Source organism: Vicia villosa, unplaced genomic scaffold (genome assembly GCF_029867415.1).
Source record: "Vicia villosa cultivar HV-30 ecotype Madison, WI unplaced genomic scaffold, Vvil1.0 ctg.001238F_1_1, whole genome shotgun sequence".
NCBI lineage: Eukaryota > Viridiplantae > Streptophyta > Magnoliopsida > Fabales > Fabaceae > Vicia > Vicia villosa.
Window position 1 is genome coordinate 7,726 of NW_026705546.1, and position 72,089 is coordinate 79,814.

A 72,089-nucleotide genomic window follows, 5' to 3' on the forward strand; every position below is an offset into this window, starting at 1 on the left:
CACCAACACCATCTGAAAGGGAGGTTGTAGAAGAGATAGAGAAGGAAGCACCTATTGTTATTCCTCTTCTCTATTCCCAACTGATTCCTTTCCCGCAAAGTTTTATGGAAGCTAAGGTAGACTCTAAATCCATAATGTATGTGAAGATATTGGAAAATATCCACACTAATGCACCTTTATTTGAAGTCTTGCATAAAAAGAGAAATTTAGACGACCATGAAACTAAGAATATCGCTAGTGATAAGAGGGTAAGGTTAATCTTTGAGGTGGTGGATAATATCGCTAAGCCCGAACTTGAAAAACTGATACTTAGGATCGATCCAGAACCGCCACCACGATTTCAAAAGAATGAACCACCCCACAGAAGAAAGAAAAGAAAAGGTGAGGGATATGTGAGATGGCTTGATAAGTGGCCATGGAAAATGAGGTTTGCTAAAAGTTTAACCGAGGAGTCATTCTCGAGAGAACCACCTTGAGTGCTTGCACTCTTAAGTCGTCGAGCTATCGACGTTAAACAAAGCGCTGCGTGGGAGGCAACCCACGAGTTTTTAGTTTAATGTTTTCCTTTTATCATTTGAACTTGCAGATAATAAAGATATGGATCGCTTGTCACGTCTCGGCCATATCTAGACGAAAAATCTATAGACGATCATCTCAAAGATGAATGGGTCTCCACGCACATTCCTACGAGTGTTGCTGCTGGTGGTGACACCATTGATGAGCATGATAGGAGAAGATATTTCCTCCGGATGCGGAGCAGATTTGGTTGTGATAGCCCGCCGGTATCATCCATATAGGTTCTTTTTTTTTTCTCTACCTTGGATCGAAACATTGAGGACAATGTTTGGTTTAAGTGTGGGGGAGAAGCTTTACCGCTTTCATTTGTTGCTTTATTGTTTTCTAGTTATGTTGTCAAGTCTTTATATATGATTTTCTGTTGTTATCAAATTTCCCCAAAATTTGAAAATTTTTAACCACCAACAATTTATTTTCTTTTTGATGCGTGGCACGCATACTCTGAAAGTATTTAGGTCGTCACTCTTTAGGCTTTGTTAGAAAGACTGGGGAATGTTTCAATAACATCGATACCGTCTTGACACCCTAAACCCCCTCATTATGTGATATCAATTTGGATGCCCATTATGTCGATACCTTATGCTCAAGTTTTCAAAGTAGCTCTTAAGTAGTTTATATTAGAAGTCGGCACCATCTTAAGCACAAACTACGTAGGGAGTCGATGAATATAAGTGAATGATCCTGTTTTTAATAAATAAATGATTTGATTGAAAAATAACCCTCTAAGTTAGGTGACCCTCACCCGGTCATTTAGCCCAACGGTTGTTACGCATATAAAGATTTAATAATTAGCACCCACTGTTGGTTGGCCTAGAGGTCACTGGTACTGGGCTTGGTAGGGTGGATTACGGTCCGATCCCCCGCAACCGCAGTTGGGAAAGATGGGGCTTCGCCATTTAAAAAACCAGAACCCCGTGCTAAAGGAAAGAAAAGGATCATAGTCGCTAACCGATTTCCCTACTATGTGCGTGTACGGATAACGGGCTTAATGTGATTGCGCTTGAATGAAAAGAGTGAAAAGAAAACGAGAGATACAGGTTGAGTTATAATGACATAATTCGAATTGGTTTGTATAAGGAGGGAGTTTTTGAACATTGTGTCGTCACGGTATCCTTGGTGTTGATATCTATTTCCTATCGATGTAACATTTGCCTAACATAATTATGATTAGGAGTCGTGTCATGCCCTTGTTTCGAATCTTGCTTAATCATTTTCTTTTACCGTGTGGTTGATTGCTTGAGGACAAGCAATAGTTTAAGTGTGGGGATATTTGATAACACGAAAATGTATCGTTTATTTGGCTCGATTTATATCAATTATTTCCTTATTTTATTATAATTATGTTATTTTATTGTGATATTATGCGAGTATTTGCTTTGTTTCAGGTTTTACGCTCATATTGAGACTATTTGTGAAAAGGAAAGAAATGGAGCTAAAATCACTACTATTTGTGCCTAAAAGATGGAAAAGGGGTGCAAATAGGATGGACCAAGTTTGGAAGCCCAGCCCACGAAGGAGCTGAAGCTCCTACTATGAAGAAGCTGAGACGCCCGTCTTAGGGCCCAATTGCATGGAGACGCCCGTCTCCAAAGTCCAAGGGCCACGTCATCAAAGGAGACGTCCGTCTCCCAAGTTCACCCACGTCCACTGCCACGTCTCCAAGCTCCAAGCCCACTAAGAGACGCCCGTCTCCAAAAGTACGTGGACCCCGCCACTTTCTCCATTAATTTAGTGGGCAATTCCAAGTCTTCCTATATTTTCTCAACTTCCCACGCATGATCTCCACTACTTCCCACATGATGCTGAAAGGAACTTCCATTTCCATTCACTATAAATAGAGGCTGAGCATTCATTTGAGGGTATCCAAGTTTTAGGCGCGAAAGCGCTGTTCATAGTTTTAGGCATAAATTATCACTTTGTAAAAGTGGTAGTTTCTCACATTGAGCAACTACCACACCATTAGTTTTAGGCCTACAATTTATGTACTCTTGGATCACAATCTTGCCGACATTATTTCAAAGCTTCATTCAAGTTTCAAGATTTGTTTTGTTCGCAATTTAATTCAAGTCCATTTTGTCCGCTTTACTTCCAGGTTTATTTATTTGCAATTATTTTAGTTTCTTGTCTTATAATATTGTTTTATCATTACAAATCTAAATATGCGCTTGTTCATGTTTAATAATTATAATTTCATGTTTAGTAATTATAATTTCATGTCTGTTCCTTAAGTATGTCTGGCTAATTTATTTAGATGTCGGTATGTAAAGTATTCTAACCAAAGGGATCCGAAATAAATTGGCTTAATTATGGTTTATTAAATATCACTTGTTTTTGGTTTGTATGTCTAATTTAATTAGTAAGTCTTAAAACCAATAGAGCGAGAGTTTGAGGTCTTAAGACGGTCAAAGGTTAAAATCAATAGAGCGAAAGTTTGAGATCTTTAACTGGATAGTAGACATAGGACATTAGTTTTAAGGATGGCGAAAGCGTATTAAAACTAATTAGAACTTATTTATTTCCAAAAAGTGTTTTTACACCCGAGCGGGATGGCGAAAGCGTACGTTAGGGATATTAGCATGTTCCGAGTCAACAGAGCGAGAGTTTGAGATTAGGGGATTTAAGTAGATAACGACTTCATAAAACAAGCATTTTACTAATTACGTTGTTTTCAAAAAGCGTTTCTAAATCTGGTGGGATGGCGAAAGCGTACATTAAGAGTTAGGATCGTAGTCTGAATCAATAGAGCGAGAGTTAGAGAGGAGGACTTTTAAATAACATATTTAGTAAAGATCTTTGATTTAATTAGAATCTGGACAATGGAACTTCGGATCACCTAAGTTAGATGAAATACATACTGATATCCGTTTATTATTATATTTTACCTAGATTTAAGATTTTAGTTTCCCCATTTATAAAAAACCCAAATATCATTAGCCTTAGCTTTACATAGTAACTTTAGATAACGGTAGGTCGATTTATAGTCCCTGTGGATTCGATATCTTTTAATACTACACGACACGACTTTGCACTTGCAGTTATCCCGACTAATAGACACGCAAAGTCGCGATCAGAGGCTAACCCTTTCTAAGGGTTTTTATTAAGATGAAAGAATGATTTGGAGGCTAACCCTTTCCAGGGGTTTTTGTTCTTTTAAACAGGTTTTTATTAATTGATTTTGGAGGCTAACCCTTTCTAGGGGTTTTTATTAAGATGATTGGCATAAAGATTATCTAGTGGAGACTTCTTGTTTAAAGCCCAAGATGAAGGCTGACACTTGCTTAGGATAAGCAAACATGGATCCTAGACTCTGCTAAGGAAAATTTATGAAGATAAGGGTGACAGAGACTGTCCATGTCTCTCATTCCAAAAGGTGTACTCAATGTAAAATTGAGACAAACTTAGCTTGTTTAAAGTCTGGTTTAAATTGGAAGAAACTCACCAGGGTATGTTAAAAGGTGACTAAAGACCTGTTCCTATGTTTATAAGAAACCTGATGGGTCCTTGTATACAAGCTCAAGAGGAAGCTGGAAATGCTTTTAAGAAGCCTGTGGGTCCTTGTACAAAGCCCAAGAGGAGGCTAATCGAGGGTCCTTGTTATAGCACAAGAGAAAGCTATGTGGTTTTGAACTTATTTTGGCTTTAAGCAAATGGGTAAGAGGTTTCACCGGGAATAATTCCTCTTTGGGTGGATGTGTCCTATTTTTTTGGATTCTAAGGTTTTTGCCAAGATGTTTCACCGGGAATAATTCATCTTGGGGGTTTGAACTACAGATCTCTAATTAGGAAAGAGCCTTCACCGGGAAGACATTCTCAATCCTAGGTCATATTCCTATAATATATATATATATAGTTTAACTGTCCTAGGGTTTACACTCAAACGTAGTTCTAATATATATATATATATATATATATATATATGCACGGTTTATATTTGACAGTAATTTAAACAAAGACTGTAAATTGAAAGCTTGTAAAGCCTAACCTGGATGGAGTGGAGGCCTTTGAAGAAGTATGTACAGAGCCTCAACAGTAATTGGTGGATAACAGTTGAATATATATATGATAACAGTTAATGGTTTTTGAAAACAGAAGAAGTGAAGATGGACATAGGTCACATAGGTATCTGAAGAGTTTCATCGGGAATAATGCCCTTCAAATACCAGAAGAATATTTTGAAAACAGAAAGAGGATTTTGTAAATACGGTTTTGAAAATTGACAAAAGTCAGCTTAGTTAAGGTAAAGATAAAATCTATACCTAAATAAGACTTAAATAATTAGGGTTGTATAATAAAATTACTTATAAGATAATTAGATTAAAACAAAATTAAAATATATATATATTTAAAGTATTTAAGAAAACACTTAAAACATACTATTTTAAACCTAATTAAAATATATGAAATAAATAATATTTTTTGTGATTTTTTTGATTATTCATAAAATAGGTATATTAAATAACAAGTGTGTGAAAAATGAAGTGAAAATGATTTAATTTGATAGGTGAATTAATTGTGTGAAGTTGTGAGAACAAATGAAGGGGATTAGTGGTAAAAAAATGGTTTTGTCTCCTCCAAGGTTTGAACACACGCCCTCTAGGTCACACACCCAAAACAAACACCACTGAGCCAACGCGCGTGTGGTGATAGTAAGCTGGCTTCAATGCAATTCATATAGTGTTCAAGTGTATAGAAGCAAAAAAGAAAATAAAATCAAAAGGTCTGAGGCGAGGGGGATTTGAACCCCAGACCTTGGGCATGAGGAGACTAAGAGCGCATGTGTGGCCACTGGGGCAAGTTATTCATTCGTTTATGAAACGCGTATCATTAAATATAAAATAAACTCTGCCCTGGGATTTGAAATTTGCGCGCCACCACCATTGTCATCTTCTTCCTCAAGCTCTCAAATTTTGAATTTCTGAACTCTCTCAACTCTCAACCATTCGCAAAGATGTAAAGACCAAACTTGCTCTAAATTCACTCACGATTCCAGATATGTAACTAATATGAATTTATATTAACTACATCTACTGAATTATCTAAAATACGTGAAGAACCCTAAAATTTAAAAATTAAATTAAATGGCTATACTGAAGCATAAATGACTGATGATAGAGGGTTTTTAATCCTCTTATGATGCTGAATAGAATGGTGTTGAGTTTTATCCAAAAAGGTACACGAATTAAAGAGGTGGAGTTGAGAAACTTACCTCTAAAAATGAAGATCGTGAGGATGTTGGAGAGCACCTGGGTTTGTATGAATGATCCTAAAAGCTTCCTTGGGACCCAGTGATGCTAACTGGATGCTTGTTGTGACCTCAAACCTTCTGAATTGCTCTACTCGACTCCTTCGATTTGAGCTTCAAGTGAACATGGAGGATGATGAATCTGCAGTTACAGATGAGCTGCGACCATCTGAATAGCTTCACTATACTCTAAGGAATGTGCCTGGATGCTTAACCTTGCTTGGAACCTCCTGAATTGTTCTGTGGTCCTCCAACTGCAAGTGCTCCAAATGAGAGGTGAAGATGATGATTCTCCACACCCAGAAGTGTTCCAGAGGTTTGGATCACCTCTAAATGCCTCCCTCAATGTGTTTGAATACTTACTTTCAAAGAGAGAGCTTTGGTTTGAAGAATCTGAGTCTTCTTGCCAAAGGACCTTTGAAAAAACTAAGTATGAAGAAAGAAAAGATAAAGCAAGAATTCTGTTACTTTGGTGTGATTTTCTACTGAGGTATGCTCTCCTATTTATAGGCAAATGGTTCAGTATAGTTGCAGAGGAGTGAGCTTGCTTAGTGAGGTTGATTTGGTTTTCTTGGCCATGAAGGAGGTTTGCAAATATCTCTTATGCAATGATGAGAATTTTGATTCCATTTGATCAATCCCCTAGCCCTAGATTTTGCTTGATCTTAGGGGACAATTCTGAGACAGAAATGAGCTCTAATTGGTTGGTGAGAAGATTCCTTGGGTGATTCATCAATTTGCCATAAATTCCCAAATGTAATCATTACATAATCACATGTTCTTGTTTTGGGAATCTTCCTCAATTCTTATGCTATGGTGAAAATGAATGCATGGCATGTTTTCAGATGTGTTATGGGTCGTGTAGCATCCATAAGTGAGGTCATGTGCTCAAAATTTCAAAGTTCAAAAATGAGGCATGACCTATAATTTCACTTCATGAGGCCAACTTTGAACAAGCATAACTCCTAGCTCAAAATGAATTTGGAGAAGGTTGAGCACAATTTGGAAAGCCCTAAACATCTACTTCAAATCATTAGTTTGGGGTTTCTTCAGAATCATTTGGGAAAATTGTGAAAAATGAGCTCAAAGTTGGATGAAAACTAAGTTAAAACACTTAGAAAAATTTCTAAGTTTTTATAACCTAAGGCTTCAAAATTCCAAATCTCTTAAATGGTTGATCTTTTGAAAAAAGTTCCTATGTAAGATTTTGTTTTATTTTGCAAGATCTACAACTTTCATGTTGGAAGTTTTTTGAGTTGTGTAGGTGAAATTTTGAGTTCCCACAATGCCCTCAAAAACCCTAATTCCCGACTTTTTGCTCCTTGATGATTCTTCTTGAATTTCTTTGGTCAAATGACTTTAATATCCATATATTGATGATATTGATCTTTGAAAGTCATGGTTTGACCAAAAATCTTAAAAGTCAAAGGTGATCCCATACAGTTGACTTTTTCCAAATAAAGTGAGATTTTGGATTTTTGTGTGGAATTAAGATCTTCTCCTCAAATGAGTGATGTAAATGGGTTATATTGAGTTAGTAGAGGTTCTTGAATCATGTCTTGAGTTTTGGATCCATGCCCTGATTAAAAGTCAACTATCCTGGTGAATTAGGTTAAAAACCCTAATTGTCGACCAGATGAAATTGGTGACTGTGGATCTTGAATTGAGGTGTGATGTCCAGTGGATCTTGTCATATGAGCTATTTGAAGATGATTTATGTCTTTGAATGATGTCTTGGAGCTTTTTAGGGTTTCCCAAAGGTGATCCCTGATTTCAGTCCTTGATAGGCTCAAAAACCCTAGTCTGGTGACTTGAGTAAACCTGTACTCAGATGAATGGGTGTCTAATCAATCATAGGTGAATATAAAAGTGAAGCTTTTGAGTCCTATGATTGTGTTAGAGACCAATCCTTCTATTGATTGATCCTTTGCCTGAGTTTTCTTGTCTTTGAACATCCTTGATTAAATGCCAAATGAAGAAGTGACTGCTCCGGGTACTTGCTTTGACCTGATGAAAATCCTGAAGATATGTCATCTCAGGGGGGTCAAAAATTAGGGTATGACACATGATACCTTTTCCAAATATGTTCATGCATTCTAAGATCCCAAATGCAAAGGTGCACATAATGACTCAGAGATACCATTCAATGTACAAAAATGCTAAAAATTTCCTAGTTTTGGTATCATGCAAAAGATCTAACATGCAAGTGCACTCACACCTGCTCCTAAGAAGGTGAAATGATTTCTTTTGACGACTTTACATAGTCCCTTTCTACGAGAAACTATGAATTTGTTACTCGCTTTTGAAAATCTATTGGTTTCTTGGACCTAATATTCTCCTAGGAGGATAGTTTATATGATTGGATTAGATGTGACATCAATGGTGGCTCTATCTTTTTGGATGCTTGCTGGTGGTTGTCGTGAGTTAGGAATAAACCGTGTCTTGCGAATGAAGTGATATCTTTCTATACTTTGAAACTCATCACAGTGAATTATGGTTATATGTTAGCTAACTGTTTTCTCAAGCATAATATGTCTTATCCAATGAGAACGTTCACGTGGAATGCACATAAAGGTAGTAATATGATTTTGAATATTGATGCCAGTAGCCTCGGTAATCCCGACATCATGGGTTTTGTTGGATTGATTCGAAATATTGGTGGTGGTTAGGTTCACTATTTTGTGGATAAAATGGTGATTCCAACATCCTTCATGCTGAGCTAATGGCACTATATCATGGTTTGTGTATTGTAATGCCTTAGACTACTTTCGGGATGAACGAGTGACCCCACAAACCAAGTCAAGCACGCTTAACTATGGAGTTCTTATGGAACAGGCTACCGAAAAGAAGATGCATCTTATTGGTATAGGTAGTACCCATCAATCCTTATAATTTTTCCTTCAACCATGCAGTCCCATACCTACATAACCTCAGGATCCCTCTTATTCCAATGTGGCGACCACCCAAGCCCCATTGGCCTCAGGTGTTACATGTGGTGCAACCACCCCTCGCCTTCTTCAGCCTCGGGTGTTACATGTATTACCTGAGAACTTGACATCAAAGACATGATCTGTTATTTTGACTTTAACTTTGCTATCAAGCTTATCTAAGAGACTATTAATGCTTCACATCACTATGCTGCAATTATTTACATTATTAAAAAGTTTCTCTCTAAATAATGACGAGTATAAATATTTCATACTCTTAGAAGGGAAATGTTTGTGTTGATTATCTAGCAAAACATGGAATTGGTAATGATGTGACGTACCGATTTTTTGCGGAGTCTCATGTTGAAATCACCACTCTTCTCCTAACTGATGCTAGTAGGACTTTATTTTTTAAACAATTTTTAAAATAATTTTCTAATTTTTTTCTTTTTCTTTTCACACTGTAAAAATATTGATTTGTTTTTCTCCTTATTTTCCAATATATGAGCCTAAAACAGAGTGTTTCTTTCTCTTTCAACATTACCATGTCTATGTGGTTTTGTCTATCCAGCATATATTATAATTCGAGTGGTTGCGTTGAAATGGATATTGCATGGGCTGGGCTTGTTTGGTTTCGTCTGTCCCTTTTCTTTGGTGTTGGTTATTTTTATTTGGATTATTATGGTATGTAAACTCTGATATAGCTTTTTGTCACAATAACTTGCATTTTTCCATTGGGTATAGTTTTGGAGGGTCCCAGGAATGTAACATCACATGTCTTGAGATTGTCAACTGGTTTGGAAGGTGATCACATGAATTTTTTACAGTACTTTCTCCCTAGCTATAAATTGCTAAAAAATCCCAATTTTAGTCATCTTACATTTAGACTTAATAGAATTTTATACAATTCGATACATTTAGACTTCCCTTTAGTGATATAATAAAAATAACACATATTTTTTCATTTCTTTGAATATGGTTTGCTTTAAGTTGTCATTGAAAAATAAATTTGAAAGAGAAAATCAAGGTGTCATATCTCAATTTTGCTATTCACTTCATTATATTTTAAAAACAAAGCGTACGTACGACACCAGTACTACCCATGTGAACGCACGGCTGACCAGACCAAAATTCATATAAACGTACGGGTATTACATCAGTACCGTGTGAACTCACAGATAACCAAACCAAAATCCGTGTGAACGCACGGATAACACACAGTATCGTGCAAACGCACGGATAACCAGGTCAAAATTTGTGTGGACGCACAAATTAATATATTTTTTGTACAATTAAATAAAAATAAAAATATTTAAAATAATATATAAATTCAAACACGATAAAAATGTCTTTTTTTTTAATTATTTATGTATAGAATATTTTTATTTTGTAATTATTCTTAATCTTTTTCTTAATTTACAATTAAATTAAAACGATTTCTCAATCCACCTTATGAATATCTCATACACCACACGAAATTTCAAAAATGTCCCCAGTTTTCGTAAACGTATATCCGAAAGCACCATTTTTTTTAAAACAATTTTGGTTTTTTCCGTAGATGCATCTACGGAAATGTTAAAACATAGTGAAACTTTGGATTTTCCCAATTAATTGGGAAAATCAGAATATTTCGTAGATACATCTACGCAACACTCTCTTTTCAACCCCTTCCGTAGATACATCTACGGAAGATTTCATGAACTTCTCTTTTTAACCCCTTCTATAGATACATCTATTGAAGATTTCATGAACTTAATTTATTTGGAATTTTCCCAACTAAGTGAGAATTTTTTTTGGAATTTTCCAAATTAATTTGTAACTTAATTTAGAATTTTCTCAATTAATTGGGAAAATCCCACGCTTCCTGATATGCCATGAACTTAATTAATTTGGGATTTTCCCAATTAATTGGGAAAAATCCCAAGAATTACTATGTTTTAAGACTTTCGTTCCGTAGATGCATATACAGAAGAGTTTCGTAAGTGAAATCTAATAACAATATAAGAAAGTAATATACTACCAAACTTCCTTAATTATCCTAATCAAAACCAGTTTGAGAGAGTTTTTCATACCCCTAAACGTAATTACACTACCCTAATTATGACATAGCAACTAATTAATTATGATATTAATCAATTAATATTTCAATTTATTGATTCCTTACAATTATTACCACTATTAGACACAATATTGCATTGGAACTGCACCTATTTCTCTTTCTGTATTCTAAAATAGATTCATTGTACTTCCCAAAACAAAAATTTGTCTTTCTCTCAAAACAAAACTTTCTCTTTCTCTAGAAAAACATAGGAAATTGAAATTCTTGAGCAAGAATTAATATTCAACCCCTTCACATTCCATTAACCATGTACTCCCTCCATTCTTTTTATAAGCAAATTTTACTTTTTAGATTCATTCAATAAATGATGTATTTAGACTACATATAGACTAGATACATCATTTAATGAATGAACCTAAAAAGTTAAATTTGCTTATAAAAGAGAATAGAGGGAGTATACTACAAAAATAACCTTTTCATTCTCCCATCATTTCCGTTTTTATATATCAATTTTTGAGGTTATATTGCAATCGGAAGCTATAACAAATCCAACCATATCTAAGGTTCATACTTTCTTACTTCCAACATTCTCACTAACAAAGGACAAATCGAAGCTATCTCTATTCGAAGAGAAGCTCAAAACCTTCTTCATTCTCTGCATTCCCGTTATTTTTTCTTCTCTTCACTTTGTGCATTCGTCATCCGTCTTTCTGAAAAAAGTTACATGGTTTTGCAGAAAATCCAAAGAAGGAAGACGAAAGTCCGATTGATTGAATTAGGTGAGTATGCATGAGTTTTTAGATTTTTCCTTTTCAAAGCTTCCATTTTATTATACTGTTTCTTCAATTTTTTTCATTTTACTAGATCTACTTCGTATTTTTCATTTTTCATTCAAGTATGGTTTTTTCAATTACTCTTAGTTTTTTTCATCTTTAAAGTTTTTACCTTTTTTAATTATGAATGATATGTCCACAACCAAACCCTATTTTTGTATGCTATAGATTTAATTGAGGATTTTTTTTTTGTTGCAAACCATGATGTTATGAAGTATTCATATCTTTGTAAACTGTAAATGAACTTTTTAGTCTAATTTAGAATTTTGTGAAAATTTTGGATTATGAAAGAGAAAGTTTTATTGAATGTTTTTGTTTTATATATTTTAAGAAAATAGTTGTTATAAAGTTGAGGAAGTTGTTATTAAATATTTGTCTTTGGTGTCAAATTTGAAACTTTTTGTGGTTTGGAAATAGGTATTTCAGTTTCAAAAAGTGGTGGTGATTTTGATTGTTATTGTGGTTGTAGCGGTTGAACTCTGCATTTTTTTTCATATTCCTTTCTTATTTCTTCCCATTTTTCTGCTCTATTCCTTCTTTCTCTAATATTTTATGAACACTAAGCAATAAATTTGACATTTGTATATATGTTATATTTATTATATTTTTATTAATTTGTTTGTATTGTTCTGTTTTAATTACTTTTAATTTTTTTTATCGATGCTCAATTTTATTGTTTTCAAACTATTTTTTTCTTATAATTGTTGATTTAGAAGTTTGTCCCTTCAAAATTATTTTGGTTTGATTCAGGTATGTTTATTTTCATTCTTATTGTCATTACCCTTCTTTTTCAATTTTCTTTTACTCTCTTCAAAGGAATAAAATTAAGTTTGTGAAAGTAATCTTTTTTTATCAGAAAAAATAAATCGTTACAAGTTCTCTTTTGTTCCACATTCTCTTTTTTACTATACTTTATTTCTAAAATATTTTTGGATTTTGATTTGTTAATATGAAGATTTTGAAGAAATTGATTTTAAATGTTGGATAAAAATTTGTTGTTAGGAGGAAATTGAATCTCTTCATGTTTTGTATGTGTAAGTTTTATAGATTCAGTTGTACTTTGACTCCAAATGCACAACCTATTTTATGCTCTAATTGTAACTTCCATTTCTTTAAGTCTTATGTAACTATTACATAATTTTTTTTAATTTTTTATTTCATCTTATAGATTATTGTTTAGTGTATTTCTCTTTTCAATATATAATCTAATTACAGGTTGGTTGTTCTTCATCCATCTATTAGTGAAATTGTGCGTCATTAATGTAAAAATTTATATTATCATTATGATTACATTTATATTCTCAATAAATCTCACGTGTTGGTTTTTATTATATAATTATTTATATAAGAATTCACAACTACATTTATGTAATTTATTCAAAACTAGCAAGAGACCCGTGCGTTCGCACGGGTCGTAATTATAAATAATAAATAAATATAATAAAATAATGATTAATAAAAGTATATAAAAGATATATAATTAAGTAGTCATCTACCCGTGCATTTATACGGATCGCACAATATCATTATAAATAATAAATAAATATAGTATAGTGATGGTTAAGAAAGTATATAAAAATATATAAATTAAGTAATCTCGACCCGTAAAAAATATATAGTTTAGTTACAAAATAAATAAAATAATTAATTATTCATCTACCCGTGTGTTCGTACGGGTCGCACAATATCGTCAGAAATATTAAATAAATATAGTACTTTAATGGTTAAAATAATATAATATTTGAAATTCTGAATGTCATATAAACATAACATTAATTTAAAAGTGTTTAAAAAATTTTCACTTTGATTTCATATTCTTGTATTTTATTTCATAAGTTAGTTGTTTAAAAAAATTCGATTTTTAATTATAAACAAATTGAGTTAAATGTTTTAAAAAATTCAAAAAAGTTAATATATAGATTAAAAAACTTATATTTTGTCGGCCCGTTACAACATATGATATATAATATTTGTTCAATTTAAGTAAATATTTTGTCAGCCCGTTAGAAAAATAGGTTCGGCACGTCGGATATGCCTATAATTTTTAAATTTTTCTGAATTGTAAATTTATGGATTCTATTGATATTATATGATTTTATGATCATATATTAATTAAATATTTAATGATATGTTTTAAAAATAATCATAATGAATGTGAGAATGAATTTAATTTATAAATAATAAATAAATATATAATGATGGTTAATAAATATATATAAAAGATACGCAAATTAAAAAGAAAAAAATTTTAAATTATAATTTTCATATAAATATTAATTTAACTAGTTAGAAATATATACTTTAGTAGAAAAAATAAATGAAATAATTAAGCAGTCATTTACCGTGCGTTCGCATGAATCATACAGTGTCGTTATAGATCTACCATGAGTAATCATCTACCAGTGCATACACACAGATTGCGTAATGTTATAAATAATAAATAAATATAATGTATGTGATTATATTTATTTGATTTGGTAACAGGTACTAAATGATCTAATTTTTTAAATATAAAAAAAAATTGTCATCGTTAAAAATAAATATACTATCTTTCCCAAAATAAATATATTATACTTATAATTATTAAAAGTCAAGATATTTTAAATCATAGGCTAGTTTATATATTAATAAGTGTAAATATGATTTCCATATTGTTTAGACCAAATCAAAATATAAAATTAAATATTAAAAAGTAATTTGAATAAAGTAATTCGAATAAATTAATTTGAATAAAATAACTTATACTATATATTTTATTTGTTATTTTATTCGTCAGAAGAAGCATTTGGGATTGTAATTAATGATGGTTAAAAAAATTTAAAATATTCAAAATATTCAAATCAATTTGAATTAAAAAAATTAATGCTGCAATAATTATATTATTTCACAATATTAATTATTAATTATGATAAATTGTGATTTGTTTTTCCATCCTGCCTAATAAGAGATTCATATATTTCTCTTATTTATCTCAACCACTTATTCTATTTTTCTTTCCAACAAATTAAATGGATTTGATTATTAATTATGATAAATTGTAATTTAATTATTAATTGTGATTCAACCAAAAATAAAATAATGTAATTCAATTATTTTTATCCTGGAATGATATTAGATTGATCGTTCTTTTTTTTATTCCAAGATTTTTATTATTAATTTAATATTTAAAAACTAACTTCAACTTAAAAAATAAAGATTTAAATAATTTGTGACTAAATTATTTCACAATATTTATAAAACTTTTAATATAAAAATAAAAATTAAAAACTGATTTAGAAATTTTAAGTTGAAACAAAATATATTTCATTTTGAAATAATAAAAATAATTGTATGAACAATTCACTTTTTCCCGTTTTTGAAAATATTTGTAGGGTTTAGGGTTTAAAATAAAATATATCATAAATATTAAATTTTCGATTTTAAAAATTCCAAAAATTAAATATTAATAATATTAATAATAATATATTATTATCCTTGAATAATAAGGATTAATAGTAACAAAAAATAGATATAATAAGGTTTAATATATATTATTAAACTTGATTAATAAAAAATAGAAAATAAGTTAATATACGTTTTCAGTTTTTATAGAGGTTATAGCTCATTTAAAATCACGCCTAATTTTAATTAACCTTTCTAAATAGGTTTTATAGAGGTTTTTATAGAGGTTATATAGTACATTAAAACACTCAAAATATTTTAAATCATGGGCTATTTTATATATTAATAAGTGTAAATATGATTTGCATATTGTTAAGACCAAATCAAAATATAAAATTAAATATTAAAAAGTAATTTGAATAAATAACTTATACTACATATTTTATTCGTTATTTTATTCGTCAGAAGAAGCATTTGGGACTGTAATTAATGATAGTTAAAGAAAAAATTTAAATATTCAAAAGATTCAAAACAATTTGAATTAAGAAAATTAATGCTCCAATAAAGGGGAAGAGTTCAATTCTCCTCAAGACCATTTAAAATCTCCAAGTTCACATGTTTTACTTTTAAGACATTCTAATAAATTTAAAGCTCTTGTAAACAGAAAAACAAAAACAGGATTATATGGATTGAATAGAGTAACATTATAAATTACAAATTATATTACACTTTCAAGATCAACATCCAAAGCATCACTTTTGTCTTTGTGAACTATATTGTACAAAGAAATCGATAGCTTTAGTCCCAAATTTACCATATGTTGTAAAACAATCTCAGCTTCCTTCAATTTTTCATCCTTGCAAAGAAGACCTATGGTATAACAAATATTTTTTATGGATCAACATTAAATTTTCATGTATATAAAAAATTGTTTATAAAAATATTTTACCTCATCAATGTATATCAATTAAATTGTATAAATAATTAGCGAAGCACCATCAACTTCTCATTTAGCACACATACAATAAACTCAATCAACAATGTTTAAAAATATGATTAAATTGCGCTTCTACAATCTTTGTGTTTCCTATAAGCCAAATTGTAGAATGTCAAGTGATATGTTTTCAAGTTTGTTTAACTCTATTTTCTTCGACAATAGCTGCAACATTGTTCACAACATATGTTAATAAGAATTTGCACTCTGTCAAAGGAATACAAAATCAAGATATATGTCACTTTCAAATCAAAGTCAACATAAAAAAATTGAACACATTTTTAAACAAATATGCATTAAAACTAATATGAATTAAAGTTTATAGGAATCAATTCAAATAAACTAAAACAAAAGAAAATACATCAAAATAGTCTGGAAAACAAAATCATATTCATGAATGCCATCAATATTTTACCTTTCAAAGATATCAATAAATTTGTACAAACTTGTATATGAATCAATTTAGAACTGAAATCAGTTTCATCAATGCATATCGAAGAAAAAAACTTAAGGGAAAAAAATTCGACTTCATGAATATAAAAAAATACATTCTACAAAAGTTAGAAAAAACCTCCACATTATCCTCTATTTCAATTTTCACAATATAAGTTTGCTTCAGCGCACCATCAATCTAATTTCTTTTTACCAACCTGAACAAAAAAATGATAGAAGCAAGCTATGTTATCAACTTTGTTTAGAAAATCAACTATTAATTCCAACAGAAAGGTAATGTCATTTTCTTTCAATTAACAACTACTTGTCCAACAATATTGTAGAACACATGAAATTACTTATCTCTATTTTTTTCTTCTCTGGTAATTCCGTTTTCCCCCATATCTCTAACCAAGTCTTCAAATCCGTAAAAATCAACCCAACAATGTCTGCAACTGATCTTAGATTTACATTATAAAATAACTAACTATAGAGCCTCTGTTCAATTTAAAAAAAATTAAATTAAGTACAAAAAATTGTAGAGCCTCTGTTCAATTTAAAACAAATTAAATTAAGTAAAAACATACTGTTAGCATTCTCTCTGCCACGTTTTGTACTTGGTAACAACATCAGGAGAAGTGAGATCCAACGCCTTCTCATTTCTCTCATCGTCTAACACGGTGAATTGGCCTATGAAATTAGTGTAACAGCGCAAAAGAAACATAAAGCAAAATTAAAAACTACAGTGAAAAGGGCCACGAAATCTAGCAGAGAAAATGGAAAAGAAAAAGAGAGTTTATTGAAAAACTTTGACCAGTGTTACTCACCCAGGTTTGGATTGATTGGGAAAAATTAAAGGAAAAATAAGAGTGGCTGAGTTGCAGTGAATCTGCCAGAAATTAGGGTTAATGGTTTATGTAGAGAATTTGTTGATACGGACAAAAGTGTAATCGAAACAGAAAATACGGACCGGTTGCAAACTCGATTAGGAAGAATGCCATAAAAAAACCAATGGAAAAATGAATCGATTAGAAATTGAAGAAAAATTATACCTGAGGTAGATGGAAGATGCAACATTTAGGAAGGGATGATTTAATATATAAGAAGAAGAAGTTGAAGGTGCGACAGATTACATGGAGAATTGGGTAAAGCAGCCTCATTTGATGTGCAGATATGTAAAGATTATGTTAGTTGTTTTAGAAAACCCCAATTATTAAATAGGGAAGGGTTTCTCAAGGCAAATACATAGAGTCGTAATGATGTTCCCGAAATCATTAATGTCGAGTAATTAAATAAATAAAATAGAATTAGATTTAAAACATTCCCTAATGACGTTTCTATCCCTAAAAAATGAGTAACTAATGGATTATTTAATGCGTTGGTTTTATAAATCAAAAAAATTATGTATTAAAAAGTATTATTTATGAGAAAAGGGGACGTGCACTGACAGTGTAAATTATTTTTACACTGTCAACCAATGACAACCATGTATCTTACCAAGTCACCCTTTAAATTTTAAATTACTGATATGATTTGACACTTTAAAATAATCTAATTAGATGTCAGTATAATACTTTTTTACACTGACAGTGTACTACCATTAAACTCATTGTTTATTTTGTTATAAAACTAACTAAAATGATAAAGATCAAAGAGAGGCAGAGAAGAAAGAGAGTAATATTATCTTATCTTATTTCAAGTGTGTTTTACATTTTAATATGGGTCTCTATTTATAGGATTCAAGGGAGATAGAAAATCACACATATTAAACACATATTAAGTATGAAATAGGAAGATGAAGAACTAGGAGATGGATGTACATCCACTAACATAAATATTTATAACACTCCCCCTTGGATGTCCATTGAGGATATGCCTCGTTAAAACCTTACTAGAAAAAACCCAGTGGGAAAAATTCTAGTGAAGGAAAAAGAGTACAATATCCTTTGAATGTGAATTGCCTCGTTAAAAACCTTACCAGGAAAACCCAATGGGACAAAACCATGGTGAAGGAAAAAAGAGTGCAAAACATATGTATTTCTCCCCATCATGCAAACATTTACATGTGAGACGATATTCTTTGTAGTCGTTGCTTAAAATGTCTTCTTCATAATGACTTCATGTAGTGGTAATAGTTATGTAGGATTTTATGAAGTTGTTGCCATGATTTGTTTCATAGATCTTCATGAAATGGTTGTACCATTACATGTAAATAAATAACCTCTTTCTAATCTACCATTGTGAGAATCTGACAAATAACCTGCATCTCTAAGATAGCGAAGTATATGTTTAACTTTGTTCCAATGTCTTCGTTTAGGTGAATGACTGTATCTCGCTAATAGAATAACCGCAAATGAATATAACAAGATGTGTATAATTAGCAAGGTGCATTAGTACTCCAATTGCACTGAGATATGGTACTTTAGACCAAACAATTTTCATCCTTTTCTGGAGGCCTAAAAAGATCTTTCTCCATATTTAATGGTCTAACGACCATATTGGAGTAGGCAACATGTGCCAATTGTCTATACAGAAGCATTTCAACATTTTTCTATATAGCCTTCTTGATATATAAATATTCCTTTGTCCAAATGCTCAATTTGCAGACCTAGACATATTTTGTCTTTTCTAGGTCCTTCATCTCAAACTCTTTATTTAAGCAATTTACAAATTTTGGAAGCTCTTTAGGAGTTCCAATAATATGTATGTCATTCACATAGATAACTAGTATTGCAAATTCTTTTCTACATCATTTTATGAAAATACAAGTACAAATTGAGTTATTTGTATATTCATTATTTAGTAAATATTCACTTAGGCGATTATACCACATGCATCCAGATTCTTTCAGCTCTTACAGAGACTTGTTCAATTTGATGTAGTAGTTTTCTCGAGATCCATAATTACGTGCCTCTGGTATATTGAACCCTTCAGGGAGTTTAAGGTAAATGTCACTATTAAGTGAACCATATGAATAAGATGTCATTACAACCATCATGTTCAAATTAAGCCCTTCATGTGTTACAAGGCTAATTAATTATCAAGAATCGATTGAATCCACTACAGGTGAATATGTTTTATCAAAATCAATCTTAGGTCTTTGTGAAAATCATTGAGCAATAAATCAAACTTTATATCATTCTTATTTTTCTTTTTCACAAAAACTCATTTATATCACATTAGTTTCACACCTTGAGGTGTTCAGACTATAGGTCCAAAAGTGAGTTACTTATAAAGTGAGTTTAATTCTTCTTCAATTGAATATATTTATTTTTGCCAATTCTCACTTAGTCTACAATCTTTAATAGACTTTGACTCGTGATCCTCGTTATCATTGTTCACTTTTAGCGCTATATTGTAAGTGCAAGCATATACTCATCAAGAGTTTTTGATTCATGGCAAACATCTCCATTGAACATATATCAAGCTACAAGTGAATGATATAAGGAAAAGCAAGATTTTGGCACTCTAGGACATCTTAGGTCGACTCAACACAAGCCTAGGTCGACCTAGAATGCTTCAATCATGATGTGGAAGAAAATTGGTCCAGTTAGGTCGACCCACCATGCCCTTAGGTCGACTCAAACTGAAGTGAACAAAGAGATTTCACTTCTTCTCACTTTAGGTCGACTCAACCAACTGCCTAGGTCGACCTAAATTGAAGAAAAAACACAAGAACCAAAACCAGATGCTGTTAGGTCGACCTAGAGTCTCAACAGGTCGACTCAACTGAAGAAAAATTTTAATCTGCTGAATCTGTTCCAATTAGGTCGACCTAAGTAATTGAGTAGGTCGACCTATCACCCCAAAAAACTTACCAAATTTTGTGTTTGCCCTCAACCAACTCTGCTAGCACCTATATATATATATATATATATCTTTATCAGCTAATTATTGAAGTTAACACCAACAACTGAAAGATACACAAAGTCTTCTCATCTTCTATCTTCCTCTTAACTCCAACACAATTACACACAACAATTCTTGTGGTGAGGGTTTGTAATCAAGATTGATAACGTCCATGAAAAGGAATTGAAGGTTCCCAGTGGGTGAAGATATGTGGGGTTATTGGTGAATAAAATCTGCGGATTTTATCCTCCAAGATTGGTGAATTTTGGGGGTTTTTGTCAAGAGGCTTCATCAACGATTCAGTTGAGTGTGGAAGTTGAAAAACAAGGGTTCGAGCAATTCACAACACTGCAGAAAGGGAGTCAACGATAAGCTCTTGGAGGATACTTGATCTAGCTCAAGATCAAGGGGAAGAAGATACAAAGAATCAAAATATTTGGTTTATCGTTATTGCTTTGTTATCTTCTTTGTATAAACTCTTTTCAATCATAATGAAAGACATCCCAATCCCCGTTTGGAATTGGGGGCAGATGTAGTCGTAGCGAGGACGGTCGACGAACTTCCTGAACAAATATCGTGTTCGTTATCGCTTTTATCTTTTCGTTACGTTGTGCTTAATTCTGGTTATAATCACAAATTGATCAACGTATCAAAGTGTTAAACTTGTGTGATAAGATTCTGCATAAACATCACAAGTCACCACACATTGATTCATATTTCAATTTAGTCATTATACACTAAGTGTTTGATATATTGCTTTCTTCATTAATCAAAGTCATTGAAAACAAGTTTATCCAAGTAAACACTTAAACGATCTATCGCATTATAACTTGTTGATTCTCTAATAGTTTTCATCATCACATCAAAATCAGTTTGTGGTTTAAAACATATCTGATCCTTCCCGTAGCGGTTCGGAATAGACGCGAGTCGATCCCTAAACGCTTTCGCCATATTTTTTAAGGAAATCCAAATAAATGCTGAAGTATCTATTCACCCCCCTCAAGAGACGTAAGCCTAGCGTCTAACATATATTGTATACAAAGACATTGTCAATATTGACTTTATTTGGTTATCTCAATTTCGGTTCCATTTTATTTCATCCATGACATAATTTATCGAGATCTCTTTATTTCATATTTCAAGTACTTGATTTGTTCTTCTGGAACTGAAAATTAAATTAGGTCAAGGTGCTCTTAGCATTTTCATATCCTCACTTGGATCATATTTAGTTTCTTTTCTTAGTAGAGGAATTTTATTATTAGAACCGACTTTCATACCACGCTTCAGGTGCAGTAACAACTAATTTGCAATATTATATTATCCAATAGGAGAATCCACTTTGAGTGGAGTATTATCAGCTGATAATTTATTTCATAAACTTTGCAAATGAATAATATTTTGAACTTTTGGTTCATATTGATTTGTACGAGGATCAAGACAACAATTTATTTTAAATTGTTCATTTGAACTTCTTGTTCATGATTTCAGCTGCTTATTCCCTCCCCCTAATATTGGGAAAATTAATTTATCAAGTGATAATCAGTCTACTGGACTGCAATCAAGTATTTGATTATTTTCTCAAATTATATCCTCAAAATTGAGATTCATATTAATTTTATTTTTCCAATACTCTTTCATGACTCATCTTAATGTATTATATTGGAGCAATTGGAAGATACACAACACATCCAAATATTCACTTAGATGAGAAGTATTAGAATAAATTAGGGAGAACTAAGATATAATATCTTGTTGGCTTAATGCGAATAAATATCTTAATATCATACTTTGGGTGTTTCAAATATATAATTTAGAATTGATGATCTCAAAAATATCAACCATATAATTAACTTTAGACGTCTAAAGAATGGATCTTCGGGTCCATTTTCTTTTTATGAACATATATTACATGATATTCAATGTCAATTTTAATAATATGTGTGATACTTATCCAGGAATTTCTATAAAAAAATCAGAAAACAAGATCTTAGTCTAATTAGTTGAGAAAATAATTTCACAAACTTCTGGTTGTGAGTAGAGACATATGCATGATATTTTAGTCGATGCAACAGTTAATGTCATAGAAACGCAATTTCTCAAATTTTTATTTTCCTTTAGAAACACACAATAATTTAATGGATTGAAGAAACTTCTGGTTCTTCAATACAAATTATTCGCATCATATTATATCCGAGATGACCTAACCGATTTTACCAACGACACATTTAAGTGTAATTTGTAAACTACTGGTTTACAATGACATGTGCTTAAATTGTACTAATATAAGTGTAGTACAAGCCCGAAGGAAAAGCCGGTAGCTTTTCTATTATACATTTTATGTCCAAATTCATTTGTGTAATACAAAGATATTCAATACCTCCAGTATAATTCATGTGAATTATCTATGACGAAAATATTTGGCAAGACATAAAGAAAACACACAAAAAGAAATTATAAAGGATTAAAGTTCATTTGAATCTTAACTCTATCAAAATATGAGCTTACTTTCGTGTGCCTTTAAGATGGACTAACAAATGTCATCCATACACTATACTTGTAGAAAGAAAAGAATAGTATAATTAAGATTTATATGAGAAATCTAAGCACTATTATAACAACTTTAAAATATGAGGCAACTTTAGACTATTGATATATTCTTTAATAGACTGCAATGTTTTAATTCTCTTGTTAAAATATCAATATTTAAAAATAATATGAATAAAGAAATTGTATCAGCAAGACTTTGTTTAATATGAGGTATTACAATTGAGTACATAAATTAAACATCGATCATCCTAATTTTGGAGCATCTAGAACTATATCTAATTTGTGTAATGATTGACAATATATTCAAAACCAATATGATAGTATCCCATGATTAATAATTTTAATCATACACACGCATATGAACATATTAGCATATAATTATCAAAATTATACAAAATCATATCACTAAAATTATATCATATATATATATATATAGATTTATAATTCTAATTATGAAATAATTTATACTCTAACAAATTTAATAAATTTTTAACATAGCCAAATGCTAGAAAATTACAATATTCCAAAAACATAGTTATCCTTCTGGGATGTGTTAGAGTCACTCATGTCATTCTTCTGGAATGACAAACATTTTATGAGTATATTACAATTTTTTTACATCGAAACACACAAATTTCTTTGTGAAATCCTTCTGTAATACTTCATAATTCCACTATTATTGATCCAATCCATCTAGAATTTGATAATATAGGTGATGATCCTTATTTTAAAACTTTAACTCTTCGGGAATTATATATCACAAATGATCTTCGTAGTGATAAAAAGAAACAATTATTTGCATAATCCTTCTTGGAGCTCCAAAAAAAAATCTTCAAAGTCATGCCACAAATATTCACATCGATTAAGAAAAACAATTCTTTAAGTAATCCTCCTGAGATATCTTAACATTAGTTTAAGAGAGGTTTTTTTTTCTAGTTCTTCAGGAACTCAATCACAATCACATTTTTTTTTATAGTTCTTCAGGAACTCAATCACATTTTGTAGTTCTTCAGGAACTCAATCACAATCACATTTTTTTTTATAGTTCTTCAGGAACTCAATCACATTTTGTAGTTCTTCAGGAACTCAATCACAAATCTCTTACTAATGAAAATAATAATATTTATAATCCTTCAAGGATGCTTGATAAGTTCTTCAGGAACTATATAACAAACTTAATACTATCTTTAATGGATATTTGTTGAGTTCTTCAGGAACTATATAACAAACACGTTGTTTTGTAATCCTTCAGATATTATTGATAATTTAATAAGATATAATATCAAAATTCAACAAGGATAATGAGAAAGTAAAATAATAAAATAATGGGTTAATACTACTTTACCCCCCTGCCATATAAGCGAGATTCGGTTTACCCCCCTCTAAAAAAAAAACTTATTGGACAAACCTTGCAAAATAAAGATTCCATCAAATTTGACCCTGATCAGTTTTTTTGTCCAAGATTCTTATAATCTTGCCTACGTGGCATTTTTGGTAGTGCTGACTGTACAGCACATTGCTTATGTGGCACAGTCAGGCTGCCACGTGGAATTTATTTATTTTTTTTAATTTTTTTTTTGAAAATTTTTTTTATTATTATTTTTTAATAAAAATTTAATTTTTTTTTTAATTTTTTTTATTAATTTTGTTGATTTTTTTAATTTTTTTTTTTAAAAAAAATTAATATTTTTTTTACGTTTTTATTATATATAAATTATAAAAAAATTGAAAAAGAATTATAAAAAATTGGAAAAATTAAAAAAAATTTACGTTTTTACGTTTTTATTAATTTTTTTTAAAATTTTTTTTCCAAAATTGTTTTACTGTTTTTTTTTATTTTTAAAATTTATTTTTATTATATATAAATTCGCAGGTATTTTCAAATCCGTAGGTAAATCCACAGGTATTGTCAAATTCGCAGGTAAATCCGCATGTATTTTTAAAGGTAAATCCGCAGGTAATTTTAAATTCGTAGTTAAATCCGCAGGTATTGTCAAATCCGTAGGTAAATCCGCAGGTATTTTTAAATCCGTAGGTAAATCCGCAAGTATTGTCAAATTCGTAGGTAAATCCGCAGGTATTGTCAAATTCGCAGGTAAATTCGCAGGTAAATCCCCAGGTATTGTCAAATTCGTAGGTAAATCCGCAGGTATTGTCAAATCCGTTGGTGAATCCGCAGGTATTTTTAAATCCGTACGTAAATCCGCAGGTACTGTCAAATATTTTTTAAAAACGTAAAAAAATATTAAATTTTTTTTAAAAAAAATATTAATTTTTTTTTTAAAAAAATATTAATTTTAAAAAAAAATTAATTTTTTAAAAAAAAAATAATTTTAAAAAAAAAATATTAATTTTAAAAAAAAAGTCAAAAAAAAATTCAAAAAAAAATAAATTCCACGTGGCAGTGCTGACTGTGCCACATTGCTTATGTGTTGTACAGTCAGCACTACCAAAATGCCACGTAGGCAAGATTCTAAGAATCTTGGCCAAAAAAACTGATCAGGGTCAATATTGATGGAATCTTTATTTTGCAAGGTTTGTCCAATAAGTTTTTTTTTTAGAGGGGGGTAAACCGAATCTCGCTTATATGGCAGGGGGGTAAAGTAGTATTAACCCTAAAATAATTAACTAATATTATCTCTAATAGTTAGGGCTTCAAAAAATATTTTTTTCAAGTTTGATAGAGCTTCGTGCTGATAACGTGTTATAAAACTAAATAAAATAATAAAGATCAAAGAAAGGTAGAGAAGAAAGATAACAATATTATCTTATCTTATTTCAAATGTGTTTTACATTGTAATATGAGTCTCTATTTATAGGACTCAAGGGAGATAGAAAATCACACATATTAAACACATATTAAGTATGAAATAGGAAGATGAATAACTAGGAGATGGATGAACATCCACTAACATAAATATTCATAACAAGTTACAATTAATTACAATATTAACATTATTTTCAAATTTGTAAAATATACACTTTCTCTTAACATTCATTATCACTTATTGTCACAATTTCAGACTTTGAATGTAAGTAAACTTGTAACACCCCATACATACATTGCCTAGGATATACGTATATGGCATTAAAATGGTACTCGAAAATCATAACATAAGCAGCGGAATAGATAATGCATAAGTACAAGTACAAAAGCCCAAACTGTCATGGCCAAAATACATGAGTTCCAACTGGTACAAATACATATCCATAGTACAAAAGATGGAGATACAAGAGATCATAAACTATGACAAAACGCATCGCCAAGAAACACCAACTCGAAGCTAAGTCATCTTACCCTTGCCTCGATCCTGCCTCGAACCACCTGTAAAAAGAATAATTGGAATGGGGTGAGATTACTAAATCTCAGTGAGTCTCCCTATCCTACGGGTTCACTCAGTTCTACAGGGAACATGCAATCAACAGATCCACCGAGGATCCGGGTTACCTCACGGCCAGGTACAAATACAAACAAGGGTACACCATCATTAGAAGTCCCATAACTATCCAAGATGGCATCAACAACAACGGGCTCAACGCCACCACAAACAAGTGTGCAGACCCGTACCCATGTACAAGGAATCCAGGAGTAGAATCTGCCTGTCTACCTAGGCTGCCAAACCACACCCTCGGTGAGTTACTCCTGTACATCGCGTCAAGAGACTCGCACAAGACCACCGCACTATGAGTCAGATGAATCCCATGTGAATTACACCTACTTGGCTACACAATCTCATCTGTGATGAGTTAACGTAGTGACTTCCTAAGTGGTGTCACTACCCCATCAATCATGTATATACGCAGGTGGTTATCCAAATGCGAAGACGCCTACATGACAGTACAAGCCCACCGGGCGAAAGCCTAGTGATTATCTACGTGACATCACTAGAGGTGAGTCTGAAGTGATGTAGCCTACGTGGCATCACGACCCCACCATACCAAGCACGCCAATATGTTACATCAAGGTGGGAAACGTCTTTCAAGACCCTCACCTTCATATTGCAATGGTAGCTCAGGTGCATAAACATACCGAGCACGCCGATGTGTTACATCAAGGTGGGAAACGCCATTCAAGACCCTCACCTTCACACCGCAACAGTAAATGATGGACTAAGTCCATAAACAGGACTTACCACCTAGTAGCTTAGGCTTACTCCGATTCAAGCACACACACAGTATCAGCCATCACACAGGCAATCACATCCAAGTGTTCAACCGGAACAAGTGGAAACATCAATAATTATGTCACAATATAATCCACACAATTTGTATTTCACAACATACAGGCATATTCAAGGGATTACGGTCATATCATGGTCTTATACAAATAAAACACTTATCAGAATGTTATACAAGTCATAAGAGGCCTTCGATTCCGATACGAAGCGAAACTGCACTCATATGGGAGAATTATTAATTCTGTATCAGACTAGTTCGCTACAGCGAACTTCTGTTCGCTACAGCGAACTCAAGCAGAAGCTAAACTTCTTCAAATCCAAGTCAGTTCGCTACAGCGAACTCCAGCGAAGCCCCGATTCGCTACAGCGAAGGAAAGTTCGCTACAGCGAATAAATCAATTCAACTGCCAGGTTTATTCGCTACACAGTTCGCTACAGCGAACCATTCGCTACAACGAAAGAAAGTTCGCTGCAGCGAACTCTGCAAAATCAGCAAAAATGCAGAACGCATTTGGGGTCCCCAAATCCCAAAATCTCACATGCAATCATTCCTAATGGAGTAATAAGGCATGGTAATTGTACATACACGAATTACTACTAGAATAGAGTCTAAAAACATGCATGAGTAAGAATTATAGAACACATACTCTCAATCCCTTAATCCCTCACATTGACATAAACCCCAAAAGTTTCCCCAAAGTCTCTATCTATGAGACTCACCTGAAATCAGAAGAGAAGAAGCTGCTATCAGGTTGCTTGAAGATGGATTAGAGCTGAGATGGTGGTCTTATAAACATGCAAGGCTGAAAGTTGAATGGTCTTCTCCTACCTTCTTCTTCTTTCACGTTTTCTTCTTCCTCTTCTCCAAATTCTGTTTTGATCAAAGTGGTTAGAAATGTTTCAAGCCAAACAATCCCTTATGAACTTCATATCTAGTGCATTGTCTTAAGTGCCCTTCAACTAAACTTCAATTACCAAAGTGCCACTTAGTCATAATCCAACTATATAGAATTTCTTTAATAATAATCTCTTGAAATAAACATTGGGATATTACATTCTCCCCCCCTTAAATAGAATTCGTCCTCGAATTCAAAAACTTACCAGAATAAGTGAGGATACAACTCCCGCATCTCTGATTCGAGCTCCCAAGTAGTTTCGTCAGGTCGCGACTCTTCCCACAACACCTTGACAAGAGGTATCTCCTTGCTCCTCAAAGACTTACTAGCATACTCCAGAATACGACAGGGTTTCGGTTGGTATGAAAGATCTGGTTCTACTTCAATCGTATCTGGTAGGATAGGATGAAACGAATTCGGCACGAACTTCCGCAGTTGAGACACATGGAATACGTCATGCAGCCCGGATAGTGAAGGAGGCAACGCTAACTGGTATGCGACTTCACCTATCCGTCTCATGATCTGGTAAGGTCCCACGTATCTCGGGCTAAGTTTGCGTGTCTTAAACGGTCCTTTCAACCTTAACCTTGGAGTCACCTTCAAGAACACATGATCTCCTACATCAAACTCCAACGGTCTTCTTCGTTTGTCCGCATAACTCTTCTGTCGATCTTGAGCTTGTTTCATCTTATCTCGGATCATCTTAACCTTCTCTGTGGTTTCTTGAATTATCTCTGGTCCAAGGATTCCCTTCTCACCAACTTCAGACTAACACAACGGTGATCGACACTTCCTTCCATATAAGGCTTCGTATGGGGCCATACCGATACTCGCATGATAACTGTTGCTATACGCGAATTCTATCAAAGGTAAGTTATCTTTCCAACTTCCACCAGTTTCTAAGATACATGTCCTCAGCATATCCTCAATAGTCTGAATGGTCCTTTCTGTTTGTCCATCTGTCTGAGGGTGGTTAGAAGTGCTCAAATTCAGATTGGTACCCATCTCTTGGTGAAAAGCTTTCCAAAATCGGGAAGTGAACTTTGGATCTCTATCCGATACAATGCTGGAAGGTACACCGTGCAATCTTACAATCTCTACTACAAAAAGCCTCGCAAGGTGAGAAACCTTGTGAGTCGTCTTAACTGGTAAGAAATGCGCGGACTTGGTCAAGCGATCCACTATCACCCATATCGAGTCATGCCCACCTAATACCCGCGGTAGTCCCACAATGAAGTCCATGGATATACTGTCCCATTTCCAAACAGGAATATCCAATGGTTGCAACATACCACCGGGCCTTTGGTGTTCAATCTTCACTTGTTGACATATCGCACACTGCTCTACATAATCAGCCACATCTCTCTTCATACCAGGCCACCAAAAATTCCCTTTCAAGTCTTGATACATCTTGGTCGACCAGGGATGGATGGTGAATTTGCTTTTGTGAGCCTCGTCCAGAATTAACCTCCTTAACTCCACGTTATTTGGCACACACATCCTCCGTCCAAAAAGAATGAGTCCATCAGATGTACGAACGAAATCTGGAAGGTTTGCTTTAGCCTGCAATTCTAAATCATTTTGCTGTGCTTGACGGATCCTTTCCCGCAACTCATTCTCAATACACAAGTTACTTATCAACACACCTGTTGGTGCCCACTTGAATTGTAAATCCAGATTTCTGAACTTCTCCATAAGGCCAAATTCCAACATCATCAGCTCTGCAACCTTAATCTCCTTCCTACTCAAGGCATCCGCTACCATATTAGCTTTACCGGGATGGTACTTTAAATCAAAGTCAAAGTCCTTCAAGTACTCCATCCATCTCCTTTGACGCATGTTGAGTTCCTTTTGATCAAAGAGATACTTCAAACTTTTGTGATCACTAAACATCTCAAAGTGAACTCCATACAAATAATGTTGCCACACCTTGAGCGCGAACACAATTGCAGCGAGTTCGAGGTCATGGGTAGGATAATTCTCTTCATGAGATCTCAACTGTCTAGATGCATAAGCTACAACCTGTCCATCTTGCATCAACACTCCACCCAAACCTTTCTTAGAAGCATCGCAAAACACTTCATAGGATCGGTTTGGATCTGGAATCACCAACACTGGAGCCGTAGTTAACTTTTCCTTGAGTTTCTGAAAACTCTTCTCACATTCGGAATTCCATTTGAATGAAGCTTCCTTCCTTGTAAGTCTGGTCAAAGGTAATGCCAATTTGGAAAAGCCCATAATGAACCTCCGATAGTAACCTGCCAAGCCTAGGAAACTACGAACTTCAGTTGCATTCTTGGGTCGTTCTCAATTTATCACTGCTGCTACCTTTGAAGGGTCTACAGCTACGCCGCCGCCAGATATGACATGTCCAAGAAACTTAACTTCGGACATCCAGAACTCACACTTACTAAACTTCGCAAACAACTGCTTTTCTCTAAGAACCGACAACACAATCCTCAAATGCTCCATGTGCTCTTCAATAGTCCGAGAGTAGATCAAGATGTCATCTATGAAGATCACCACGAACTGATCCAAATATGGTTGAAACACCCAGTTCATGTAATCCATAAAGACAGCAGGAGCATTGGTCACCCCGAATGGCATAACCAAGAACTCATAATGACCGTATCTCGTCCTAAAAGCAGTCTTAGATACATCCGAACTCTTAACCCGAATTTGATGATATCCCGACCTGAGGTCAATCTTCGAGAACACACAGGCTCCTTTCAATTGATCTAGGAGGTCATCAATCCGTGGTAGAGGATACTTGTTCTTTATGGTTACCTTGTTCAGCTGACAATAGTCGATGCACAAATGCATACTACCATCCTTCTTCTTCACTAACAAGACTGGGGCTCCCCATGGAGAAACACTAGGACGAATGAAGTGTTTCGCCAACAACTCTTCTAGCTGACTCTTCAACTCTCTTAGCTCTGCAGGAGACATCCTATAAGGGGCGATCGAAACTGGAGCGGTACCCGGAACAAGATCAATAGAGAATTCAACTTCCCTTTCCGGTGGAAGAGAAGTAACATCCTCAGGAAATACATCGGAAAATTCACACACAACCGGAATCTCCAATACGCTCTTCTTGTCCTTGGAATCTGACGTAAGAACCAAAAGGAAAGACTTCTCTCGAGCAAAAAGGTAATTGATCATGTTAACTGTACCTTCAAGAAGATGTTCAATGGCATCGGTTGAGGTAGTCTCCTTAGCAGGAATGAAGATAGCCTTCTCTTTACAACCGATGTACACCGAGTTAGTTGACAACCAGTCCATACCAAGTACTACATCGATCTTCTTAAGAGGTAGACAAATGAGATCAATCACGAATTTACGACCATTGAAGGTAATAGAACACTCCTTGCAAAATTCTCGAGCTTCTACTACATCGTCCGTAGCCGATGAGATAATCATAGGATTAGGAAGAAGACTCGTCTCAAAACCAAGCCTCCGTACACAAGGATAAGAAATAAAGGAATGTGTCGCTCCACAATCAACTAGCACAAACAAAGGTTGGTTATTAAAATAACACGTACCCGCAACAAGATTAGTGTTCCCTTGGGCCTTCCTAGCGTCCAAGGTGTAAACACGACCTGGAGTCCTTTCGGGAGCATCTCGCACGGGACAATCCTTCCTAAAATGACCGAACTCTTGACACTTGTAGCATTTCACCGGGGCTGTCTTACAATCTCCATAATGCTTCCTGTTACACTTGCCACACCAAGAAGGTTGAGTAGAGCGATCACCATGAACTTGTTTCTTCATAGGCGGGAAATTGCGAGTTTTCAGATGCTGCCCCGACCTTCCTTGTTCCCTACGAACCGGCTTATTCTGTTCTCTTTCATCTTGGACTCTCTTCAATGTTTTCTCGGCAACATAACATTGCCTCAAACACTCAGCATAGGTGGTAAACTCCCTTTGAGACACACTGTGCACAATATCAGCATTCAGCCCCATGAGGAACTGATTAATCTTCCACAACTCATCTGGTGCATAAGCCGTTTGTCTGGAATAGGCAGCCATGTCCTCAAACTTCTCAGCATATTCAGATACCAACATGTTTCCTTGTTTGAAGGACTGAAACTCGCGCTCCTTCAAAGCACGCACACTGTTGGGGTAGTACTTCTCCAAGAAAGTTGTCTTGAAATGTTGCCAATCCTTTGGAATCCCCCGGTTAGTGAAATACGTAGACTCCGTATTCCACCATCTACCTGCTGGTCCCTTCATTTTCTGAGCAGCAAAGATCACCTTCTCTTCTTCTGTGCACTGAATAGCCTGGAATATCATCTCCATAGCATATAGCCAATCATGCGCAATCACAGGGTCTAAGCCACCCAAGAACTCTGGCGGATCCATCCGAAAGAAGGCACGAAAGTCAGGCCCTGCTGCAGCCTGAGGAGTAGGAGCGGGAGCGGTTGGTTGTTGCCCTTGCATGCCTTGCATCATCTGCATCATCATCTGATTCTGCTGTTGCATCTGCTGCATTATCTGCACCCAAGGCACACCCACATTCTCGGTTTCAGGCTCAGTCTCCACATTCCTTGTTCTGGGCCTTCCGGGACCTCTGCGTTGTTCAGCCATCTTCCTGTTTGTCCTACACACGGAATCAAGTTGATCAGGCTTAATGCCATAAGTAAGACATAAGGAATCATGCCAACATTACACATATGAGGCAGAATTATGCTAACTTATGATGTTTCATGGCAAGGCCGAGAATCAACCTGCTCTGATACCAACTGTAACACCCCATACATACATTGCCTAGGATATACGTATATGGCATTAAAATGGTACTCGAAAATCATAACATAAGCAGCGGAATAGATAATGCATAAGTACAAGTACAAAAGCCCAAACTTCATGGCCAAAATACATGAGTTCCAACTGGTACAAATACATATCCATAGTACAAAAGATGGAGATACAAGAGATCATAAACTATGACAAAACGCATCGCCAAGAAACACCAACTCGAAGCTAAGTCATCTTACCCTTGCCTCGATCCTGCCTCGAACCACCTGTAAAAAGAATAATTGGAATGGGGTGAGATTACTAAATCTCAGTGAGTCTCCCTATCCTACGGGTTCACTCAGCTCTACAGGGAACATGCAATCAACGGATCCACCGAGGATCCGGGTTACCTCACGGCCAGGTACAAATACAAACAAGGGTACACCATCATTGGAAGTCCCATAACTATCCAAGATGGCATCAACAACAACGGGCTCAACGCCACCACAAACAAGTGTGCAGACCCGTACCCGTGTACGAGGAATCCAGGAGTAGAATCTGCCTGTCTACCTAGGCTGCCAAACCACACCCTCGGTGAGTTACTCCTGTACATCGCGTCAAGAGACTCGCACAAGACCACCGCACTATGAGTCAGATGAATCCCATGTGAATTACACCTACTTGGCTACACAATCTCATCTGTGATGAGTTACCGTAGTGACTTCCTAAGTGGTGTCACTACCCCATCAATCATGTATATACGCAGGTGGTTATCCAAATGCGAAGACGCCTACATGACAGTACAAGCCCACCGGGCGAAAGCCTAGTGATTATCTACGTGACATCACTAGAGGTGAGTCTGAAGTGATGTAGCCTACGTGGCATCACGACCCCACCATACCAAGCACGCCAATATGTTACATCAAGGTGGGAAACGTCTTTCAAGACCCTCACCTTCATATTGCAATGGTAGCTCAGGTGCATAAACATACCGAGCACGCCGATGTGTTACATCAAGGTGGGAAACGCCATTCAAGACCCTCACCTTCACACCGCAACGGTAAATGATGGACTAAGTCCATAAACAGGACTTACCACCTAGTAGCTTAGGCTTACTCCGATTCAAGCACACACACAGTATCAGCCATCACACAGGCAATCACATCCAAGTGTTCAACCGGAACAAGTGGAAACATCAATAATTATGTCACAATATAATCCACACAATTTGTATTTCACAACATACAAGCATATTCAAGGGATTACGGTCATATCATGGTCTTATACAAATAAAACACTTATCAGAATGTTATACAAGTCATAAGAGGCCTTCTATTCCGATACGAAGCAAAACTGCACTCATATGGGAGAATTATTAATTCTGTATCAGACTAGTTCGCTACAGCGAACTTCTGTTCGCTACAGCGAACTCAAGCAGAAGCTAAACTTCTTCAAATCCAGGTCAGTTCGCTCCAGCGAAGCCCCGATTCGCTACAGCGAAGGAAAGTTCGCTACAGCGAATAAATCAATTCAACTCCCAGGTTTATTCGCTACACAGTTCGCTACAGCGAACCATTCGCTACAGCGAAAGAAAGTTCGCTGCAGCGAACTCTGCAAAATCAGCAAAAATGCAGAATGCGTTTGGGGTCCCCAAATCCCCAAATCTCACATGCAATCATTCCTAATGGAGTAATAAGGCATGGTAATTGTACATACATGAATTACTACTAGAATAGAGTCTAAAAACATGCATGAGTAAGAATTATAGAACACATACTTTCAATCCCTTAATCCCTCACATTGACATAAACCCCAAAAGTTTCCCCAAAGTCTCTATCTATGAGACTCACCTGAAATCAGAAGAGAAGAAGCTGCTATCAGGTTGCTTGAAGATGGATTAGAGCTGAGATGGTGGTCTTATAAACATGCAAGGCTGAAAGTTGAATGGTCTTCTCCTACCTTCTTCTTCTTTCACGTTTTCTTCTTCCTCTTCTCCAAATTCTGTTTTGATCAAAGTGGTTAGAAATGTTTCAAGCCAAACAATCCCTTATGAACTCCATATCTAGTGCATTGTCTTAAGTGCCCTTCAACTAAACTTCAATTACCAAAGTGCCACTTAGTCATAATCCAACTATATAGAATATCTTTAATAATAATCTCTTGAAATAAACATTGGGATATTACAAAACTCATGTGATCTGAATTTTTTTTCGAGATTCATCTTTCCATTATCATTAAGTTTGGAGAAAAAATTAATAAATTAATAAAAATGAAATATACAACCGACAACTCAATCAAATATTCAAAATATTCCTTATATTTTTATTTACTTCCAAAAAATATATAAAAATAAATAAATAGTTTGTAATCATATAACAAATATTCCTTATATTTGAAATTTTTTGTATCACTATTTAATAATTTAATACTAACGAATAAATTCAAATACATATTCTTTTACGATTTAGTTAAAAAATATATATTTTTCAAAATTAAAAGTGTAATCAAGAATAATAGTTAATTATTTTTAATATTATTTCAATTGATTGTCTATCGAAATTTACTATTACTAAAACATAGCTTAATTACTTAGTTTTTTTTATTATTTTAATTATTTTTTGATTATTTAAATTTCGTAACATTGAATTTTAAGCAGACAAAATGTAAAATAAGATAGAAAGAAATTATTTTAATTTATACCATTTCCATTACATAAATAATTTATTTAATACGACATTACATAGTTTTTATTTTTAATTTATTCTATTTATTTGCGTTGCATAAATTTAATTTAATATATTTTATTATAAATTAGATATTTATGAGAAAAATGAATTAATTAATCAATCTACTCCAATAAAAGTGTAAACAGGTTGTAAATTATATCGGCAAGACAAACTATTTTTTTAATTATAAAATAACTTTATTAAATTTATTGGCGATCAAACATAGGTCTGCCGTACCAAATATGCAAACAAATCAAACATATTCGACCGGCTGAAACAACCTAATATTTCATATTATATTTTTGTTTGATCTTAGGAATTTGTAAATTAAAAATTACACATATTTAAAATATAAGAAAAAGATTATGGGTGTTTATAATAAGAGAGGGTAGTGGCGGCAATGAGTAAGAGTCAGGCAAAACACTACCTTCTGCATCAAATAAAATAAAATTTTATGGTTATATCTATTATTTTTAAGGTGATATTTAATTCAATTAACAAGATTTTTTTTTTAAACCACCGCTACCTTTTAAACTAAATTAATATTTTTTTATGACAATCATAATTTAAAATATTTTTTTTATAAATTTATATATCTTTTAAATATATTTCTTAACTATCATTATATTATATTTATTTATTATTTATTTTTATTTATGTCAATTGATTACATCAATAAAATATAACCACATATCTAAAGTTCCATATCAAAAAGATAGAATAATACTATCTATTATCTACTATACAAACTATTATTAAGAGATTGACCAATTCTACTATACAAACTATTATTAAGAGATTGACCAATCGGACTAATATTCTACTATACAAACTACTATTATTAAGAGATTGACCAATCGGACTAATATGCCCTTGGCTAAAAAACTCTTTACACATAAAAAAAAGGCAATTCCATAACTAACAAAATCACATACAACTTTTTCAACTTTTCAATAACCAAATGCCAATTGTTGGTCTCTCATTGGTCCAACTTTTAAACTTTTCAATAACCAACTTTTTCTTCACAACACACTTCTTCTCTCTTACTTAAAATTTCAAATTTCTTTCACATTTCATTTTCCCACACTTTCTTACTTTCACTTTAATTATTTTCCATTTAATCACAAAAATTATTAATAATCTACTTTTTTAATTTTAATAAAATTAAATATTTATTTATCTCACGGGTCACTATCAATACAATATTTAATATATTTTAATCGATCATTACACACTTTCTCTATCTTAATTAAAATTTCAAATTTCTCTCAAATTTTCTTCCCACATTTTCTTACTTTCATTTTATTTTTTTTTCTCTATTTATGTATCAACTCTAAAAAATAATTTATTTTTTAATTTTAATAAAGTTAAAAATATTGTAATCTCACGGGTCACTATAAACACAATACTTATTTTATTTTAATAAATCATTGTTTTTATTAGAGAGATAATATCCTTATTTTTAAATTTTTTTCTTTCTTCATTTCACAATTTTTTTAATGATTATTTAATACAATTAAATTCATATGATTATTATTCATTTTACATTTGTATTTAAATATATTTTATATCGCATCAAATAAATTTTTTATTTTAAATTTATACGTATCTGATTAAATTTCATACAATATTAAATAAATTTACCCGTGCAGAAGCACGGGTATCTTACTAGTATTTAATTGTCCAACGGTCCGAATCTATTTTCTGAAGGGCCAACAAAATATTTACTTAAATTGAACAGATATTAGTGATCATATGTTTAATGACTTCTAAATTACTATACCATATAACTTCTAAATGAGTAAATGACTACACAAATTTAACAAATTAACATAATATTATTCAATTCATTAAATTTAATCAAATTATTAAACTAATATGTTTTTTTTGTGTGTATAATATAGTTTATTTTATAACATGTTAATAGAAATTGTAAAATTAAAATTATAAACAATTATAGACATGCCCGACGGGCCAAACTTGTTTGTCCATGTTTAATAGCAATTATCAAATCTATGTATATCCTGACAACTTCTACAACTTAATAAATTAAATTAATATTTGTAAGACAATTAGCATTGAATTTTTTTCTTCTGTTAATTCATTTATATTAATGACAACTACTACAACTTAATAAATTAAATTATTATTTGTATGACAATTAAGATTGAATTCTTTTCCTGTTAATTCATTTATATTAATAAAATAACATAGGCAAAATACTCTTTTTGGTCCCTTAAGTATACCCCAAGGTCCATTCTGGTCCCTTATCTCTAAAAAGTGTCAAAGTGGTCCTTTAATTGTTCAAAAAGGACCACGTTTGTCCTTTCTGTCAACTCCGTTAGTCAAAGTCTGTTAAAAGTCTACGTGGCAGTGACATGTGGATCTGACCAAGTAATGTGACGGATTTAGCGTCGGAAAAACGGACACTAAAGCTATTTCTGGATTTTAATTATTTTTGTTCATCTTCTTCCCCAAATTTTTCTTTAAAAAAACCCAGAAATTTAAGCTTCATTTTATATAGTAATGTTTAATTTGAGAAATACAAGACAATATTCATTTGACATATCTTTCCAACAATGAGAACAAAAACTGTATGCTTATTCGTTTGACATAACCTGCACATTCACAAAATACATAGAAGACAAGTCATGAGTTTTGGAATTTTCTAAAACATCCTTATAATATAATTAATCAATGAATTAAAGATTCTTTCATCTTACAGCCCCCAATCCACAATATACTACTTATTCTCAACTTAAATTTTGACCACCATATGCAAATGGTTAGTAACAGTGGCGTTTTCATAAACAATACAAATTTCATCAATCATTTTTCTAATCTTACCAGCTTCTACCCATCTCCCAGCACGCGAATATAAATTTGCCATAAACAAACTTCCCCATTTCCACGTTGCCATAGATAGAAGCTCCGTGCAGCATAACACCCCCAAACTTTAGCAGTGGATGCACAAGAGATGAAGCTGACCGGAGAAGATTTCTCCGTCATCGTCGGCGCACTTGCAAAAGAGAAGAGGGAGTCTGAGTTTTCAAAGAACTTGTTTCATAGAAACCCTAATCCCCTTTTTGATTTTGTCTTTAATATTTCTTTTTACTGATTTCATGTTTGTTGTTAATTTGAATTAAATGTTGAAGAGTTCTGTGAGTTCGCTGAGGTTGTGAGGTAAGGTTCCAGAGAGGTTAAGGTTTTTGGTTTGAATCTGACTTTGTCGTTGTGGCAGAAGATGAATTTTCATGATGGGGTGGAACATGGGTCGTTGGTTGGTGATTGTTTTGGCCATTGTAGGAGTTTGGAGAATGAATGAAAAAATGGGTAAGGGTGATGGTGGACCTAACTTAGTTATTTACTATTGCTTGCTACATTGATCTATAGTTTTTAATATATGCTACTTTGTTGGTGTAATTGTTCTAGTTTCACATGTACTTGGTCAGATTCACATGTCACTGCCACGTAGACTTTTAACCGACTTTGACTAACGGAATTGACAGAAAGGACAAACGTGGTCCTTTTTGAACAATTAAAGGACCACTTTGACATCAGAATGGACCTTGGGGGTATATTTAAGAGACCAACAAGGATATTTTGCCAATAACATAATAAGCAAATACATTTGGCGGGATTCGAACGTGATACCTTGAGAATCAAACTCATAACATATCTGCAGTCCACATCATGTCGAACAGGTTTTCGATTAGTTTTCTAAGCGATAAAAAAAATAAAACCCAACGTTTTGGGGTTTAGGCACAACAAGAGGATAACAAAGGTGATATTTTGACATAGCATGCTGATTTGCATTGCATCACTCCAGCGAAGGATGCAGTTACGTTCGTATCTCGTAACTCCTCAACCTTCTACTGTTGTTTCATTTTTCTTCAATTGACCAATCTACTAACACCCAACATGGTAGTTATTGCCTTTGAATTCAACGCCAACTTCACTGCTTCTTCTTCTTTCCACTATGCTGCCAATTCCTTCTCTTCCAGACCCTTTTTCGTCTCTAATGCTCCAAACTTCAATTTTACTCCGCTTACAGTTTCAATGAAGTATGCTTCTAATTCCGACCATCTTCTTCCTAAGGAATTGGAATTTAAACCATCCTTTGATGAATATTTGAAGGCTATGGAATCTGCCAAATCTGTTAGGGTTAGCGATACAGTGAAAAAGGGACAGGAAGGAAATCATGTTAGAAATTTGAAAAGAGTTGGAACAAAAATTTATAAGAAAGACGATGAAGGCTCTTCCACAGGTAATGGTAATGCTAGGGGGAAACCTAATAAAGGGTTTAGGGATGTGTATGGTGGGAAAGAGAGGAATCAGCACCGGAGTAGTGGTTTAGCGCCAAAATCTGATGACTGCAGTGTGATTAAGAGTCAAAGGGAAATTAGAACTGTAGGGATAGGCGACAACATAATTAGGTCTAATTTGAATGGCGTCCACGGTGGGAGTGTTGTAGAGAGGGGGGCCGCGCTTGTTACTAGAAGAGAAAGAGATCACAGTAGAAAGGGTAAAACCCTTGGTGGTGATAATTTTATAGATAGAGAAAAAACTATGGATACAAGTCCTGGTAAAAGATATAGTGAAATTCAGAGTTTCACCAATAGAAATGGACGGTCTAATGGAAACATTAAGCGTTTTCAGAATAGGGGTTATGATTCTGATAACTTGGAGGTGGATCGAGCAGCATTTAAGAATCTTGAGGACCCAAACAATGTTATCACTAAGGCACACTTTTCGCATAAAGAAATGGAAGACAGAATTCAGAAGCTAGCCAAACAGTATGTGCTTTATTCCTTCTTTCATGGTTTTCTGAACAACTTTTATTAAAATGCTACCTTAGGGAACAATTAAAATGCTACCGCAATAACATGTGTTTTTGAATAATTCTCAATCTGGTTGAGACTTGTTTATTTGTGAACCTTTCATTTTCTACTATTATCCTATTCATGAAAGCTTTGTGATAAAGCATTGTTTGTCTCTGCATCTGTGAGTGTAAGAAAGAGTAGAAGAGATAGAAGATATTTTCATCTTTGTTGTAACTGAATTCAGTTTTTCATTTTCTGTTAGTTACAAACCAAGTGTAACACAACTATATATATCCCTAATATGTGACCTGCAGTAGCAGATTCACAATTATACAAATACTAACACCTGTCAGTTTCCCTCTAATAACACTACTAATACAATTCCTTCAATACCCCCCCACAAACTCATGGGGAGCTAGCAACCCTGAGTTTGTGTTTGAGCTCCAGGAATTTTGTAGAAGGCAGGGGCTTAGTGAAGGTATCTGCCAGTTGAGCAGTGCCAGGAATATGTTGAACTCTCAGTTGCTTAGCAAGAACTTTCTCCCTTACAAAGAACAAATCTATCTCCATGTGTTTTGTTCTTGCATGCAGAACTGGATTGTGAGCAAGTGAAACTGCAGACTGGTTGTCACAGTAGATAACAGGTGAAGTAGTGACAATATGAAGCTCATGAAGGAGAGTCTGCAACCAAAGAAGATCAGCTGTGGACTGAGCCAGGCTCCTATACTCTGCCTCAGTGCTGGATCTTGCTACAACCTGTTGCTTCTTGGACCACCAGCTAATCAAATTAGAGCCAAAGAAGAGAGCAGCACCAGAAGTGCTTCTTCTATCATCAGGATCAGATGCCCAATCAGCATCACAGAAAACTTGCAGTGAGGGAGTGACTGAGGGAGACAAGGGAGTGAGCAAGAGACCCTGATTTATGGTGCCTTTAAGATATCGCAAAATCCTCTTGACTGCAACCCAGTGAACTTCAAGAGGGTGAGCCATATACTGACAAACTTTGTTCACAGCAAAGGTAATGTCAGGTCTTGTGATTGTAGCATATTGCAAAGCTCCAACTACAGACCTATACATAAAGGGATCAGATAAGGCAGGAGAGCCTGTTTTAGTGAGCTTGCAAGTGGACTGCATAGGGGTGTTAACATAGGCAGCTTCAAGCATATTTGTCTTCTGCAGGAGATCTCTAAGATACTTAGCTTGAGTCATCAAAAGACAACCTGAAGAGGCCTGTTTAACTTCAATACCCAGGAAGTAATCAAGAGAGCCAATCAACTTCAAGGAGAAGGCAGAGTTAAGTTTAGAGATGGTAGCTTGGATAATAGAAGGAGAGCTGCCTGTGATGATAATATCATCAACATACACCAAGAGGTATGTTGTATGACCTTGAGAGATCATGGTGAACAATGAGGGGTCACACTTGCTAGCTTGAAATTGCAGACTGAGCAGTGTAGATTTGAGCCTCTCAAACCATTGCCTTGGGGCCTGTTTTAGGCCATATAAGGCTTTAGAAAGCTTACAAACTAGAGAGGTGTCTGCATGATCAAACCCTTGGGGCTGCTCCATAAAGACCTCTTCTTCAAGACAGCCATTCAAAAAGGCACTATTCACATCAAGTTGCTGAATAGTCCACTTGTATGTGATGGCAATGGTGAGGATAATTCTTATAGTAATGGGCTTTACAGCAGGAGAGAAGGTCTCATTGAAATCAAGACCTTGCTTTTGATGGAAACCTTTAGCAACCAGCCTAGCCTTCAGTTTGTTAACAGTCCCATCAGGATTCTCTTTCACCCTAAAAACCCACTTACAACCTATGACTTTCTTATTGGGAGGAAGAGGAACCAAGGACCAGGTTTCATTCTTCATGAGAGCATCATACTCAGCCTGCATTGCTATTCTCCAATTAGGATCTGCTAGAGCTTGCTTGGCATTTCTAGGCTCAACATGAGTAAGGAGAAGTCTTGGTTGCAGCCTGGGTTGTGCAAAATCAGACTTGGCTCTGGTTTGCATAGTGTGAGCATTAGAGGGAATGGTGTCAACAGGTACAACATTAGGAGGAAGAGAATCAGAGGACTGACTGGAAGAAGAGGGACTAGACTCATTAGTGGAGGAAGATATATGTGTGGAGGAAGGAACTGACTCAGAGGAGGCAGAAGTAGGAGTAGAAATACTGGAAGAATTAGCAGTATTTAAAGGAGAAAGAATAACAGGACCTGAAGAAGGACTAGGTGTAGATATGGAGGGACTAAAGCTCAAAGGAGAAATGGAGACACTCTTAACAGGAGGAGAAGGTGAAGAGGAAGCAGGGAATAGTTCATGGTAGGGAAACCTAGACTCATGGAACAAGACATCCTTGGAAATGTAAAGCCTACCATTAGGAGCCAGGCACCTATACCCTTTATGAGAAGGAGAGTAGCCCAAAAACAGACATTCTTGAGACCTAAATTCAAGCTTATGAGCACTGTAGGGTCTGAGTAAAGGAAAACAAGCACAACCAAACACCTTGAGAAATTTATAATCAGGATTTTGATTAAAAAGAAGAGTGAAAGGGACCTGAAACTGAACAGAGGAAGAAGGCAGCCTGTTGATGAGGAAGACAGCAGTGGAAAAGGCATAGTCCCAGTATGTGATAGGCAGAGAAGCTTGACTGAGTAAGGTGAGGCCAATTTCCACAATGTGCCTGTGCTTTCTTTCAATAACACCATTCTGATGATGAGTATGGGGGCAGATGAGTCTGTGGATAATGCCTAGCTCTTTGAGATAGTTAGTGAAGGGTCTGAACTCACCACCCCAGTCAGATTGAACCATCTTGATAGGCAAGCTGAGTTGCAGTTCCACCATTGCTTTGAACTGCTTGAAGGTATGTATAACTTCAGATTTGGACTTAAGCAGATAAATCCAAGTGTACCTGGAATAAGCATCAACAAAGGACATGTAATAGGAATATCCAGAAGTAGAGGGACTAGGAGAAGGTCCCCACAAGTCAGTAAAAATGAGTTCCAAAGGCTTAGTGTAAATAGTGTGTGAGGTGGAAGAAGGAAGGAAGCCTATGAGCTTTCCCAAGACAGCAAGCTGAACAGAAAGAATCATTATATTTATTTGGTAAAGGGATATTACAACTTTGCAATACAAGCCTAAGAGTGTGAGTATTAGGATGTCCAAGCCTAAGATGCCAAACATGGGGCAGACTAGAAGGAACATCAACAGAATTAACACTAGGTACAGAATTATTGAGACTAGATGAACTAAAAGCAGAAGTAGACTTGGACAGGTTCAGAGGAGGAAAGGAATACAGTCCATCAGCTCCTACATGGCCTTCAAGGAGAGTAGCATCAGAAACCTGGGATTTAACAAGACACTGATTAGCAGTAAGCAAGAAGTATACCTGATTATCCCTACAGAACTGACTCACACTAAGCAGATTTTTAGTAATAGTTGGAACAAGCAATAGGTTCTGAAGTGTAAGGTGTGTGTTAGGTTGAAAAGGAGAAGGAAAAGAGCTAACACCAGCAGAAGAGATGTTCAAACCTTGACCATTCCCTACAAAGACTTGGTCATGACCTTCAAATTGAGTAGGCTGCTGAATGTTTTTAGGATCACTAGTAACATGGAAGGATGCTCCAGAATCTGGAAACCACGCAGCAGCACCAGCAGGAGCAGGAGCAGCATTAGCAAGATAAGCTGCAGGAGGATTAGCAACCACAGTTGCAGGCCTAGGAGACTTATACCAAACATTGGGAGGAGCCTGAACATAAGCAGCAGGAGCACCATACCAAGGAGGCTGAGGTGCATAGGGAGCAGAACCATATTGAGCACCATCTGAGGAAGGTTGAAACTGAGAATTGTACCTGTGCCAGCAGTTTAGAGCAGAGTGACCAGGTTTCAAGCAAACTTGGCACTGAATGCCACCATAACCAGAGGAACGACCACCTCTTCCTCTGCCAAACTGGCCACCACGATTAGATCTGCCACCACGAAAGGAGTTATACTCCGGTTCACCTTGAGTTTGTGTAGCATTAGGAGTGACGGAAGTGTCAGTGGTAGGTGTAGGTGAATCCTCAACAGGAGCAGAGGAAGGAGAATTGGATGGAGCATGTGTGAGATTAAGAGATGCTACGTCAGGAACAGAGGACTTCTTGAACTTAGCAAGACGTAATTCATGAGCAAGGAGTAAGATCTCTACCTCATCAAGATCCATAACACCGAACTTGCTCTCAATAACGGACACCACCGGAGCATAATCCACAGTCAATCCTTCAAGAATTACATCGATATGGTGAGAAAGAGGAATAGCATCTCCAATCGAGGCCAACGCATCCACAGTAGTGCGAATCTTGAGAAGGTAATCCTGAACTGAAAGAGCATCAAGTGTAATGGCGCGTAACTCAACTCGAAGCTGCCGTGCACGCGCGCGAGTTTGTTTCTGAAAATAGGAGAACAACCGATCCCAAAGCTCGTGAGCATGAGAGCAACCGAGAACACGAGAGAGAATCTCGTTAGAAAGCGTGGACTGAAGCCACGAGAGCAACATCTGATCCTTCTGGATCCACGACGAATACGCCGGACTCACGGTGCCACTACGACGATCTTCATCGTTCGCGAATTTGAGCGGAACGCGTGTGCAAACCACAAGATCCGTTAGATCGCGAGCATTGATGTATGGCTCAACTTGTTGACGCCATAGATGGAAGTTTTTCTCATCTAATTTCTGCGCTATCTTAAGCGAAAATTGAAGACGGCGAGAATCATGCCGTTCTGCAACCGGCGGCGCAGCCGGAGTTGATTCGGTTTCCGGCGAAGACGTACCGGAGGAGTTAGAACTTGCCATGGATCGACTTAGCAATCTGATACCATGTAAGAAAGAGTAGAAGAGATAGAAGATATTTTCATCTTTATTGTAACTGAATTCAGTTTTTCATTTTCTGTTAGTTACAAACCAAGTGTAACACAACTATATATATCCCTAATATGTGACCTGCAGTAGCAGGTTCACAATTATACAAATACTGACACCTGTCAGTTTCCCTCTAATAACACTACTAATACAATTCCTTCAATAGTGAGACTGTTAGCACTTAATTAAAGTAGTATGAAAAAGAATGCAAAAGAAGTTGTATATTTCATATGGGAGGGATACCATACCCAGCTTTTGATGTGCTCGTCAAAATTTATGAAACAAAATAATGATTCAAATAATGTATCTCAATTGCCTCTTGAATATTTAGTTTAAGATATTGTATTTGTAGTAAAGTTGAGTTTCACAGCCTTTTTTTTCTTCCATTATCTGCGGGTTTCTTCCTTGTTAATAGCTGAATAGATATTACAAACATCTTCTTGGTAATAGCTGAATAGATATTACAAACATCTTCTTGGTAGCCACTGTTTCACATCGGGAATTTATTATTTCTTTTCTTTCCAGCAATAATTTTACAATCAAGGTGATTTTAGACTTTTTTTATTACTATTTTATTCATGGTGAAGTGTTCCTTGTCTTGTTGACCATTACTCGAACAGACTGAATGGTGTAGATATCAATTTACCAGAATGGATGTTTTCTAAGATGATCAGAAGTGCAAAGCTCAAATTTAATGACTATTCTATACGAAGGCTTATCACAATCTTAGGAAATCTCGGAAATTGGCAGCGAGTGATACAAGTCATCGAATGGCTTCAAATGCGTGAGCGTTTCCAGTCCCATAAGCCAAGGTACTTGAATAACCTGTTGTACTCTTAGTATGACTACCATCAGAATGGCAAGTGAATAGGCACCTATACTTATATTTATATAAATATATATTCTAAAGTGATTTTAATCAACTCTATTAACGAACTATGTATAACTATCACATTTATCTTGTGCCAAATATATATTTAAAAAACTAGACACGCGCGATCAAAAGGTGGAGTTCTTTTTATTTGAAAACTGTATGATACTTTGATTTTGACATATATTGGAGCAGAAAACTACATTTGATTGATATGAATTTTGTATGTATATTATCACTGTAGTAGTAGTAGGTTCCGATCCCACAATATTTATCCTATAATGTTGTTCATTGTTGTAAGATTGATTTTTCAGAAGCCTAATGGAACCTTTTAACATCCAAAGTCATATTGCTTGCTAGTGAATGGGCTTTTTTCCCCTTTTTTGTTGTTGTTTTGTTTCAAGTAGCTGTTAATATGCTACTTTCTGACATTAGGCATGTATACAACGCTGCACTTGACGCACTTGGGAAGTTGAGGAGACCTGTGGAAGCACTAAATGTATTTCATGCAATGCAGGCAATGCTTTTATCAGTGCAATATGCTCAATTTTAGTAAAATATATGTTAAATAACTTGACATAGGAATGCAGACAACTTGACTAACACTTTCCTTCTCTTCCAGCAACAATTGTCCACGTATCCTGACTTAGTAGCTTATCATAGTATTGCTGTTACTCTTGGGCAAGCTGGGCACATGAAGCAGCTCTTTGATGTGATTGATATTATGCGATCTCCACCAAAGAAGAAGTTCAATAAAGGGATATTTGAGAACTGGGACCCGAGGCTGGAACCCGATATCATAGTTTATAATGCAGTAAGTTGTTAGAAAGGAACTTGGTTTTAGATGTTTCAAGAGATAGTTGTTCCATACCATGTCTTTGGAGTTGGAGGCCACTTCTAGATTCAAATGGATGGGTTTGGGGTCAGACATTTCAGCTTTCTGAATGCGCGAGTTAAAGTCCAATATAGATATTCTAACAACAGGAAAAACCATTTTCATGCAGCTAATCCTTGATTGGTCTCAAAATTAATAGTTTTTATGATCAATTAAAATACTTTCTCTTTATCCATCATTTGCTTGTTACATCAAATTTGGTTTTTTTTTTTCCTTCCTTTTTGTCCTTTGAATGCCATATGAAGGTTTGGATGATCCCCCATCATCTCGTTTACCTGAGTGACTTTTGGCATCCATAGTTGCTTAAAAGGCATCATGTTTGCACACTTTATGTGTGTATATCTTAGTCTTTCTACAGCTAGTTTTTAAAAAAATCTTATCTATGCTATTATGGGCAGGGTCTCCCATACCCTGTATTGGTTGAATACTTACTTTCCTTCTCTGTTTCAGGTTCTATTTAAAAACATTTTTTTTCTTGTAAAAAATACCTTTCTTAGTTGCTCAATTTCACAATTAAGGCCCAAATTTGTATCTTTTATATCAATTGCATTTGCAGGTCCTTAATGCATGCGTTAAGGGTAAACAGTGGGAAGGAGCATTTTGGGTGTTACAGCAGTTAAAGAAGCAGAACATACAACCTTCTGCTGCAACATACGGCCTAGTTATGGAGGTAGTAGTTGCCTCTAGTGTTTTTGTGACTTTTAGTTACATTTGTACATTTTGAATGAGTCCTGATAAATACAACAACATCCAAGCTTTATCCCACTAAGTGAGGTCAACTACATGGATCAACTTTTGCCATAATGTTCTATCCCCAGATATTTTAATCAGTCTAACTATAAGGATTAAAGTGGGCTGTTTTACTTTTATTATTGTACTTTTTAAGTTTAAGAATATAAAGATTCTGTTATAAATTGCGAGTACAAAGAGTAGGAGACAATACTTTCAGAAACAGAAGATCACCGAGCAAAGAAGAGAAAATAATAAGCAGCTAATATTGTTGTTAGTTAACTCAAAATAGTTATTCAAATTTTGCTTTAAGGAAAAAGGAAAAAAAAAGGAGAGAATAGTACAGCCCATTATATTAGAGATCTTTACAAGATTTAGGACAATGTTCCTACCCAGTTTGAGACGAATTATATTACAATTGAGAAACTCTGATTCCATGGAAGAACAAGAAAACTACAAATGCAGTTGCATCTATGAATGAATGTTGAATTTTACATAATTCACAAATTTGGGTAATACTTGAACAGGTGATGTTTTCATGTGGCAAGTACAACTTGGTTCATGATTTTTTTAGAAAACTTCAGAAATCTTCTATTCCTAATCCATTGACATATAGAGGTATTCTCATTTATTTTCACCTAATGTAAATCACCTAATGACATCACGTGATTGTTATCTTGATCTTCTCCTGTTATGTGCAGTTCTTGTGAATACATTTTGGAAAGAGGGAAAAACTGATGAGGCTGTATCGTCTGTGAATGAAATGGAAAGACGTGGAATCGTTGGGTCTGCTTCTCTTTACTATGATCTAGCTAGATGCCTCTGTGCAGCCGGAAGAAGTCAAGAGGCACTGATGCAGGTGGTTTTTGTTATTACTATTTTTTTCTAAGTTGCTTTTCTGAAAGAGTGGGGAAGGAACGGGTAGATACACTAACATCCATGTCATTTTCATTCAAAGTTATTAGTTCATTAATAGGTGGATGATGTATAATTAAAATTGCAACAACCCCTAGTAACACAACACCTACCTAAAAGTTGGAACTTAAAAAATCTTAAAATAAGAAAACATCCTAAAGGTGAAATAGCAGTACTATGACAAAATAGGATCTGTTTACTTTGTGAAAACATTTTCTATTTTCTTTATTCAAAATTTATGTTAGGGTTACTTGTTAATAAGAAGAAAATAGAATCTTATAGTGATTTATTTCTGGAAACAATGAAAAAGTCAAAAGATCTATTTTCATCATTTCCTTAAAATAAAGCATCCCTAGCTTGTTTTATCTTCTGTCCACCACAATGATTCACTTTAAGAGTCTCATTTTTCTATAAGAAAGTTAACACATTCTAGAAAATGAAAACAAAAATTATTTTCACTAGGTCAACAGGGCCCTTGAGCAATTCAAATTAAATACTTGATCTTTTCCACTTTTTATTGGAATGACCTTGATTTTTCAGAGTAAACTCTTTAAGTAGGTCCCTACAAGTTACACGTGTCATTACATTGGTGATAAAAAATTCTTGACATAATATGTGACAATGTATTTTTTAAGACTAATGTCATATGGCTAGGGGTGTTCGCGGTGCGGTTTGGGCGGTTTTGACGAAAAAAATCATCCGAACCGCAAGAGAAAAAATCGTGCGGTTTGGTTTGGTTCGGTTGGTTTTTAAAAAAAATCCGAACCAAACCAAACCAAACTAATGCGGTTTGGTTCGGTTCGGTTGGTTCGGTTTTTTACAAATATTTTATTGAGTCATAATACACATATAGATGACAACATAATTTTGTATTTAGACATTCATACATTATCAAATAACAACAAAACTTGTCATATTTTGACAACAATCTTCCATTTAATATGTAAAAATTAAATTAGAAAATGTGGAATATTAAATATAATGTTGAAATACGAGAGACTAAGAGACATTTGAATAAACCGTGTGTTTTGTAAAGCACTACGGAGACTTTATTATATATAGAGAGATTACAACTAATTATATGATATAGTCGATGTGGGACTATTCTATATACAAATATTATTAACACTATATATTTACAAATATCAACACTCCCCCTCAAGCTTGAGCATATAAGTCAAATGCACCAAGCTTGCCACATATATAATTAGTTCTGGGACTTCGTAAAGATTTTGTAAACACATCTGCTAATTGATCATTGGAGTTGACAAAGCTTGTGACAATGTCGCCTGATTCAATCTTCTCTCTGACAAAGTGACAGTCTATCTCAATATGTTTGGTCCTCTCATGGAAGACTGGATTTGAAGCAATATGCAATGCAGCTTGATTATCACAAACAAGTGTCATTGGTCTTGCTTCTTCAATTTGAAGTTCTTTGAGCAACTGTTTTAACCAAATGAGTTCACATGTTGCCATTGCCATGGCCCTATACTCTGCCTCGGCGCTTGATCTTGCAACTACATTTTGTTTCTTACTTTTCCAAGATATAAGGTTTCCTCCAACAAGTACACAATACCCAGAGGTGGATCGTCTATCAATGGGTGACCCTGCCCAATCAGCATCGGAGTATCCAACTATCTGAGTATGTCCTTTATCTTCATACACGAGGCCTTTTCCCGGAGCACGTTTGATGTATCTCAGAATTCGGACAACAGCATCCATGTGTTCTTGGCAAGGAGAATTTAAGAATTGGCTTACCACACTAACTGCAAAAGAAATGTCTGGACGAGTGACTGTGAGATAATTCAACTTTCCAACCAATCTCCTATACCTTCCCGAGTCAGATAGGGGCTCCCCCTGATTGGGTAGGAGTTTGACACTTGGATCCATAGGAGTATCAGCTGGTTTAGCGTTCAACAAACCTGTTTCTTCCAAAATATCCATAGCATATTTCCGCTGAGAAATCACCAAACCATCTTTAGATTGGGCTACCTCAATACCCAAGAAATAGCGGAGTTTACCAAGATCTTTTGTCTGAAATTGATTCGAGAGATGTTGTTTTAACTGGAGTATTCCCTGCTGATCACTGCCAGTTATGACAATATCATCCACATATACAATAAGATAGACACACCCTTGGGTAGAGTGACGATAAAACACAGAATGATCAGCTTCACTACGGACCATACTAAACTGTTGTACGACAGTGCTGAATCTGCCAAACCAAGCTCTCGGAGATTGCTTAAGACCATAAAGCGACCTGTGTAGCCTACAAACCATATCTGAGGACTCCCCCTGAGCAACAAATCCAGGTGGTTGCTCCATATATACTTCCTCTTCAAGATCACCATGTAAAAAAGCATTTTTGATGTCAAGTTGATGAAGAGGCCAATGTCGAATGGCTGCAATGGCTAGAAGAAGTCTAACAGATGCCATCTTGGCTACAGGCGAGAAGGTATCACTATAATCCAACCCAAAAATCTGAGTGTATCCTTTGGCTACCAAGCGAGCCTTAAATCGATCAATCTTACCATCTGGACCAACCTTCACTGTATAAAGCCAACGACAACCTACTAAAGATTTTCCAGGGGGTAGAGGGACCAGTTCCCAAGTACCACTGCTTTGAAGAGCACACATTTCGTCAATCATTGCTTGCCTCCACTCAGGTTGAGATAATGCTTCACCTGGAGTGTTAGGAATAGAAACAGAAGACAAAGAAGACAAACAAGTATACTGCAGAAGAGAAAGACGATGATAACATAAATCAATATAATGTGGAGAAGGATTTCGTGTTTGACGTATACCTTTTCGAAGGGCAATCGGAAGATCAGACTCAGGTTGCGGGATCGGATCCAATGATGGCGAAGGCGTCAGAGGAGAGTCTGCAATGACCTCAGGGACATGTACTGTATCAGGGATAGGTACTACCTCAGGGATAGGTGTGACAGACGTGGGTTGACGACGCTGATATGTTTGAAGTGGGCGAGAAGTGGGGGGGTCAACCGTAAGGCTAGAGTGATGGTGGATAATGGGAAATGGGACTTCCGGAAGAGGTGTGGGAGTACTATCTTGAAGGGGTTCCGGAGTTACTTGGCTGGACTCGAAATATGGAACAGACTCGAAGAAAGTAACATCGGCCGATACGAGGTATCGTTGTAGAGTATGTGAGTAGCAACGATAACCTTTTTGGGATCGATGATAACCAAGAAAGACACACTTTAGTGATCGAGCTGATAGTTTATTAAGACCAGGAGAGAGATTGTGTACAAAACATGTGGACCCGAAGACTCGGGGAGGAATTGGGTGAAGTGGGGAATTGGGAAAAAGGATTGAATGGGGGATTCTATTGTTAAGGACTGATGAGGGCATGCGATTTATAAGGTAACATGCCGTTAGCACAGCATCCCCCCAAAACCGAAGTGGAACTTTACCATGGAGAAGTAGGGTCCGAGTAGTTTCTACGAGATGCCGATTTTTGCGTTCGGCTACCCCGTTTTGTTGAGGTGTATGAGGACAAGATGTTTGGTGGAGAATACAATTGCCGGACATAAAAGTTTGAAATTGTTGGGATAAGTATTCACGAGCATTATCACTTCTTAAGGTACGAATAGACACACCAAACTGAGTTTTTATTTCTTTATAAAATTTTTCAAAAATAGAGAATAATTCAGATCTATTTTTCATTAAAAATAACCACGTGCAACGTGAAAAATCATCAATAAAGGTGACAAAATACCTAGACTCAAGTGTAGAGACAGTACGCGAGGGACCCCAAACATCAGAGTGAACTAAAGCAAAAGGGGATGAAGCTCGTTTATTGACTCGATTTGGAAATTGACTACGAGTGTGTTTCCCTAACTGACACGACTCACAATGTAAATTAGACACCTTCGATAAACTTGGCACCAACTTCTGTAGTTTAGGAAGACTAGGATGACCTAACTGAGCATGGATAGTGAGTGGGGAATCTTTGGCTGAGCATGCCTGAGATGACACTGAGAGGTAATAAAGGCCTTGAGACTCACATCCGACGCTAATAACATAAAACAATATAAAAAATATTATAATGAAACAAAATAATATAAGAGACAAGAGATTAATGAAGGTGAAAAAGAAAAAAAGTGTTGAGAGATTAGAGAAGAAAATGTGCGATAAAAACGAAACTGAAATACAGAACATTTTCATAAAAATAGAAGGTGAAAAAGAAAGAATATAAGAGAGTAGAGATTATAGAAGAAGAAGGAAGATGTATGTGGCAAAGAAGGTGCGATAATGTTATTAGAGATTTGAGAAGATCGGGACTAAAATTATATGTTTAAGGATGAGAAAATTGTTGGTAATCATAAGGCTAAGGTATAATAGGTTTAATTTTTTGTTGGATGTGAGTTAAGTAAAATTTAGGTTGTAACATAATGCGGTTTGAATCGGTTTGGTTCGGTTTACAAAATACAAACCGCAAACCGAACCAAACCGTGCGGTTTTGTTAAAAGATGACCCAAACTAATCCGAACCAAATGCGGTTTTTTGCGGTTTCGGTTTGGTTTGGTTTGGTTTGCGGTTTTCTATTGGGTTGGTTTGGTTTTGATCACCCCTACATATGGCCGAGGCATTCATATGTGAGGGAGTAATACTGTTAGGGGTAAGGGAAATAGGGTCATTCCTGATTTGCATTAAAGAGAATTTAAACTATATGACATGAGAAAAAATATACAAGGCATCCTAAAAATATGGCCAGGATCTACAATGTTACCACATTAGCTCTGAAGCATGGTACTTCTAAAATAGTGAAGTACCCGCACCGGGTACGTACCCGCATCGGGGGGTACACATACCACCATATTTGTGGTACTTGATTTTTTCTCGCTATTCTGTTTTGGGTAAAATTTCTAGTTTTCTCATATATCAATATAACATATTTTGTATATTTTAGTTTCTTTGTTATTGTATCTTAATATGATTTCGACTTTTTAAATTTCTACTTTGATATTTTGTTTTAAATGAAACAGTTTTTTTTTTCTCTGGTGAGCGTAAAAGATTTAATATCTAGAAAATTATAAAAAAGTTATATTAGTAGCGCATCAATTCTTCAATATTTATTACTCCCCGTTCCTAATAACTGATATATATATATATATATATATATATATATATATATATATATATATATATATATATATATATATATATATATATATATATATATATATATATATATATATAAGAAAAATGTAGGAATTAAAAGAGAGAATAGTATTTTTACTAAGTTATTCTTATGGTAGTGGTGTGTTTACTATTACCATATATGTAAAATGGTAGATATTTGAGGCACAATTAGAGCAAAGTAATTAATTAATATTACATTAAAAATTGAAAAGGCCATTCATTTTAGGACAATTTTTTCCCTTACAAATAGATTGGTTTTGTGGGACGGATGGAGTAACAATTATGCAATGATTGTAACAAATGGGTTGCCAACTATGAAGCATGGACACCCCGAAAATGACTCCGACACTGACACGGCGACACCGATAAATATTTGAAAAAATAAATAAATTAAACGTAATCATAAGTATCGGTGCAGGTATCTGACACGGACATAGACACGCCTCTTTTCGGAGGTGTCGGTGCTACATACTTGCCAACTAGCAATTGATGAAATACAAAATAGGATAAAGTGCCCCATTATTCCTCCTAACTTAGTAATATATATGTGTAACTTCTGTGATTCTTCCACTTAATTTATATCAATTAATTAACATACTCCGAACAACACGAATTGTCAATGTCACGGCCTCAGTATCCGTGTTTCAGGAGAGTTTGATGGAACTGATGATAACTTCAGTTGACATAAGTTGATTGGACCAATGTTATTGTTCGTTAAAGAGAAGTGCTGTGGTCATTATAAACAATAAGTTAATTCTAGTGTACTAGGGTATTTGTAGAATTTAAAAGGCTTACCACTAATTACATTGCTCATCCTTTGACAGATAGACAAGATATGTAAAGTTGCAAGTAAACCCCTGGTAGTGACCTACACTGGCTTGATGCAAGCAAGTCTAGACTCTGGAAATATTCAAGATGGAGCTTACATTTTTGAGAAAATGAAGGAAAATTGTGCTCCGAATTTGGTTACGTACAACATAATGCTTAAAGCTTACGTTGAACATGGGATGTTTCAAGAAGCTAAAGAGTTATTTGAGCGAATGTTGGAAAACACAAATTATCTTAGTAATAAAGATGATTACAAAATGCGAGTGGTACCGGATATATACACATTCAATACCATGTTAGATGCATGTGCTGCAGACAAAAAATGGGATTATTTTGATCATGTTTACCAGAGAATGTTGTACCATGGTTATCATTTCAATCCAAAACGACATCTTCGAATGATACTAGAGGCTTCAAGAGCTGGAAAGGTGACCTTTCTATTGCTTTTTCTCCATATTCATTGATTTTATGATATGCTGAGAACCTTATTTAGGGGCATATGTTAGTTTGGGATTTATCCTCAATAAGGGAAGAGTAAATATCAATAAAATCTTGCTTAAGCATATAAAGGATGAAAACAAAAATGGCATTTTCTTTCTACCAAATTCAATTTTTTTGCCTGTCAATATTGGAATGAGGTTTATAGACAGGAAAAATGAATATAAGAATCTAAACACGATGTTTTGAGTTGCTCTTTTTTATGATATCCAAATTTACTTACATGTTTAGTTTGTGCTGCTGCCTTGTATTAGTATGGATATGTCATGTTTTGTTAGAAAGCATAGAAGAGATTTCTCATTGCTGTAACAGAATTTTCTATTTCATAAAAGTGTTAGTTACAAACAGTTAGAGCCAAGCTATATATAACTAAGAGATAGGTTTGGTGAAGGTATCTGCCAATTGTGCAGTGCCAGGGATATGTTGAACTTGGAGTTTCTTGGCCATAACCTTCTCCCTTACAAAAAAACAAGTCAATTTCCATGTGTTTAGTACTGACATGCAGGACATGATTGTGAGCTAGGGAGACTGCAGACTGATTGTCACAGTATATGATAGGTTGAGTGGTGACAATACTGAGCTCTTGAAGGAGTGTCTGAACCCAAAGTAAATCAGCAGTGGCTTGGGCCATACTCCTATACTCTGCCTCAGTGCTAGATCTTCTAATGCTTCTTAGACCACCAACTGATCAGATTAGATCTAAAAAAGAGAGCAGCACCAGAGGTGCTTCTTCTGTCATCTGGGTCAGAAGCCTTGCAGAGATGGAGTGACAGATGGAGATAAAGGAGTGAGCAAGAGTCCTTGATTGATGGTCCCTTTGAGGTATCTCAAGATTCTCTTAACTGCCACCCAGTGAATCTCAAGGGGATGAGCCATATATTGACATACTTTGTTGACTGCAAAGGTGATGCCAGGTCTGGTTATGGTAGCATATTGCAGAGCTCCAACCACAAACCTGTACATAAAGGGATCAGAGAATGCAGGTGAACCTGTTTTAGTGAGTTTGCAGGTGGATTGCATAGGAGTGTTGACATAGGCAGCTTCAAGCATATTGGTCTTCTAGAGAAGATCTCTAAGATTCTTAGCCTGTGTCATCAGAATACACCCTGAGGAAGCTTGTTTTACCTCAATCCCTAGGAAGTAATCAGGAGAGCCAAGTAGTTTTAGGGAGAAGGCAGTGTTAAGCTTGGTGATAATTGTTTGAATGATAGAGGGAGAACTGCCTGTGATGATTATATCATCAACATACACCAGCAGGTATGTTGTGTGTCCTTGAGAGACCAAGGTAAACAAGGAAGGATCACACTTGTTGGCTTTGAACTGTAAGGTGAGCAAGGTAGACTTGAGCCTCTCAAACCACTGCCTTGGTGCCTGTTTCAGGCCATACAAGGCCTTGTTGAGCTTGCATACCAAAGAAGAATCAGAGTGCACAAAACCTTGTGGCTGTTCCATAAACACTTCCTCTTCAAGCAGCCCTTTCAAGAAAGCATTATTTACATCAAGCTGCTGTATTGCCCATCTGTGAGTGATGGCAATAGTAAGAATGATTCTGATTGTGATAAGTTTCACAACTGGAGAAAATGTCTCATTGAAATCAAACCCCTGCCTTTGTTGAAACCCTTTTGCAACCAGTCGTGCCTTGAACTTGTTTACAGTGCCATCTGGATTCTCTTTGACCCTAAATACCCATTTGCAGCCTATAGCTTGCTTGTGAGCAGGAAGAGGAACCAAGGACCAAGTGTTATTTATCATTAGGGCATCATATTCAGCTTGCATAGCTGCTCTACACTTAGGATCTGCCAGAGCTTGTTTAGGGCTTCTAGGTTCAACATGAGTAAGTAGTAACCTGGGCTGCAGTCTAGGTTGTGCAAATCCAGACTTGGCTCTGGTTTGCATAGTATGAAGATTGGAGGGGATAACAGCAACTGGAACAACATTAGGAGGTATATCTGTAGTAGAAGCAGAGTGTGATGAGGGACTGTGATCCTCAGAGGTAGAGCTATGGCTGGAGGATGAGGGAGCCAGCTCGGAGGATGAAGCAGAAGGTGTGGAAACACTAGAAGTAGGAGAATCAATGAGAGGAGGAGTGTTAGGAATAGGTGCCAAGGAAGGGATAGTAGATGTAGGAACTTTGGGACCAAGACTCAAGGGTGAGATGGTAACACTTTTGGCTGAGGAAGTAGATGGTGTAGTAGCAGGAAAAAGTTCAGGATAGGGAAATCTGGATTCATTAAACAATACATCTTTGGAGATGTAAAGTCTGCCATTAGGTGCTAAGCACCTATACCCTTTGTGAGAGGATGAGTACCCTAAAAAGAAGCATTCCTGAGATCTGAACTCAAGTTTGTGAGCACTGTAGGGCCTGAGTAAAGGGAAGCAGGCACAGTCAAAGACCTTGAGAAACTTGTAATCAGGTTTTTGATTGAATAGGACAGTGTAGGGAACCTGAAATTGCACAGAAGAAGAGGGCAGTCTGTTTATGAGAAAGACTGCAGTAGAGAATGCATGATCCCAGTAGGTAAGAGGCAGTGAGGCTTGACTGAGTAAGGTAAGCCCAATTTCCACAACGTCTCTATGTTTCCTCTCAATGACTCCATTTTGATGATGAGTATGGGGACAGATCAATCTGTGTATGATTCCCAACTCCTTGTGATAGTTTGTAAAGGGCCTAAATTCTCCAACCCAGTCTGACTGAACCATCTTGATGGGAAGATTAAGCTGAAGCTCAACCATTGTTTTGAACTGCTTAAAGGTGTGTATAGCTTCAGACTTAGACTTGAGTAGATAGAGCCATGTGTACCTAGAAAGGAGTACAGTCCAGAGGAGGAAAGGAGTACAGTCCATCAGATCCCACCTGTCCTTCAAGTAAAACAACACCAGAGACCAGAGATTTAACAAGACACTGATCAACAGTGAACAAGAAATAGACTTTATTATCCCTACAAAACTGACTCACGCAGATTTTTAGTAATATGAGGAACAAGGAGTAAGTTATGAAGTGTGAGATGTGTGTTAGGTTGCAAAGGGGAAGAGAAAGTGCTGACACTAGCAGATGAGATGTTCAAACCTTGACCATTTCCTACAAAGATCTGGTCATGACCTTCAAACTGTGTAGGTTGCTGAATATTCTTGAGATCACTGGTGACATGAAATGAGGCTCCAGAGTCAGGAAACCAAGAGGATGCACTGGTAGGTGTAGGAATGGTGTTGACAATGTATGCTCCAGGAGGATTAGCAAACACAGGGGCAGGTCTAGGAGATTTGTACCACACATTAGGAGGACCTTGAGTGTAGGGAGCAGGTGCACCATACCAGGAGTTTTGAGGTGCATAGGGAGCAGGATTGAACTGTGCACCACCAGTTGAAGGCTGAAACTGAGAATTGAATCTATGCCAACAATTTAGGGCAGAGTAACCAGTCTTGAAGCAAACCTGACACTGAACATAGCCATTTCCAGAGGATCTACCACCTCTGCCTCTGCCAAACCTTCCACCACGATTTGGTCTACCACCACGAAAGGAGTTATACTCTGGTTCACCTTGAGCTTGTTGTCCTGTAGGAGTGACTGAAGTATCAGTGGTAGGTGTGGGAGATTCTTCCACAGGTGCAGAATTGGAAGGCGCGTGTGTGAGGTTGAGCGAAACCAGATCTGGCACCGTTGGTTTCTTGAACTTGGCAAGACGAAGTTCATGAGCTAGAAGCAAGATCTCCACTTCATTAAGATCCATAACGCCAATTTGCTAACGGACACCATCGGAGCATATTCAACTCTTAATCCTTCAAGGATAACGTCAATGTGATGAGAAACAGGAATGGCGTCACCAATCGATGCTAACGCATCCACAGTGGTGCGAATCTTATACAAATAATCCTGAACGGAAAGCGAATCAAGTGTAATGGCGCGTAACTCAACCCTAAGTTGACGTGCACGCGCGAAAGTTTGTTTTTGGAAGTAGGAGAACAAACGATCCCATAGTTCATGCGCGTGAGAGCAACTGAGGACTCGTGAGAGGATTTCGTTCGAAAGTGTGGACTGAAGCCACGAAAGTAACACCTGATACCATGTTAGAAAGCATAGAGTCCGGCGATGACGTGCCGGAGGAGTGAGGACTAGCCATGGATCGTACTAGCTATCTGATACCATGTTAGAAAGCATAGAAGAGATTTCTCATTGCTGTAACAGAATTTTCTTTTTCATAAAAGTGTTAGTTACAAACAGTTAGAGCCAAGTTATATATAGCTAAGAGATGTGACCTGCTACTGCAGGTTCACATTTACAAATACTGACACCTTGTGTCAGTTATATCCCTTATTGTTGTAGCTAATCTTAAGACTCATTCAATATGTTTGATTCAACCTCGCATTATACATCTCTGTATGTAATGATTGACATATTATCCTTGTATCTATTGTAAGTACGCTTTTGACTTGAATTGTTCCACTATGGTGTTATAAAATCTTAGCGAGACTAATTAATAAATAATAGATGTCAAACTTTATCAGGAAATTTAAGATCATTTCATTGACAAGTGGAAACTTGCTTTGTTTTCAGGAAGAGCCATTAGAGATAACATGGAAGCACTTGGCTGCTACAGATAGAATTCCACCAGTTTCTCTAATCAAGGAGAGGTTCTGTACAAAGCTTGAGAAGGATGATTATGTTGTTGCTCTCAAATGCATCACGAATAACACACCAAAAGACTTGCAACCATTTTCGAAGTTGTCATGGTTGAATCTATTCAAAGAAAATTCTCAACGCTTTCACAAGGATACACTTGTTAGACTAATGAATGCGGCTAGCAATGTAATTTCCAATAATAGTGTGCCAAATCCAGCGCTTGTGTGTTTAGTTCAGTCATGCAAAGAACTATGTTTTGACAGTCATCACAATGTAGCTTACATGGATTCAGCGAGCAATGTATTTGCATTAGAAAACAAACGGGTAGTAACCAACACTAGGTGAACATTTGTATCCTAAATTTTGTAATGTAAACTCATCCATAAATGTAATGAAAGCGTTTTTATTAAATGCATCCCATGCAAGTTTACTAATGCAACTTCTCATGATAGTGAGCTAGTGGTACCACACTCACAAAAAGCAGGGTTTAGGTATTCATTTTGGGACATTATTTTATTCTAAATGGATCGTTCATTGTGGGATGGTGGAAGTATACACTGAAAGTGTGAAAGAACTATTAAAGATGCATTAAGCCATCCCATCACCACCGCCCATATCCACTACTTGAACACCCTAACCATGATTTTAAAAAAAAAAAAAACTAAATAACCACCTTTTTTAAATATTTTTTAAACTAATCGCTTTTCAAACAAAAAAATTCCGTACCATAGAGGATGCGCCAGTGCTAGTGGCGTATGCACTCTAATTTGGCGTTAGGCATCATTGCCTGTAGCGTATGCTCATGTGTCACGCCAATGGCAATGTCGCATGCATGTAAGGATTCGAGAGACTTCGCTATGGATGCATGTCGTCAATGAAAACACCAACATCAACTGCTCATAAACGAACCAATCATGCTAGAGGATACAAGACCAACTCGGAATTATATGAATTAGAATAGATCAGTTACAACATTGTTTCTGTCTAACTCAAGATATTTGACCGATCCACGCCAATGAGCTTCGTCATCATACACCCAACTACCAACCCCACAACATATTACCAAACCTAACAACATTGTCAACCCACCCAAACCCAACAACCAATTACATAACATTACGAAATCACATACACCCAAACTCATGATCAATTCATGCCACACACCCAAACACAACCAAGAGCATGGCCCATACCGCCACTAAACATACGTTGCCACCACATCTTACCACAACACCGATGATGCGTATAGTAGGCGTTTGGATCAAGCGGGTCATTAATATTCTCTCCAATCATTATGTAATTTTTTATGCAATAATATTATAATTTAATTTTTTATTTAATATTTTTTATTTTCATTTTTTATTGTTTGAATAATTAAAAACAAAACAAAACAACATAGGAGCCCGGAGGAGTGACTCATGCTCCTAACTCTTACATGCATACGTCATTGCCATTAGCATGACACATGAGCATGCGCATGCGCCACAAACAATGACGTCTAAAATCAAATTAGAGTGTGTGCGCCAAAAACCCCACCGCATTCTTAGTACAATTTTTTTAAAGTGGTTAATTTAGAAAATATTTTAAAAGGTGGTTGGATATATTTTTTTTTAAAAAGTGGTTATTTAAAAAAAATTAACCTAGCCATTATCCATTTTTTAGTTATACAGAAAAACTTTTTTATAACCCTTTATAGTTTTTATTCTACAATTTAGTCATTTTTTATTTGGGTCATTTATCTTTTAAATTGTGTACAAAATTCTTCATTTTCCATTAAAATATTGATGTTTATGCTACAAACCAAAATTTTTTAATTTTCTTCTATTAAAAAGTATTGATGTTAATGTTAGAAACCAAAAAATTTCATTTTCATTTAAAATATTAATGGTCTAAAAAAATACCTTTTGTAATTCTGATTTTGCTCTTTAAAATCGGAAATATATTTCTGTTTCGCACATTTTTTAAGTTACACTTACGCAAAATCGAAAATGCACTTTCGATATAAATCGAAAATATATTTTTGATTTTTATATAAAGTAATAGACCAACCAAACACCAAAAGATCCAACTTTTTAAAATAAACATGTTGTAAGATTTTTATTGTATATATTGTTTAAGAAATAGAATTTGTATGATATATTAATTTATGTTTTTATTGATTTTAATGAAAAAAATATAATTAATAGACTTTAATAAAGAAATAAATTAAATTCATTTGTTGGCTGAAGTATTTTGGTATAAATAAAATAAAAATAAATAAATTGAAATAAAAATATTGAAAAAACAAAAAAACAGAGGATCATAATTCATTTGTTTAATTAAATTACATAATTATATAATTCATTGTTTTTATTGTATTTAGAAACTAGTGTGATACCCGTGCATTCGCACAGGTACTCGTCGTTTTCGCGTATTTGAATTGAGAAAAATAAAATATATTAGTAAAGACTAAATTTGGGTTAAAATGAAAAAAAATTATAAAAATATTAATGGTAAGAATCTAATGTTTCCATTTTAACTCATTATGAATTGTGCTTCAATTTCACTCAAATTTGTAGATAACTTCTCATGAAATCTTCTCTCTAAGCTTAAATCATCATATAATGGATCAAAACAACTTGAGGACAACACTAAATGAAGTTGCAGTCCAAGATTTCTTATGCATCCAAGAAATTTCTTATTGAAACAACCCATGACTTTTACACATCCATCTTTAAAGTCTTCTGTTATCATGCACTACATGTTATCATGCACTACAGTATCACTTTCCTTTATGCACAAGCAACATTTTTTTTAAGCAGAAGGACTACACAAAATGAACTCATTCTAGACAATATAATGAAAGAAGAACTATTTAACATGTTGAGAGTTTCGATCATCGTCTACGGATATGGACTATTGGTATTGAGTCCCACCATTCCTTCAACCTTCTATTCCCAGTTGCTGAAGAGTTGCTTGTCTTGAATGGCATGGTGAAACTTTGCACAATGAGACCCATTAGAAAGAATTTGAATGGTATTACTTCTAATAAGAATGCTAATTCCCCCAGTGCCACCATCACTGTCTTTGCATGCTGCCATACAAACAATAAATTGTGTTTAAAATTGTTTTAATTTTTACCAAGATATCTGAAACAACTGGATCGAAATCATCAAATGAAATCAATGAAGTCTCCATTGATTGTTTATTTATCCCAAGAGATGGGAAAGAAAAACATCGAGTAAAACCTATAGGGGAAAACAAACAAAAAGTCTTACGACCAAGAGAAAAGGGTAAGGGTGTCGATTACGCAAGGAGAAGAGATTTGTACTCCTCACGTCCGTTGTACTCGACGGGATCCGCTCTTGTTAGTCTAATCTATGGGTGTTATCTAAAAGTCTAAAGCTAAAGCGAAACACACGAAAAAGGAAGAAAGGAAAGAAACACGGGGAAAAGAAAGAAATATATACAAGATGTGCTCGTTCAGGCCCCGCGACCTAATGCCTACGTATCCCGTTTAAGGAATCAGAGCAGCCGTAGTTTGGCTCAAAAAGATTTGGTGTGTGTGCTTTAAAGTGAACAAAGAGAAGTACAAAAAGGTGAAATAAAAGCAAGTTAACCATTTAATCAATTAATTAAAAATTAATTAAATTAATTAACCAAAATTAAGAAAAATCAATTAGTAAACTAATCGATTTTAGTTAACAAGGATCAACTAATTAAATCATTATTTAATTAATTGATTAAAAGATTAAAGTGTGTAAAATAAAACCAAGCAAAAGGATTAAAAGCTAACTATAATATTTTTTTGAATTTTTTAATATGAAAATAAAATGGAACATACAACTATTAAAGAATTTAGAAACAATTAACAACAAAATAAAATGGGTTAAAAGTAATCATAAAGGTGCAAATAAGATGTGGGGATCTAGCAAAAGTCAAGGGGCGGATGGGCTGCCTTGTGCAGGCCCATCAATTAAATCCAGAATGATCATGAGAGGTGCGCTGAAAGTAAGGTAGTGTTAGGCAAGCACATGATTGGGCCAAGAATTCATAAGCCCAAGATCCACTACAACAACAAAAAAAACCTAATCACTAAAAAGGGAAAATCACGGTCGCTCACCCTCTCTTCTCCAATCCTCTCACGATTTCTCTCTGCTTCATGTTGTTCATCTCCATCGATTTTCTTCCTCATTTTTCTGTTGATGAACACTATTATTTATAGATGAAGAGGATTGAAATTTTGAGAGTGAAAAGAGTGGGAAAATTTGTTAACATTTTGAGAATTGGAGGAAGCTTTGCGTGGCAATCCGTGTGATTTTTCTTTTGAAGGATTTCAACCCTTGATTAAATTCAAATGTATGGTCAGGATTGAGCTGAGAGTTTTTCTTGAGTTTGTCATGAAAAATGTGTGAACTTTTGAATCAAATTTGAATTCAGTGTTATTTTGAAATGAAATTGGCTGGCTGGAAATCGTGAGCTTATTTGGAGTGGGGTCCTTTGCATTTGTCAACATTCATCCACCTATTTGATCATAATAAAAGAAACTAAAGGTAATAACAGTAATAAAAAGAAAATGGTTAGTCATAAAAGCAAACTAACATAAAAATAACGAAATGATTTTTATATTAAAGAATAGTTTTAAATTTTAATAATAACTCAAATTAAAAGGATATTTTAAATTTGAATTAAAATTAGAATTAATGCTAAAAATTGATATAAAATCATAAAATGACCATAAACTTGAAAAAGAAATGAGAAAATGGAACTCTGAACCTTGACTTGAAATTGGACTTGAAATGTTGACTCAGTTCGAACTTCTTCGTATCATCTCGTGAAGCTTGATATTCTCGGTTTAGTCCATGTCTAACAACAAAAGAGAAAAAAAGACGTATTTTTTGTAATTTTGATTAAGGGTTAGTAAACATAAAGCATAATCTGATAAAATGTAATGATGCGAATGAGATGGAATCGTAGGGTAAAAATCAGGGTGCAACAATATCTTACAAGAAATTATACCTTGTCAGCCTTTGAAATAAGTATAGACCATATCTTTAACATTGCTATGTTTGCTATCTCCATCATCTCATGAACTGCGTATAATCCATGTTGGGCTGAGACAATGTTATCCATTGTAGATTGATTAGAAGCCATATTAGATCTATTGGTTACTATCTCATTGCACTGCTTATTAAGCTTTTTCTTTCTTTTCTCAAGCATCTTTCTATCACCCATACCAAGAATGCTGCAACTCCCTTTCCAACCCATTATCTGCATTGCAAAACTCAATCATAAACAATGTAACACCATTTGATAGGTACATAATAGTGTAAGAAAATAAGAACTTACATATAGGTGATTATTAGGGATGCAACAAGAACAACAAGACTGTTTATTGGGTTTTCCCATGTGAATATTTCTTGTAACCAAGGGACCACATTTTTAAGTGGCTTTAGTAGTTCCACATTTATGAACCTGTTGCATGAACACTCCATTATGCAGCTGGCCAAATTGAGGATACTTTTCCGCAATACCTGGAAAATGCCAAAATAAATCAGGACGGTACCATTTCTTAATATGTAAAGAAAAAGTCTAACAGTAATCAATCATTAAAATAGATATCAAAACAAATTTTACGATATATAGTGGCAGAGAATAAACTACCCTATTCAAATGACAAAAGTAGTAAATAAAGAGGCAGGAATTAATTACTCGTGCAAAAGAATCGTATAACCTAATATATAAAAACCTAACAGTTCAAAATAATCGTTCAGCTATCATACATTCAAAAGAAAACCATGACAGCTCCATAATTCACATTCCTTACACGTTCAACTCTAAACCAACTTCAATGCCATTCACAACCAAAAGCATCCAGACCAGAAAATAGACTGAACGCTCATAATAATTGACAATTCAAAGACAAATCACCATACCGCATTCAAATTTAAGATAGTCCGCATACACCGCCAAAATAGTCCTTAATGCGGTAATGCAGAAGTCTGTGTTGGACCATCTCCTCCACTTCCGCCAGCGATCGTCGAATGTCTGAAATAAAAAGGTCGATATCCCACCAGCATTTCATTCATAATAGCTCCAAGTGACCACCTGTGAAATAAAGAACTGTCAATTTTCAAAACAAAATCCGTGCCCTGACAACGTTAAGGTCTTTTATCACCAAGTGGTATCAGCTATATAACGTCATAATTTTAATGCCAACAATCACACAGAGAACTCACAAATCACATTTCATCCCATACCTTTCTTCAATAGAACTTCTGGAGCAATATAATCTGGTGTACCAGCAGTAGAATCAACCTGCATCATTTATACATTCACACTTACAATAAACCAACAACATAAATCCAATTGATCATGAAGTGTCATGATTCACACGATGCCATAAATCCCACCCACAACACTAAAGCTAACATGCTGACATTTATCATTCCCAAAAAAATACTAACATTAGGCTTTTTATCATTCAGCAATGGCATTAATAATGTGCTCAAAACGAAACATCTTATAAAACAACGTCAATATGAGTATTTTGTTGAAAAAGGTCATCCTATATTTTTCTTGCCTTAACTGAATTGAAGTCATACCTGACAAAAGTCTTTCAGATTTCTTTGGGCAAGTGTAAAACAATACTTGGGAAGACTGGTAGAGAACTGCCACACAATATATGGCACTTTAGCTGATTAACCACAGATAAAAAAGAACATACAACATAATGTGAAACAACATAACCTGAATCACAAAATGTTGGGTTGACTATTCAATGTAGATAAGAGAATAGTTCGACTGTCAAATCTCATTTTATTTGAATACATTTGCAGTAAGCTAGAGATTTTAAAATATGGAGATCAAACGAAGACCATAAACTGCAATGGAATGGAAGTCAACGCACATGCTAACTATTTAAATAAAATCACCCTGGGAGTCAAACTGCAATAAGAATCTTTCAAAAATATAGTTCAAGAAGAACACATTGAACAAAAGCATACCCGTTGCTCCCATTTTATACAACTTGTTATAATAGAAAGAAGAACGCATTGAAAAAAGCTCCAACTTGTATACCAATCCAAAGTCCTTTTCCTCCCACTTGAACTCAAAATGCTAATGCAGTAACATAAACTCCTATGTGCTGCCATCCACAGCCTCTAGCAATCCCTGAATCAAAGAAAAGCAAGATACAATGCCAGTGAAAATGAGATGAAAGAAGCAACAAGAATAGAAAATGTTCATCATTTTATTAGCAGTTTGCCTCACGGTTACGACACTCATGTTGGGATGAGATGTGTTGACTTAACCCCCAAGACAGAAACAGAGAATTGCAATTGCAAGAGTAGTATTGAAAAATGCACCTATCTTATTGTTGGATGAAGCAAGTTTATCAATTGAATCCGAGTCAAGCCGAGTGATACAAGAAGTTCTAGACACACTAATAATTGGAAACAAAACCACTATTTTAATATCGTATAGAGCTGCAATGATGAGGCAGGTGGAGAATATTTTAGTGCTTAATCACGAGGCACGAAAGCAAACATTTACAGAATTGGTTTATAATTTTTCACTTTTCATTTTACTACAATTCTTAAAAAACCTCAACCACAAAATTACAACATAAACTGGTCAATTTTAAGAATATAGCCACATAACCAATCAAATGCAGGTCCTATTTTACATGTTAGTTCAAATTACCAAGAAAGATAATCACATCATATGCGTTGAGGGGAAATTAGTACTTACAGTAGCTACACGTCTTTCACTAAAACATTTGCATTTCTATAATGCCTTGTAAAGTTCACCTTTAGGTGCAAACTCTAAAATCAAATACACTCTTTTCTGCAATGAATTAATTTCACATAGAAAACGTTAATAGCAGGTCGCATCATTTAACTTTCTTCAACAATACACAGTTCAATTCTACAACAATGAAAGACTATGTATCTCTATGTATCATAAGTACTTTATTACCTGAGAATATATTTTACATGCTTTCCAACAGAGACATCTCTTATGGGAAGGTGTTCACAAGCTCCAACATATCGCACAAACCCGTGAGCATCATTAACACCAAACAAATAAAAAATTAAATCAAAAGACTTTAGGAAGGCCGCGAGATGAGGAGTGCGAATCGGTCGGAGTTGGAGAAACGGTTGTTGGCAGGGGGTTGTTTGAAAACTCAACCAACCAAAATCATTACTCAATTAATGAAAATTGAACAGAAAATTCAGCCAACCAAAAAATAGATAATGAGGACGGTCGGAGACAGTAGCTGCTGAAAGAAGTAGCAGTTCTACTAAAGCGTCTTCACATGTTTTCCAGGCGCTCCAATAGTTGCTAAAACCTTATATTCATCCATTTTCTTTATTGTCATGTATGCCAAATATCAGCATGCCTCGTTCTTGAAGGTTATAGAAAAGAAGGACACTGTCATGAAGAGAAGTTGAAGTTCATTCATCCATTGACAATATGCTATCCTGCAAGTCAAAAAAATTTAATTGAGATCAAGCTTTTGTATTGACATCGAGAACCCATTGAAAACAAAAAAACGTACATCAGTAAGATTTGAATCACAACCCCATGATTCATATTTGAAAAGCCTGGAAAATTGGGACTTTGAGCCACCTCAATCCCACGATTCCCTCAACTTCTGAGTCCACCTCCAATCCCTGATTTCTTGTTAACCTCAGTCCTCTCTCACTCCATATATCTCAGTCAAACTCCACTCCCTAAAAACTCTCTGCTTCCACAGATCGATTCAACAACATAACAACTATACAAAAAAACAGAACAAAAGTAAAGAAGAGGAGAAACTCAAAATCGAGTCTGTAGTATCAAAACCACCGTAAACCACTCACCGTTTAATCAAACCCGACCACTGTGAAGGGTCATGAGAAAGAAAAACCAATCACCGTGAGCATCACCCTTTCGGCCAAGATCGACGTAGCCGCAGACACCATACGTGAAGTCATCCACCGTTGACGAACCTCAAGCAACACCGCTTGAAAAAAATTGAAAAAAATCGATAGAAGAAGAAACAATTTTGTATGAAGATGTAGAGGAAGAAGAAACAAATCGATAGAAAGAGAGGTATCACGTTTTTGGAATTGGAATAGAAATCGTTCGGTAGAAAGAGAATAGGAGAAATCGTTTTTGGAATTGGAATAGATACGTGAAACAGAAGATTGAGAAAATAGAAGGTTAAGGGAGCTGATGTGGAAAATTAGGGTGAGAGTTGCTGATGTGGCATCATGTGGGATAGAAAAGAACATTAGTTTTCTTATATGATAGATAAAAAGTACAAAAGTCCAATCTTTGAATAATGAACCCGAAGTGAACATCAAATATATTTCTGGTTTTATACCGGAAGTGCATTTCTGGTATCAATTTTACCATAAAATGGGGTCAATCTCAAAAACGAATGAATTATGTGTGTGAAGGTGCGCACCGGAAATATATTTTCGGTTTTCAGGGACACTTTTGGAATTTCGCGTGATGCGCTAGAAAAATATGGGGTGGAATAAGAAATCCCCATTGATTAAAATGCTTTGATATATTTTCTTTTGTGCATCATTAATTTTTGGGCCCGTTTGTTTTGGCTTTTTTTAAAAATAATTTTTATAGTGTTACATAATTTTGTAAAGAATATTTATAAGAAAAATTTTCATAAAAATTTTAAATAAAAATTTAGTTTGAATAGTTATTCTTAAAGTATTATTTTAGGTATTTCATCTTTTTATTGAAACTTTGTTTCAATATTTTTGAAATACTACATTTTTACAAAATTTAAATTTTAGCTATGTTTTGATCTTCAATAATATTTGTTTATGTTATGTCAAAAATAATGTTTTTATTTAAAAAAAAAAGAATATAATTTTTTTTTTAATATTTTAAAAAACAGTTTTATAAAATTTAATTTATAAAATTTTAAAAATCCATTTTTTAAAAATTGAAACAAGCAGACCGTTTACGATAATTTTTTTTTTTATGGTATCACGGAAGATGACAAAATTAAATAAGATTAATTTTTTAAGTTTAAATTTAAGGAAAACACTTCAATATTATATAATGAAAACCTTCTATTGTAGACCTGCTACAAATAAAAAATTTCTAATTTTAACTTAGCTGAATAATTATCTCACCTAGATATATATAGAATCGTAGGAATTGTTTGCAAATTATCCCAGTTGACTTTGAAAACCCATCTAACAGTCTTTTTTTTTTCTTTTTCTTTTTTACTCTGATCAATTTTTTTATGTATTTAGTATATTTTATTTTGAGAGAGCATGAATATATTTAGTTACTATTACAATTCCTGAGTTTAATCATATTTCATCAACAAGTGAGGTGTAAATATGGTAATATCTTACTATTTTTTTCTTCTTTTCACTCTTATCAAAATTTTTGTACAATAGTATATTTTATTTTGAGAGAGCATCAATATATAGTCACTACTACAATTCCTGAGTTTAATCATATTTCATTAACAAGTGACGTATAAATATGGTAATATCATCTCATTGTAAACTAAGAGTTGAAATATCTTTAGAATTTGTAAAAGATGCAAACTAAACATGTCCTAAAAACTTGGTTGTTCGTCAAATTTTAAGGTGTTCTCTTTGAGCCAAATTAGCATAAACTCCGGTTGTAAATCTTTCTTTTTATCTCTTTTATTTTCACTATGCTTATATATTATTCTTTTTTTTTTTTATCTATTTTTCATAAAAAATTTTGAATAAAATTTTATCTTATTTATAGGTTTAATTTTTAATTACACAAATTACCTCTCTCTTATGTTTGAAATCACTTATTTAATAAATTATACCCATAATTATAGTCATCGACTATTCACAAGCAACAATGATGTTACCCACATCGACTATTTATTCACTACTGTTCAAATTTGATACTTTGGAGTCACTCAAAACAAATGAGAGAAAATTTTAAACTTCTCATTTCTAGTCAATGGCTTACAATAGTTAAGATATAACATAAGGAATGTCATGCCTTGGACAAAACATTATATTGTTCACGTCCAAGAGTTGCTTTTATAAGGCTTATTTCTTATTAGAGTTTGACCTAATTCATCCTTACAAAACCGGTTGGTAAGATGAGTGTCCTTGTATATATATACTCTTTCAATGCTCTATCTCCAACTAATGTGGGACTTTAGGATCTTCCTAATACACCCTCACGTCCAACACTCTTTTTGGACTTGGTGCGTGGATATTAATGGTGGGCGGCCCATGGTCCGATGGATAGGCTCTGATACCATATTAGAGTTTGACCTAACTCATCCTTACAAAATCAATTGATAAGGTGAGGAGTGTCCCTCTATATATACTCTTTCAATGCTCTATCTCCAACCAATGTGGGACTTTAGGATCTTCCTAATATCTCTTAATGTCGTCGAGTTACATTTATTCGTCGACCTAGATACTATACGACCACATTCCTTTTGGCCACAATATGTAGTCTCTAATTTTTCAAACGTGCCACATAATATGCCACAAATTCTTGTTAGGATAACACAAGATTCGCTAGAGAATAATCGAAAACATGTAGATGACAACAACCAAGAGATGGTGAACATGTTCACCAAAAAAATAGTGATGTGATGATTTATTTGATATATATAAAAAGAACACTTACACGAATGATCACGAGTGATGTGATGATTTATTTATTTGATATTTGCAGCAAAAAACAAAATTTTTCCTTAACTCGATCCTTACGAATGAGCATGGTCAATGATATACTGGTTACCTCTTGTGACGATTAACATTTGACATCTAATCAAGAATGATCACGAGTGCTTGACGAACAACATCTTCTCTGCTTAGTCAACACAAATATACTGCCTTCAATCCTAATGCTAGTTGTTATGAATGAAGACTTTAAGAGAGATAAGTGCGACCATGGTTTCACAAACCTAATTTGGTCAAGCATAAAATACTTCATCACAAGGGTTCTATTTATAGAACTGCAAGTTGCAAGCTGAACAAGCCCATTAAGCACAATGTACCTTACGACATACTGATTTCACTTAAGTGCATTATATTTTACAATGTTATGTATTTTACTTAATTACACAATACCTTACATTGTTACTTATTAGAATTAAGTACATTGTATCTTATGATGTTCCATATTGCACTTGGTGTACCACATTTCTCTAATTAACGCCAGGGTGTTGCAAGACTCCACAATAGAATAAGCTTCACTAAATTATTTTCTCTCATTAATATGTCCTTATATGTGTGACCCTGTAGATTCTTGTGATGTTGACAATTATATCAAATCAGACATTTATTATAATAAATAATTAGCAGCATCTAACAACACATCATGGTTATCCAAGTCACAAAAATGTCACGTGATTTGACAAAATATTTCCATGATAATGTCTATATATAAATTACCCTTTTGCACTCATGTTTATAGTGAAAACAAGGTATAAATCGTGTCACCCTTCTTTAGTTCATTATTA

The 72,089-nt window shown here is 34.8% G+C and overlaps 4 protein-coding genes and 1 long non-coding RNA gene across 5 annotated transcripts; 1 reads left to right on the plus strand and 4 right to left on the minus strand.

The window, feature by feature from the left end:
* Positions 1–28,119: 28,119 nt before the first annotated feature.
* LOC131634146 (uncharacterized) lies at positions 28,120–28,433 on the minus strand (the record flags this gene model as incomplete). Its single annotated transcript, XM_058904803.1, has 1 exon — positions 28,120–28,433. A coding segment is annotated over exon 1 (314 nt), but the record flags the coding sequence as incomplete, so codon positions are not given.
* A 1,788-nt stretch (positions 28,434–30,221) lies between these two features.
* LOC131634136 (uncharacterized) lies at positions 30,222–32,501 on the minus strand. The gene is made up of 2 exons (XM_058904794.1): positions 30,966–32,501; positions 30,222–30,443 (listed from the first exon to the last, which is right to left on the minus strand). The coding sequence occupies exons 1-2, from the start codon at positions 32,499–32,501 to the stop codon at positions 30,222–30,224; spliced, it is 1,758 nt and encodes a 585-aa protein (XP_058760777.1).
* Positions 32,502–39,107: 6,606 nt separating this feature from the next.
* Positions 39,108–60,022, plus strand: LOC131634144 (pentatricopeptide repeat-containing protein At1g30610, chloroplastic-like). The gene is made up of 9 exons (XM_058904801.1): positions 39,108–40,173; positions 45,715–45,906; positions 46,401–46,482; positions 46,588–46,779; positions 47,417–47,530; positions 48,117–48,207; positions 48,291–48,448; positions 54,492–54,923; positions 59,546–60,022. Exons 1-9 carry the CDS (start codon positions 39,299–39,301, stop codon positions 59,954–59,956), a joined length of 2,547 nt encoding a protein of 848 aa, XP_058760784.1. The 5' UTR covers positions 39,108–39,298; the 3' UTR covers positions 59,957–60,022.
* LOC131634145 (uncharacterized) lies at positions 42,469–44,188 on the minus strand. The gene is made up of 2 exons (XM_058904802.1): positions 43,729–44,188; positions 42,469–43,540 (listed from the first exon to the last, which is right to left on the minus strand). Exons 1-2 carry the CDS (start codon positions 43,735–43,737, stop codon positions 43,208–43,210), a joined length of 342 nt encoding a protein of 113 aa, XP_058760785.1. The 5' UTR covers positions 43,738–44,188; the 3' UTR covers positions 42,469–43,207.
* A 4,305-nt stretch (positions 60,023–64,327) lies between the features above and the next one.
* LOC131634143 (uncharacterized) lies at positions 64,328–68,715 on the minus strand. The gene is made up of 9 exons (XR_009293492.1): positions 68,458–68,715; positions 68,154–68,372; positions 67,571–68,026; positions 67,343–67,438; positions 66,196–66,763; positions 65,527–65,698; positions 64,940–65,124; positions 64,610–64,861; positions 64,328–64,456 (listed from the first exon to the last, which is right to left on the minus strand). It is a non-coding gene; the product is annotated as an uncharacterized LOC131634143 (long non-coding RNA).
* Positions 68,716–72,089: the final 3,374 nt, after the last annotated feature.

Bases quoted from the DNA above. Each gene is read 5' to 3' on its own strand.
- LOC131634144 (XM_058904801.1), top strand. From the start codon at position 39,299: ATGGTAGTTATTGCCTTTGAATTCAACGCCAACTTCACTGCTTCTTCT. The intron at 40,174-45,714 runs GTATGTGCTTTA...TTACTCGAACAG, and splicing joins ATTCAGAAGCTAGCCAAACA to ACTGAATGGTGTAGATATCA. The intron at 46,483-46,587 runs GCAATGCTTTTA...CTTCTCTTCCAG, and splicing joins ATGTATTTCATGCAATGCAG to CAACAATTGTCCACGTATCC.
- LOC131634136 (XM_058904794.1), bottom strand. From the start codon at position 32,501: ATGGCTGAACAACGCAGAGGTCCCGGAAGGCCCAGAACAAGGAATGTG. The intron at 30,444-30,965 runs GTATTTCCTGAG...TATTTGGATCAG, and splicing joins TTGTGTGTGAATTTTCCGAT to TTCGTGGTGATCTTCATAGA.